A 72,089-nucleotide genomic window follows, 5' to 3' on the forward strand; every position below is an offset into this window, starting at 1 on the left:
CCAGCCTAAATTCAAACGCCCTTTCTAATATATTTTATTCTTCTTTTTAAAATATTCTTGAAATCCATACATATTTTCCTATATATGCCATTATTATTATTTTCTGAGTAAATATCATAAATGGTCATTAAACTTTACACTAAAATATAAAAAAGTCACTGAATTTTAATTTATAATCAAAACGTCACTAAAATCTTAATTAATATAGGATTAAGATTTTTACAGATAACGCTTATCTTTATTAGTCTTAGTCTATAGCTGAGACTATATTTGTTATAGATGATATTTATCTTGCCATTTTTTATGAATGATTGTTCATCCTAATATTCCGAAATGCTTTTAGAATTAGAATACTTTATTGATAATTATCTATTATTTTCTTAAAATATTTAGAGAAATTTTTAGATGTCAGAATTATCTAATTTGCGCATTTGTGTCGGATCCACCCGTGTATGAAAAATTTACGCCTTTTAGACCAAAACGATATTTTGGGCTTTTAGACTTTTTCTTTAATTTTTGTTTATGACACAACAAAAATATTTTGTCATATAGTTGGGCAGATTTAAGAAGGTTCTTAATTTCCTTTTAAGTCAAATCTGCGGAATTGAATGGGAAAACAAAACACAAGTTGAATCGTTCAAATAGCAGGAATTCTCTAAACAAATGGATTTGAGGATGACTTTGAGTTTAGGTTTTGACGATGGCTTTGAGGATGACTTTGACCTTTTTGTTGGTAATCTTTGTAGTAAACAAGGTTTAGACAATACTAACAATTTTCAGAATAGGTCAAATATTACATCTTGCAAAAATAAATACATAAAAAGGTATATTAATCTCTTTAATAACAGATAAGAATAAAAAAGGAAAATATTTTTATTTTTATTTTTTCATTTTACGCTTCCTAAATAAATTTAATTTTTCTTAAATAAAGGTGAAACTTAGGAGTGGTTAATAATAAAAAATTTGGAGTGGTTAAATAAATACATTTAATTTTTCTTAAATAAACGTGCAAAAAACATAATAATAAAAAAATTATATATGCTTAGTTAAATGTATAACTACATAATTACAATTGTTCCCCGGATAGTACATTTTGAAGACATTATATAATTGCTTTAGTATTCATAAGTTAATTAATTTGAATTTAATAATATGCATCCAACAAATCCAATTCAATAAAAATCCAATCATAAATATTATAATCTCTAGCAGTTTATTTGTTTCTCAAACAATTGATTATTAATAAGTATAATTATAAATTTAATATTAAACAAGAAATAATCACATAAAAAGGTTAATTTTTATTCTCTTCCTAGTTTTCTTAAGGAGGTGTCAATTAAATTGAAATTCTTAAGGATGTGTTAAATTGAAATCTTTATTTTGCACGATACTTTCAAAGGGAAATAAAGGCTAAGTTTCTTCATTTTCAGCCCATTCAATCTCTCAACCCCATCAATAATTTGTCTTGCCTGTCAACGGTCAAAAATCTATCTTCCCAAATGAGGGAGAAGAAATTTTGAAGTCATTTCCCCCCGCCCCCTCCTATAATCAGGAATCAACTGTTTTTGAGTATAAATATATCTCACTTCCCTAAACTCATTCTCCATCGCTCTTCAATCAACTACTTTATTTTGGTATATCCTTGCTTTTAAAATTAATTAAAAATGAGATCTTTCCACATTTTCTTTGCCATTTTAGCTATGCTTTTCTTTGTAACCCTAAATCTCAATGAAGGTAGTAGGGTTTTGGACGAGAAAGAAGAAGACAACTACAAGTGGGCGATGAGGACGATGATGAAGGATCAACTCAAGTTGCAGTCTCTAGCAAAGGGTCCACCTCCACCTTCTGGGCCAAATTCTCCCGTTCCTGCGAAGAGCAGCACTAGCACAATCACCCAAAAAAGCTTTACCTGCCGTCGTGCAATGCCGCCACTTCCAACTCCTGCCAACACAAAATTCGTGGCTTCATCCGAGGTGGCCACAAGTTGATAAATAAGAAACCCGACGCAAGAAGCAGGCATTAACAAATTCATGATCCACATCTTAAATTATATATACACGACTAAATAAGCATGAAAATTCAAAGGGATAAGGCTGCTGCAAGCTAGATAGGATTGTAATATTTAATGTCTCCATTAATTGTTCATCTTACTTGTCGTATGTTGCATTGATAATTTATTGTTTGTATTAATTTATTTCGAAACTGAAGATCTAGGGAATAATAAGTACTGCAAGGTGATTCCATATATTCCTGTTATTTTCTTAATTTTTGCATCTTAATTATACGGCCTCGTTTAATTAAGATGAACATGGATGTTTTCAGCATGGCTATATAGAGAAGTGGGCATGGAATGAGTCAAAGTATATTGTCCTTTTGACTCCATGACAATGTATACTGCCCAACCATGCCAGACCATCTAAATTAATTTCACTAGCATCGCAAGCTCGTGTGCTTTTGCTAGCGCTTCGAATATATATGCCTCTAACAGTGTTTGACTAGTCTCTCAAAAATGCCACAAAAAGCACCTTCGATCTAGTCACGAATTACAGTGTCGATGTAGAGAATGCCACCAACACTTTTTACGGTTGATGTATTCTTAATATTGCCTAAAAATTCCATTATATTTTCTAATGATAAGTTGTTTTTGAAACATTAATGAAATGAGTGTCCAAAAATAAAAGGTAAATTACAAAAATTTTCAAAATACTTTTAATTATAAGAGATATCCGTGCAAATAATTCATATTAATTATAAGAGATTTGAATCCAATTTACTTTTAAAGTAAATAAAAATAAAATATTTATTTTTTTTGGGTCATTAAATCAGAAAATGTTTTTTTTTTTAACTCCACTAAGGTAGCATTTCTTAAAATTAACAAAATAAGGTTAAAATATTTTTCAAAAAAAGATATCGAATGATCAAGATAAGATTAAAAAATATTCCAAAATTTCGATCAAACTAATTGTTATTTTTTTTAGAATTTACTAAAAATTGCACTTTTTCTTTTCATATGTTTGTTAAAATACATATAATAAGCATTGAGACAAGCACTTTTTACCAAAATATAGCTATTCTTGAAAAATTTTACACAAACAATTCAATACTTAATACTAATAATTACACAAAAAAAATCAACCAATAATACCTAATACTAATATTTAATATTTATTTAAATTAATCAAAATTAATAAATATTCTATTTACTAATTAATGCAGATGCTTCGCGAATCATATTCTATTTGTTGACATTCCATTGTACCTGTTTCATGCCTCTTGAAGAGGCACACTCCATACCATCAATGAAGTATTATTTAATTACAATTTTTTTATTTTTATTCATAATTTTATAATTAGAAATAATTTAAAAATTATATATTTTAAAATTTTATTATTTATTTCATGAATGTTAATATGAATATTTAAAATTAAATTATTGTCAAAATATTATGAATATTAATATGAAATTGAAATAATTTTTTCACTGCTTGCTAAATTATTTTATTTTATTAATACAATATATAAAATGATCGTTACGCTCTAATAATTATTTTTTGTTACCTAAAATATAAATAAGTACTTTTTATATAAATGTGACAAATTTTTTAATAGTTATTTTTATTTTATATTATATTAGTTATTTTGTAATAACATAAAATTACCTTTACGTTCATTTAAAAATATAACTTCTAACAAAAATAATTTTTAGAATTTCAAAAATAAAAATTATAATAAAATTATTTTTAAAATAATTTTATTAATCCTTACCCTCCCATATATATACATATATATATATCCCTTCCTTGCCCCTCTCTCTCTTTGTTTACTTCATCTCTCTTTCTCATACTCTCGCCTTTGCCTCCTCTAGCCCATCGTCTCCGTCGCCTCAAAGGCGCCGCCGCCTCCAGCAACATCATGGCCTCCTTGCCACCTCAATGTTGTCGCCTCCAGCTCCATCGCTGATTAGGTCTCTCTCTCCCTCTAACACTATTGATTTTGTATTTTTTTATTTTTGATTTTGTGATTAAAGTCTCTAATTTTGTATTAGGGTTTCTTGATTTTTTAGCTTGTCGTGTCTTTTGTTTCTATTTGAATTCTCATGTACATGAAAGGTATTGTAGATTTGGCTTTGTGCTGGGCTTGTAGGGATATGTTGATGCTAACATGGTTGATGATGTAGATTAAAGAAAAAGTACTGCTGAGTTTGTCTGTACTTTAGGTGGTACGACAATTAGTTGGGTCTCAAAATTGCAGAAGATAGTTGCACTCTCTACCACTAAGGCAGAGTATGTTGTAGTGATAGAGGCCAGTAAGGAGATGATGTGGTTGCAGTCTTTCCTGGAATTAGGGCTACAAGTATACATAGATCAATGTGTTGCATTGTGATAGTCAGAGTACCATTTATTTGGCAAAAAAATCATGTTTATCATGTATATATACAAGTTCGGTATCACTTCATAAAATTTACTTTGGAGGATGGAGTTTTGGCAATTGAGAAGATTGAGGGGAGTTGCAATCCGACTGATCGACATCTTGACGAAGACTGTGACTATTGAGAAACTAGAGTTGTGTGCAACTTCAATTGGACTTCTTTGCTAAGAATTGAGGAGTCGCTGACATTGCAAGTAGAGATAGTTGATGATGAATTAGTCTCCAAGTGGGAGATTGTTAGTGTGTGGAGTCTAACTATCACCTTTGTGCATATTGCCCCTATACGCAAAGTCAGTACCCAAACAAGTTAAAGCTAAACCCCCTTTCCCAGGGGTTGTAGGGGGCTCTGCCCCTTAGGCAAAATTTTATATGCAATTTTTCAAAAAGTGCGATTGTGAGTTTTCACAGGTATATTTTTCGTTGCCCTAATTTTCTTATATTATGGTGGTTCTTAGGGAGCGTTAGGGTGCATTCTCTTATAATCTCTAATTTGGTTATAGTGCAAAATCTTGCAGCAGCGGCAAGTGGATGTAACTCTCACATTGAGAATGAACCACTATAAATCTCGTGGTTTCTTGGTGCTTACTTTGATTATTTTTTTTCCTTTCCTTTTGTTATTTAGGATTAGCACTTTAATCTTAACACCAACAAGTCAAAGCTCTAGGCTCTTGCTCTGCTACATGTTGCAACTTGCTATGTTTTGAGTTGTTCCAAGAATAATGCACATAACTGTCGATAATTATTTTTTTAAAATATCAAACAACTTTATCTGTATATGTGTTTATTAATTATTATCTCTTTGCCACAATTTTGGGAGCAATTATAAAATAGAAAAGGTAAAAGAAAATGTATATTAATTTGTTGAGCTTTCTTGGAATGGATCGGCCGCTGGATTGCATGCATGCATGAGCGACGAACACTCTATTTTCACTGTGGATAGACATGATGAGAGTCTTAGCTTTAGCTAGCCACGGAATTGAATTTCTGCGTCCACCCTACCAGTCCACCTTCCTAAATTCAAACGCCCTTTTTATTATATTTTATTTTTCTTTTTAAAATTTTCGTGAAATCCATACATATTTTCCTATATATGCCATTATTATTATTTTCTGACTAAATACCATAAATGGTCACTAAATTTTGCACTAAAATACAAAAATATCATTGAATTTCAATTTATAACCAAAATGTCACTGAATTTCAATTTAGTATACAATTTTATAATTACTGTCAATTGCCGTTAAAAGAGGTTAATGGGATGTTGACATGACTAACAATATAGATGGCTAAATAGTACAAATGGTCACTGAACTTTGCATAAAAGTATAAAAATATTACTAAAATTTGCACCAAAATACAAAAAAAAAAAAAAAAAAAATTAGCATTTCATTAGCTTGTTTTAATGACATGTTATGTATTCATTGAGCAAATTAATTAAATAAAATTAGTTGTAATTTATAGAAAAGAGAAAAAAAAAAAAAAAAAAAGGAAGAGGAGGAGGAGCCATTCAAGAGAACTCAAGGGTTTAAATGTGTAAAAATGTGCTAAAGAAATTTGAAATTGAGAAAATAGTGAAAGGGTTGACGTCGGTAACATGCATATGTGTGTATATATATATATATATATATGTCCACGGCCGGCCTTGAGCATAGGAGGCTGCTTAGGGCCCATGCCCAATTCAATTTTTAATTTTTAAATTAATTAAAAATAATAAATTTAAAAAATTGAAGAAACATTAGGGAGCCATGTCCATTTCAAGTCATTGTAAATTTTTAATTAATCTCAATCTCTCACTTTCTTTTTATCAATAATTAATTCTATGGGCATCACTACAATTTTTAATTAATCTTAATCTCCACATTTCTTTATCAATAATCAATACCATTCCATGCGCACAATGGTGCCCATCCCCTCACAATTATTTCATATATTTTTAATTAATCTCAATCTCCCATTTGTATGATTGTATCACAACTATTTTCATTTGTCTGACAGTGACTGCGACTCCATCGTCTTCCTCAGTTCCTCTCCTTTTCAAATTTTTATCCATCTATTGTCATTGACATCTGCCATCAATCTGTGCACAAGCGTAGGTCCTATATCCAATCGATTTCACAACTGCGCCTTCTTTTCAGCGATTCCATTTTTGTTCTCATCATCCCGTTGTGTGATTTATCAAGTATATCTTTTGATTCTTTTTTATTAACCCTTAAATTATCAATTAATTTTGTGTATATATTTCAATATTTGTGATCCTTCTATTATTAGTGAATCTACACTAATGGATTAATAATAGTGTCTACTGAAAAACATATGTTGAAACAAATTAATTGTTGATTTTTTCTCTAAGAAAGTTAAAAGAATAAATTTAAAGTAAAATATTGTAAATTTTATATAATAAAAAAATTGTATTCGTTTAATTTTATTTTTAAATATAATTATAGAGGGCGCCATAAAAAATTTGGGCAGCCCTGTATATATCAATTACCGATTTAATCCAATGAATTAAGTGAGTCTTAACTATTTTACCAGACAATTTCACCAATATCCTAAAGAATACAATTGTTATTTTATAATTAAGCAAGATACAACCAACCGTCGTCCAAGTCTGAAGCGGGTAACTGGCTCCAATTTTGAAAAATTAAAAATCTAGACCATCAGTTTCTTCATCTTCGACCCATTCAATTTCTTAAACCATCGTCAATCTCTAACATCCAGTCAACAGTCAAAAATCTCTCGTCCTAAATGAAGAACAGGGAAAAGTTCAAGTCAGAAAGGCTTCGCCGGCCGTTAAAATCCCGTCGAACCTGGGAGCACAAGGTACTACTGCTACTACAATCAGCCAGAAAGGCTTCACCGGCCGCCGTGCTATGCCGCCACCGCCTCCGGTGAACCCAGAACTCACTGCTCCGCCAGTCCCAGTTGCAATGGCCACAAGTTGATGATGATCTATCACATCGGCCCAGATAATTAATTACATTAGAAATAATGCACAGGAAGAAGCCATTAAAAGAATTTGATGATCTATATATTACCTTAATTTATATGCATAAGGCTGGTGCAACCTCCAGATTGTAACATTTTCTTCATTCTTTGCTTGTTTGCTGACTGCATTAATATTATATGTATTGTTTGTATTTTAAAACTGATGAAGAACAAAATTTTTTGAAGAATAGAAAGTGCAAACAGATTCCCTCCAATATATTTGTGTTACTACACGCTTAGGAAATGCTGTATATACCTTACAAATTAGAGGGGAAACAAACAACAAAAACAATTTCACTAATCAATACTCGGTATGCTAGCTCTCAAGTGACTTTCAAACATAAGTTCAACGCAAGACTTTCAAAAGAAAATTAAGGTCAATTTTTTTTCATTTTAAGCCCATTCAATCTCTCAACCCCATCAACAATTTGTCTTGCCTGTCAACAGTCAAAAATCTATCTTCCAAACAAGGAAGAAGAAATTTTGAAGTCATTTCCCTCCCCCCCAACACAATCAAGAATCAGCTATTTTTTATTATAAATATATCCCATTTCCCTAAACCCATTCTCCATCCCTCTTCAATCAACCGCTTTTATTTTGGTATATCTTTTCTTTTAAAATTAATTAAAAATGAGATCTCTCCATATTTTCTTTGCCATTTTAGCTGTGCTTTTCCTTGTAACCCTAAATTTCAATGAAGGCAGTAGGGTTTTGGATGAGAAAGAAGAAAAAGAAGACAACTACAAGTGGGCGATGAGGATGATGATGAAGGATCAACTCAAGTTGTAGTCTCTGGCAAAGGGTCCATCTCCACCTTCTGGGCCAAATCCTCCCATTCCTGGGGGAGCAGCACTAGCACAATCACCGAGAAAAGCTTTGCCGGCCGTCGTGCTATGCCGCTGCCTCCAACTCCCACCAACATAAAATTCGTGGCTCCATTCGGGGTGGCCACAAGTTGATAAATAAGAAACCCAACGCAAGAAGCAGGCATTAACAGCTCCATGATCCACATCTTAAATTATACATACACGACTAAATAAGTTTGAAAATTCAAAGGGATAAGGCTGTTGCAAACTAGATAGGATTGTAATATTTAATGTCTCTATTAGCTATTCATCTTACTGTTGTATGGTGCATTAATAATTTATTGTTTCTATTAATTTATTTCGAAAATGAAAATCTGGAGAATAATAAGTACTGCAAGGTGATTCCATATATTCTTGTTATTATCTTAATTGGCCTTGATAAAAATTCCTGGCTATTTCAAGTTCAGATCTTAATTTATGCATCTTAATTATATGGCCTTGTTTTTGAATATTTTAATTACCCAGACATGCATGTTTTTAGCATGGCTATATAGAGAAGTGGTCGTGGAATGATTCAAAGTATACGGTTTTACTTGTCATTTTGACTCCATGACTGCCCCAACCAAGCCAGACTTGCATATGATGCATAAAGAATATCGACGTTGTTATATTGTCTGTGTCGGGAAATTTTTATGTTATCCAACTTGACTTGCAGGGGATGATGATGGGTGTGTGGGTCCCACACCCCACATTGGGCCAGGTCCCCTTTAATTTTGCCCGCGTTGCCTGATGCGGCAATGGAAAAAAATCATAAAAAATATATTATATGTGAAAAGTCAAATTCATCTAAATTAATAAATATATTTCGAAAATGTTAGTTTTCAAGTCACCGAGGCACTGGGCCAACCCAGCAGCTCAAACCCAATTTGATAACAAAGGATTGGAAAACACAAAAAATAGTCAGTTTAAAAAAATTAGGAAGAAAAAGAAAACACGCATTGTGTGTTGCCAATAGACAACAAAAAAACCTTAGGGTAAACAAAATACGTTCAATCACAGGTTAAATATTGCCAAGGCTGGAAGCATGCATGATCATACATGCACAAACAGAAATGAAAAACAAAAAAAGGCAATGATTTTTACAGTGGTTCACCCCCAAAAAAGAGACTACGTCCACGTTGAGCTTTGGTGAGAGGAGTACATTGCACTAAAATGAAGAACAGAGATTACACTCTCAAATACCTCACAAATACCCTCTGTACATCAATGGTTCTCTACCAAAATGTCCCAATAATCATAAATACATATTAGAGGCAAATCCTATAGAACCAGAGAACTCAAACGAAAACTATACAAAACATTTACAAAGCATGAGAAAGAGAACACACCAGAAACCCTAGCCCAATCGAAGACAAGACGAAAGCCAACCTCCCGAGCTTTCTTCCTCTTTTTCTTTTTTTCTTTTCGCCTGACTGTTCATATCCCAAGCAGCGAGATTAATAGCGTCTTTAGATGGCTAGGATTGTGCCTCGTTGTTATATATGATGCATAAAGAATATCAACGCTGTTATATTGTCTGTGTTGAGTAATTCTTATGTTATCCGACTTGACTTGGAGGGGATCAACTTCTTAACTTCAATAACAAAATTGTTGATATATTGCAACCCTGTTCAATCGGCCAAATCAACCAAGAGAAAGCGCAGTAAAATAGAAACAGAAATATCAACACAACGAGTTATGTATTCGGATAAAAATAGATCCTACTCACGGCAGAGGCTCCGCCTCTTAGTCAATCCACTCATACTCACCTTCACCATCTCTAGCCCATCTTCTCTGTTGCCTCAATGACGTCGCTGCCTCTTGCTCCATCACGACCTCCTTGCTACCTCGACGCTGTCGCCTCCAGCTCTATCACTGACCAGGTCTCTCTCTCTCTCTCTCTCTCTCTTTCTCTAACACTACTAATTTTGTATTTTTTTTATATTCAATTTTTTGATTAAGGTCTCTAATTTTATATTAGGGTTTTTTTATTTTTTAGCTTGTCCTCTTGTCTTTTGTTGCCTTGTGGATTCTCAAGTATTTGAAAGGTACTATAGACTCGATTTTGTGCTTTATAAAGTCAAATTTAGGCTTGTAGGGATATGTTGATGCTGACATGGCCGGTGATGTAGATTAAAAAAAAGTATTGCCAGGTTTGTCTATACTTTATTGGGTGGTACGGAAGTTAGTTGGGTCTCAAAATTGCAGAAGATAGTTTTACTTTCTACCACTGAGATAGAGTATGTTGTAGTGACAGATGCTAGTAAAGAGATTATGTGGTTGTAATCTTTCTTGGAAGAGTTAGGCTACAAGTATGAACATAGTGTGTTGCATTGTGATAGTCAAAGTACCTTTCATTTTGCAAAAAAAAATCATATTTATCAAGCTCGGACAAAGCGTATACATATAGGTTTGTTATCACTCCATAAGATTTGCTTTGGAGGATGGAGTTTTGGCTTTTGAGAAGATTGACAGGAGTTGCAATCTGGTTGACATGTTGACGAAGATTGTGACTATTGAGAAATTGGAGTTGTGCGCAACTTTAGCTAGACTTCTCTGCTAAGGATTGAGGAGTCAATGCCACTACAAATGGAGACAGTTGATGATGAATTAGTCTCCAAATGGGAGATTGTTATAGTGTGTGGAGTCTAACTATCACCTTGGTGCATATTGTCCCTATATGCAGAGTTAGTATGCAAACAAGTTAAAGGTAAACCCCTTTCCTTGGGGGTTGTAGGGGGCTCTGCCCCTTAGACGAAATTTTATATGCAATTTTACAATCACTACAAAAAAATTGGCATTTAGCGGCGGTTAAAAACCGCCGCTAAGTGATTAATTAGCGTCGGTTTTGACCAATCGCTGGAATAACCATCGTAAATCATATTTTTTGTGGCGGTTTTTAAATCGCCACAAAATTAGTGATTTAGCGACGATTTTTAAAATATATAGCGGCAATTTTTCAACCGTCGCAAAAATTAAAAAAAAAAATTTAATTTTAGCGGCGGTTTTAAAAAAATTAAAATTTTTAATTTTAGCAGCGGTTTCTAAAACCGCCTCTAAAATTTAGAAAAATTAAAATTTTTAATTTTAGTAATGGTTTCTAAAACCGCCACTAAAATTAAAACAAAATTAAAAATTTTAATTTCTCCCACCCGCTCACTCCCAACCGCTTGGGTGGGAAACCACCGCTAAAATTAAAACAAAATTAAAAATTTTAATTTCTCCCACCCGCCCACGTCCAACCGCTTGGGCGGGAAACCACTGCTAAAATTAAAACAAAATTAAAAATTTTAATTTCTTCCCACCTGCCCACGCCCACTCGCCTGGACCCGCCTGTGCCCGCATGTTCGCGCGCCATGTCCCCTTCCCCAATTTCGAACCCGCGACATCCCCTGTGCACATGCATACACGTAACCGTCCGATCTGCCAAGCCCCCTTGTTATATAACTGCATATATAAATTATATACCAAAACAACCACTACTATAAATTATAATTTTTTTTAATCTTTAATCATGTTGACAAAATTTAAGTTTACTTAATTATTCACTATTCAATATGCTAATGGAGAATACTTTTAATTCAATATACTGTCATTCAATGTATTAAAGAATAATTAACATATTAAATAGGTCACTTGGTAAAATAGTTATAATTTTCTTATTACATTATATTTATTTATAAATAAATATTTTAAAATCTATAATATTTCCACTTAAAGACGTTCGTTATTTTCTATTTATAATTATTAAGACATCACATTTTCAAGACTATAATATAATTATTAAAGTAATTAATAATTAATTAATCACTACCTTTGATTTAATGCAAATTTTTGAGGGAAAAAATTCACCATTGATTGACACTTGGCAAAATACTTTATTTGACTATCATATTTTAATATTATATAAATATACATAGAATAAAGATATAAAAATAATATTTTAAATAAATGGATAATTCTCTATGACTTAATTAATAGTTTAAGTTATCTATTAATATTTTTCATAAAACTCATGCAAATTTAATACAAAACAATTAGCATTGAAAAACTCGTATATTTAAAATTTATAATTAATTTTACAATAATTAGTACATATTATTTCAAAACAATTGAAATATTTAAATTATTAATGCAAATTATAAAATGTAAATTATTAATGCGTATTAAACGCAAATCATTAATGCAAGTTTTGGAGGAAAATTTTATTACTACTTATTATTTCAAAGTAATTGAAAGATTTAAATTATTAATGCAAATTATTAATGCAATAAGTATTAATTGTAAATCATTAATGCAAGTTTTGGAGGAAAATTTCTTTTTTCAAGACTATCCTACTTTTATATATATAAAGATGCAAATTACAAAATGTAAATTATTAATGCAATAAGTACTAAATGCAAATCATTAATGCAAGTTTTGGGGAAAAATTTTATTACTATTTATTATTTCAAAGCAATTGAAAATTTTAAATTATTAATGTAAATTACAAAATGTAAATTATGAATACAATAAGTATTAATTACAAATCATTAATGCAAGTTTTGGGAGGAAATTTCTTTTTTCAAGACTATCATATTTTTATATATATAAAGATGAAAATTACAAAATGTAAATTATTAATGCAATAAGTACTAAATGCAAATCAATAATGCAAGTTTTGAGGGAAAATTTTATTACTACTTATTATTTCAAAGCAATTGAAAATTTTAAATTATTAATGCAAATTACAAAATGTAAAATATTAATATAATAAGTACTAATTGCAAATCATTAATGCAAGTTTTGGGGGGAAATTTCTTTTTTCAAGACTATCCTACTTTTATATATATAAAGATTTTGTAATTAATTTAAATCAAATTTTAAATTTCTTTTTAAGATTTTATATTTCTTTTTATTAATTTAATTCAATTTAATTTTAATTTTGAATTATTTAATTTTAATTTTAAGTTTTTTAAAAATCGCCGCAAATGTTAATTTAATTTTAATTGTGAATTATTTAATTATTTTTTTAATTTAGCGGCGATTTTGAAAAATCGCCTCTAAATTAAATTTTTTTAATGAATTTTGCGACGGTTTTTAAAAACCGTCGCAAATGTTAATTTAATTTTAATTATAAATTATTTAATTATTTTTTTAATTTAGCGACTGTTTTGCAAAACCGTCGCTAAATTAAATTTTTTGATGAATTTTGCAGCGATTTTCAAAACCGCCGCAAATGTTAATTTAATTTTAATTTTAAACTATTTAATTATTTTTTAATTAAGTGGCGGTTTCTCAAAAATCGCTGCTAAATTCAATTTTATTTTTTAATTATTTAATTATTTTCTAAATTTAGCGACGATTTTTGAAAACCACCGCAAAATTGAATGTTTTAATGAATTTTGCGACGGTTTTTCAAAACCACCGCAAAATGTTAAAAAAATCGCCGCTAAAATAGTATTTTGCGGCGGTTTACAAATCGCCGCAAAATTTCATTTTTTGCGGCAGTTTTATGAACCGTCGCAAAAAAATCGCCGCTAAAAATCAATTTTTTTATAGTGAATAAGGGCAGTTTTGAGTTTTCACATATATAGTTTTTGTTATCCTAATTTTTCTTATATTAGGGTGGTTCTTAGAGAGCGTTAGGGTGCATTCTCTTGTAATCTCTAATTTGGTTATAGGGCAAAATCTTGCAACGACAGCAACTGGATGTAACTCTCATGCACATTGAGAGTGAACCATTATAAATCTCGTGTGTTCTTCGTGCTTGTTTTGAAATTTTTTTCCTTTCCTTCTTATTAAGGATTAGCACTTTAATCTTAACATCTACAAGTCTGAGCTATGGGCTCTTGCTGTGCTATGTGTTGCAACTTGCTATGTTTTGTGTTGTTCCAAGAATAACGCACAAAGCAGTCGATAATTATTTTTAAAATCTCAAACAACTTTATCTGTATACATGTATATTAATAATTATCTATTTGCCACAATTTTGGGAGCAATTATAAAATAAAAAAGGTAAAAGAAAATGTATATTAATTTGTTGAGCTTTCTTGGAATGGATCGGCCGCTGGATTACATGCATGCATGAGCGACGAACACTCCATTTTGACTGAATTGAATTTCCGCGTCTACCCCACCAGTCCACCTGCCTAAATTCAAACGCCCTTTCTAATATATTTTATTCTTCTTTTTAAAATATTCATGAAATCCATACATATTTTCCTATATATGCCATTATTATTATTTTTTGAGTAAATATCATAAATGGTCATTAAACTTTACACTAAAATATAAAAAAGTCACTGAATTTTAATTTATAATCAAAACGTCACTAAAATCTTAATTAATATGGGATTAAGATTTTTACAGATAATGCTTATCTTTATTAGTCTTAGTCTATAGCTGAGACTATATTTGTTATAGATAACATCTATCTTTTATAGATGATATTTATCTTGCCATTTTTTATGATGAAATTTCTTATGAATGATTGTTTATCCTAATATTATGAAATGCTTTTAGAATTAGAATACTTTATTGATAATTATCTATTATTTTCTTAAAATATTTAGAAAAAATTTTAGATGTCAGAATTATCTAATTTGCGTGTTTGTGTGGGATCCACCCGTGTATGAAAAATTTACGTCTTTTAGCCCAAAACAATATTTTGGGCTTTTAGACTTTTTTTTTTAATTTTTGTTTATGACACAACAAAAATATTTTGTCATATAATTGGGCAGATTTAAGAAGGTTCTTAATTTCCTTTTAAGTCAAATCTGCGGAATTGAATGGGAAAACAAAACACAAGTTGAATCGTTCAAACAGCAGGAATTCTCTATACAAACGACTTTGAGTTTAGGTTTTGACGATGGCTTTGAGGATGAGTTTGACCTTTTTGTTGGTAATCTTTGTAGTAAACAAGGTTTAGACAATACTAACAATTTTCAGAATAGGTCAAATATTACATCTTGCAAAAATAAATACATAAAAAGGTATATATTAATCTCTTTAATAACAGATAAGAATAAAAAAGGAAAATATTTTTTATTTTTATTTTTTCATTTTATGCTTCCTAAATACATTTAATTTTTCTTAAATAAACGTGCAAAAAACATAATAATAAAAAAATTATATATGCTTAGTTAAATGTATAACTACATAATTACAATTGTTCCTGAGATAGTACATTTTGAACACATTATATAATTGCTTTAGTATTCATAAGTTAATTAATTTGAATTTAAAAATATGCATCCAACAAATCCAATTCAATAAAAATCCAACCATAAATATTATAATCAAAATAACACAATAAATGTAGAAAAAAACCACATAAAAGGTTAGATTTTCTCTTCCTAGTCTTCTTAAGGACTGGTGTCAAATTGAAATTTTTATTTTCTAATAGGAATAAATTATAATTAACACAATAATTAAACTATAATACCATGAATGGTTATTAACAACATCCCTCAACTCCTTTATAGAAATCTAAATCTGGTTGTTGCCGTATTTATTTTTTATTATTTTCCTTTTGCCTGTGATGTGAGTAGTTTGTGTTTATAATTTGGGTTGAATGAGCCACACCCACATATTGATTGTTATTTGCACAAATTAAGTACAAACTATAATTGTAATTTGTTTGAGAGAATAAAGGGAAAAAGAAAACCAAAAAGGAGTAGAATCATTCAACAAAACTTGAGATAGCTAGGAGTCCGTGTATATGTTAGTTGCTTGAGAAATTTCATCTGTAATAAAATCTTGTCAAATTGTGTTATGAACTACACGCTTTGGAAATGCAGTATATAAGTTGCAAATTAGAGAAAAATAAAGCAACAAAAATAATTTCACTAATCAATACTGGGTATGTTAGCTCTCAAGTGACTTTCAAACAGAAATTCTACGCAAGACTTTCAAAAGGAAATTAAGGTCAATTTTTTTCTTTTTCAGCCCATTCAATCTCTCAACCCTATCAACAATTTGTCTTGTCTGTCAACAGTCAAAAATCTATCTTCCCAAACGAGGAAGAAGAAATTTTGAAGTCATTTCCCTCCCCCCCCCCCCCCCAACCCACATAAGGTGTCAGCTATTTTTGAGTATAAATATATCCCACTTCCTTAAACCCATTCTCCATCTCTCTTCAATCAGTCGCTTTTATTTTGGTATATCCTTACTTTTAAAATTAATTAAAAATGAGATCTCTCCACATTTTCTTTGCCATTTTAGCTGTGCTTTTCCTTGTAATCCTAAATCTCAATGAAGGCAATAGGGTTTTGGATGAGAAAGAAGAAGAAGAAGAATACAACTGCAAGTGGGCAATGAAGATGATGAAGGATCAACTCAACTTGTAGTCTCTGGCAAAGAGTCCACCTCCATCTTTTGGGCCAAATCCTCCCATTCCTAGGGGGAGCAACACTAGCACAATCACCGAGAAAAGCTTTGCTGGCCGCCGTGCTATGTCGCGCCTCCAACTCCTGCCAACACAAAATTTGTGGCTCCATCCGGGGTGGCCACAAGTTGATAATAAGAAACCCAATGCAGAAAGCAGGCATTAATAGTTTCATGATCCACATCTTAAACTATATATACACGACAAAATAAGCTTGAAAATTCGAAGGGATAAGGCTGTTGCAAACTAGATAGGATTGTAATATTTTATGTCTCAATTAACTATTCATCTTACTTGTTGTATGGTGCATTAATAATTTATTGTTTCTATTCATTTATTTCGAAACTGAAGATCTGGAGAATAATAAGTAATGCAAGGTGATTCCATATATTCCTGTTCTTGTCTTAATTGGTCTTGATGAAAATTCCTAGCTAGTTCAAGTTCAGATCTTAATTTATGCATCTTAATTATACGGCCTCATTTTTTAATATTTTAATTACCGAGACATGCATGTTCTCAGCATGGCTATATAGAGAAGTGGCCGTGGAATGATTCAAAGTATACGGTTTTACTTGTCATTTTGACTCCATGACTGCCCCAACCAAGCCAGACTTGCATATGATGCATAAAGAATATCGACGCTGTTATATTGTCTGTGTTGGGTAATTCTTATATTATTTGACTTGACTTGCAAGGGATGAGGATGGGTGTGTGGGTCCCACACCCCACATTGGGCCAGGTCCCCTTTAATTTTGCCCGCGTTGCCTGATGCGGCAATGGAAAAAAATCATAAAAAATATATTATATGGTAAAAGTCAAATTCATCTAAATTGATAAATTAATTTCACTAGCATCTAAATTAATAAATTAATAAATATATTCCAGAAATTTTTGTTTTCGAATCACCGAGACACTAGGTCAACCCAACAGGTCAGGCCCAATTTGATAACTATGCATTGAAAAACACGAAAAATGGTCAGTTTAAAAAACTTGGGAAGACAAAAAAAAAAAAAAAAAAACACGCATTGTGTGTTGCCAATAGACAATAAAAAAACATTGGATAATGCTTAACGGACGAACGGATTGACGCACGGGTTGACAAACTTGGTTTAAATTACAAGTTTAACCCTTAGTGAAAATTAAAATTTAACCCCCAATTACTTTTCAATCCTCAGCCACTATGCGTCGGCCAATGGTTAGAGTTTAGCAACATCCTCACGGCATCTCTCACACTCTCTCTCTTACCGACTGAAACAAGAAATCTCCCATTCTTGCCTTACTCAATCTTTCACACTCTCTCTCTTACTCTCCAGTCCAACTCTCTTACTTTCTCTCACACTCTCTCTTACCGATTGAAACTGTTGGCGTCTCCCTCTCTCGCTCGCTCTCTCTTACTCTCTCCGTCGTCACCGTCACCGTCTGGAACCCCATTGCTGCCAACGAGCTCTCTTTCTCTCTCTCTCTATGTGTGTGTATTTTTTAACCGATCTCATCTCCTCCTGTCGCTAGCGACGAGGTCTGATATCTGGCGAAAGCAAGAACCCTAGGTCTCTGTATTTTTTACATTGGTATATTTTTATGTTTCTTGTATATTTTTATGTTTCAGCCTCTAATGCCTATTTTTCGAGATATTTTTATGTTTTTATGTATTTTTATGATGCAAGTGATATTATGTTTCTTTTGTATGTGCATTACTTGGCTACTCACAGACATTCTCATATCATCTACTGGAAAGCTAGATGTTGGATGTGCAGATTTAGTTGAATATTCATAAGTAGCAGGTTACCTGTTCTTGAGTCATATCTGTTGTCTCGACTATACACACTATTTCCTATAAAAAATCATTCTCTAATATTTTGTAGGTTTTTTGTTTGATGCATGACACCTAAAGCTCGAACAATGAGTATCTGGGAATCTGTATATGGCAAATCCACATATGCATAAATGATTATAAAAATAATTTGATTCCAAGCATTGTTTGGGTCACTGCAGATGTAATTGGACCATATATATATATATATATTTATTTATATAGGCCTGTAATTAACCCTGCCTTGCCCGATTGTTTTGACTAGTTGGATAAGACTAATTAAAATTGATTATTATTACAATCTTATGGAGTCTGCCTCCTGCTGCCTGATCAATCTCTTGAACTGGTTACGTTGTTGGCATGCTTAATTATTCCCTTGCTGTTGGTGATGAATTGGCCCACTTTTTCTCACATGATTCAATGATACAGAAAATTATGAAATTTTAATAATATCAAGCTACAACTGAGTTCACCACCAGCAAGCCCTAATTTCACTGGGTTAGTTCCAACATTCGTATTGTTTCTCATGTTAATTATTGAAACAAAACAATGCCATGTCTTTGTTGCAATAATTGTGAAAACCTCTCTGCATAGCTACCTATTATAATCATTTTTTTTTAAAAAGCCTATCATTTCTATTAATTTTTGTGCTTACTATTATTATTACGCATAGACATAACTTGATAAATTGTTTCTAAGGTATGGTTGAGATAGATTGCTTGGGCTTGGTTGTCTTGGTTTGTTGTTAATACAAGTTGTAATGGTATGCTTAAAAAGACTTAGGAGTGTTAAGGATTTTTTATATTTATGCAGTCTTTAAAATTGTGTAGTGCATTTGCATATTTTAGAAGACAATCAATTTTATTTTAGAAGATGAAAGAAACCAACAATGAGTGACATAGGTATGTTTGATTTTTTCATTATATTCTAATATGAAGGAAACCAACAATAATATATGTAACATTATATTCTGATATGATATTTTTTTTTTTTTGAAGAAGGAAATCCTATTGTGCTTGCAGAATCATTCGAAGATAATGAGGAAACTTTCGTTAATAATGAGGAAATTACCAAAGATAATGAGTGTACTGCGTTAGAAGAAGAGAGTGATCTTGTCCCTATGGTTGGAATAAAGTTCAATGAGGAGAAAGACGTTTTTGAATTTTACAAAAGATATGCTTGCCATGTGGGATATGCATGTAGCCGAGAAGGAAAAAGAAATATTAAAGCTAGCACCTCTCTAAATCCTCAACCAACTGTTTAGTTAGGGTGTAAAGCTAGGATAGCAGCATGTTCAGACGTTTTAGGAACATGGCGAATAACCATTGTCCATCTTGAGCATAACCATAAAACAAGTCCAACCAAATCTAGGTTATATCGATGCAACAGACAATTAAGTGAACATGTCAAGCGGCAGCTTGAAGTTATTGATATAGTTGGAATTCCATTACATAAAAGTTATAACTCAACTGTTGTTGAAGCTGGTGGATATGAGAACCTGACATTTGTGAAAAATGATTGAAGAAATTACATTGATCAGGTGAGGAGGTTAAGACTTGGTGAAGGAGATGCTACTGCTATTCAAGCTTATTTTTCGAAGATGCAAGCCTTTTGCCTGGGTTTTTACTTTAGTGTGGATTTGGATGAAGATGGCAGATTGAAGAATGTCTTTTGGGCTGATAATAGGTGTAGATAAGCATTTAAGGAATTCGACGATGTTGTCACATTTGACACCACATACTTGACCAATAGGTACGACATGCCGTTTGCTCCATTTGTTGGCGTAAATCACCACGGACAATTGAAACTGTTTGGATGTGGTATTATTTCCAACGAGTACATCAGGACTTTTGTGTGGTTGTTTAGGACATGGCTTGAGTGTATGGAGGATCAGGCGCCTGCAGGAATAATCACTAATCAAGATAGGGGCTATGCAAAATGCTATTGAGATAGTCTTCCCTAACACAAAGCATAGATGGTGTCTGTGGCATATATTAAAGAAGTTACCTGAAAATTTTGGTAACCATAGCTATAAGCCATATATTCTTTAATTCAGGCGTACATGAGGTGGTGTATGAATCACAGAGTCCTGAAGAATTCGAGCAGGCTTGGAATATCTTCATTGAGAAATATGCACTACATGACAATGATTGGTTGTCTAGACTTTACAAAGAAAGATGTCGATGGGTCCCATATTTTGTGAAAACTAGTTTTTGGGCAAGAATGTCAACAACGCAGCGAAGTGAGGGTATGAACGCATTCTTTGATGGATATGTACACTCAAAAACCTCATTGAAGCAATTTGTTGAACAATATGAGTGGGCAATGAGGTGTAAAGTTGAAAAGGAGTTTCAGGCCGACGTAAGGTCTTTTTCTCAGATGGTCCCATGTGTATCGAGGTTGGCCATTGAGAAACAATTTCAAGAAGTATACACAATCGCAAAATTCAAAGAGTTTCAAGAAGAGCTAACTGGGAAGATTTATTGCTTGATTGTGTTTACCGAAGAGGGACCGCTTGGTATGAGGTATGATGTGCGAGAAGATATCATAATTGATGAAAGAGTGAAGGAAATTTTTTTTTGATTTTTTTTGAGAAAGACAACTGTGATATTGTTTGCAGTTGTCACATGTTCGAGTTTAAGGGAATAATTTGTAGACATGCTGGCACAGTATTGATCCAAAATGGTGTCAGATCAATTCTTGAGAGATATATCTTACAGCGATGGAGGCGAGATGTTAGTAGATGCTACATGAGGGTGAAGATCAATTACAATGGTTGGATTAATACGCCTAGCCAATTAAGATACGATCAACTATGCAGTGCATTTGCCAAGGTAGCAGACAAGGTAGCAGATGCCGAAGAACAAACCCAAACAACTATGGAGTGGATCCAATCTCAATTGAATGCATTGAGCATATCCAATGCAAATCCAAGCTATGGTGGTAATATATATGCTCAACATAGTGTGCAGGAACAAGTTCATAGTTGTGGAGAGACAGCAACAGCTTCAAGCAAGCAACTAATGGATCTGATATGCTCCCAGAGAAAGGGAGCCCCTAGGAAGCTTCGCAAGAAAGGTCCATTGGAAACACATACAAAGAAAGCTAAGGTATGGGTTTTATATATTTTTTCTTGCTTCAAGGCAAAATGTTGTGATTGAATAATACATTTTAATGACAATTATTTTCGTTTGATGTCTCGGTGGGATCCTCAAAATCAAACAAAGCCAATGCCCCGAGTCAAAACATTGTTGAAGATGCTCAAGCTTTCAATCAAACTTTTTCACAAGATGCATAGTATCAAGCGCTTCCCCCAATCTCCCACTCACAACAATTGATGGTAAGTTGTTAGATAAAATTTGGGTCAAAATGTTTTCGCATTGTCTTTTAGGTTGATATACATGCATCTTTTTACAGTTAGTCTCTTGGAATGCTGCTCACGGAGTGTCTATGGTGCCTACCTCTCGCACGGGTCATCCTTGTATGCCAATATATCTGCCCCATCTACAGCCCGATGACAACCCACCAGAATTTTGAGGTAGGTTACCCTGTTTTTGGTAGTTGCAAATAATGAACCTATTAATTTTTAAGTTTTCAACTTGTATGTTGGGGACAACCTCAATTTGTTGAAAAATCCTCGGTTACAAACAAGTTATTAACTTCTTTGAACTGGTAAGTTTCATATTAGTTTTTGTTTGAAATGGTTGTTAAGCTTTGATACTGCTTCTTGGGTAAATTTGATACAACTAAATGCACAATAAAACAAGTACAAAAATAAATTCTGCAATTTGTTAAGTTGACTGCTGATGCAATTTGTTAATTAGATATGCTATAATATCCTAGTATTTTGATAATAATAATAATTAATTTTTTTATTTTTAACATCAATTAGAGATTATAATTGAAAAAAAATTAATGGGTTTAGAGCTAGTGGGCTAAGTTGGAAAAATAAAGACTAAGTAAATGGGGTTAGAGTTAGTGGGCTAAATTAGAAAAATAAAGACTAAGTAAGTGAGCTTAAAGTTAGTAGGCTAAGTTGAAAAAAAATAAAAGGCTAAGAAAATGGGCTAATTAGTAGGCTAAGAAAATAGGTTTAAAATTAATGAATTAAATAAAAAAATAATCTATTTAGAAGAAGATTTAGTGAAAAATAATTAAGGTGACAAAATAATTAAAGATAGTGAGTGAAATAATTGAGAAATGTTGGAGACAAAGTAGGGTGTGGACAAATAATTAAAGATTATGAGTGATATTTAGTGAAAAATAATTAAGAAATATGACAAAATAATTAAAGATGATGGGTGAAATAATTGAGAAATGTGGGAGACAAATTAAGGTGTGGAAAAATAATCAAAGATAATGAGTGAAATAATTAAGAAATGTTGAAGACAAAGTAGGGTGTGGACAAATAATTAAAGATTATGAGTAAGATTTAGTGGAAAATAATTAAGAAATATGACAAAATAATTAAAGATGATGGGTGAAATAATTGAGAAATGTGGGAGATAAATTAAGGTGTGGACAAATAATCAAAAATAATGAGTGAAATAATTAAGAAATGTTGGAGACAAAGTAGGGTGTGGAGAAATAATTAAAGATTATGAGTGAGATTTAGTGGAAAATAATTAAGAAAGATGACAAAATAATTAAAGATGATGAGTGAAATAATTGAGAAATGTGAGAGACAAAGTAAGGTGTGGACAAATAATAAAAAATAATGGGTGAAATAATTGAGAAATGTGGGAGACAAAGTAAGGTGTGGATAAATAATTAAAGATTTTTAGTGAGATTTAGTGAAAAATAATTAAAAAATGTGACAAAATAATTAAAGATAGTGAGTCACTACAATTATGTTAAGTTTAATTCAACCTCTTATAAATAAAGGAAACTTGAAAGGTTTGAGGACTTAAATTATAATGAGAAAGGTTGAAAGAAAGATTTGAGAGTGAAAGAGATTTGAAAATGAGAAAGAAAAAAAATAGAGAGAGAGAGAGAAAAATACCAAAAAATTTCTAGAAAAATCCTATAGGCTGGGTTTAGTAGTTTGTGTGAAAATTTATGATAGAAGGTGTTGTTGGATGTGCAAATCGAGGTTTCGTCGCAATATAAAAGAATACTAAATCGCTCTGTGGAAATGTGAGTTATCTTCAAAAAATTTCTTGAAATTTTTTAAAAATATGAGAATGATATTTTAGAATTTTTTATGATGAAATTGGAAGAGAAATGCATAATTGGTATTTATTATGAATTTTTGAGACAATAGATTCTTGAAAATCAAAGAGAAAATGAGAAATAAATAGAATATGAATTCTGAAAATTATGAGAAAATTTATGGGGCTTAGAAATAGTGTTTTAGGAATTATTGTGAAGAGAAATTAAGAAAATTTTATGAGAAACTATTTATTTCATAATCTGGAGAAAATAATAGAAGAAAATGGGAGAAATTAGGAAAATTAGAGAAAATTATAAATCTGATTTTTTTAAGTAATTATGATGTCCAGGATACGTCAAGGTTCATAATTGAGTATGATTGGAAGTCCGACGCGAATTTTTAGGCAAAATTATGTTAGGGGCAAAATTATCTTTTTGCAAGGTAAGTGATACTATTCAACTGGATTTAATTTATGAAAATGTCTTGTAAGTGGTTCTACCAAAACCTGATTTTATGTAAATATTTTCATCATGTTGTCATGTCTTGATGTGAACATGTCATGTGGATTGCATTTACATGTATTGATGACAAAGTATGCATATGAGCATGATGAGATTCACTGTCATACGTTGCATGGGTTTGGGATTAGATACTGGCTCTGTTACTTTGCCAAGGGTGCACCCATACACCTCAGTTTGGAAAGAAGACTGAAAAAAATGGCGGGTAATCCTAAGGTGCAATCGACCCAAACATGAGAGTTATGATGTTATGTGCATTGCATACATACATGAGCAGTAAATGTTTTGTATCCTTACTTAGATGATTCATCATCTAACCTGGGCTTTGCCCTGGAATATTCAAACGTTCCAGATGAAGATAGTAGCAGAAACGAGGATGAATGAGGCATGTAATAGCACTTAGCAAAGTGCATAATGAGTTGTATAATCAATTGAACGTATGTTATGTTGCTCATGTATTTAAGTTTTGCTACTTCGAATTGTAAATGTTTGAGAAATGATGATGTAAAACCCTATTTAGAGTTAATGTTAGTTGAGAACTTATGATTAAGTCATGTTGAGAAATTTATGTTCTCGTGATGTAAGAACTGATTTTTTATTAATGTTATGATATTAGGTTCGATTCTAGCTTCCACATTTAATGTTTATGATGATTCTCCTTGGAGATAGATAAATAGAAATTTTGGGATGGATAAAAGCAATGATATGGTTTAGTCTTAGTTTTAGTAGTATAAAAAAAAAAAAATTATCCCAAAATTGTCCAGAGTTATAATGCGTTCGGAAAACGAGACGTTACATATGCTGCTTTATAAATAGATAGAACAAGATAGGTTCTATAAGTTAACCTCTTGAAAGGCAAATGCATCAGATTCTACCATATCTTATTATTGGTTTTGGTGAATTTGAATTTATTACAGAGCACTTCGCCTTTTTTTTGTGTGTTTATTTTTGTGAGTTATTGTAGTGTTAAAAATTGAATGGAATGGATGCATGGTAGAGTGTAGACATCATATGTGGACCAGAAAGGAAATTTTATTGGAATTAAGCCTCTAAAGAAACCTGAACTGCATTCTAAGAGTTTAGATTTCTACTGTGGCATGTTGATCATGATATATTTTCATTCTATTTCAGGATGTTACTGATCTCATTTAACCTCATTTAAAATTGAGAACCCATTTACTCCTTTAATGTTACTGATCTCATTTACTCTAATGTAAATGTGTTTTTTGTATGTTTGTCTGCATGATTGAATTTATAGTAGGGCCTGTTTTGATGCAGAAATTCGTGCTATCTTGTGCTTCTTCATTTCTATTTTACTTTTTCCTCAGCGGGATTTTTCATTTCTGGTTTTCATTCTTGTATGGCCGATGATACAAGTTAAAAATCAAGGAGAAAGCTGTGCTAAGTGGTGTCCTATCCAAATATTCAAAACAAGTTACTTTAGCTTCAAAGGAACAGCCTTGAGATTCAGTTCTAGCCTCTTGGTATACTTAAATATGCAGGTCTAATCCTTTTTCAAAGTACAAAATGGTCCAATAGGTGAGCCATTGGCCACCAGTGGAAATTAGGTAACAGATTGATTCTGTTTGGTTGTGATCGGTCTGCTATTCTAGGCCATGGAGCTCATCTCATCTCCCTGCATTGTCTTTGTTCCCCCAAACCCCAGAACTACAGGTATCAGAGCAGGGAACCCAATCCTGATTGTCTTGAGAAGGTGAAGCCCTTGTTTGTATTCTTGTTATTGACTTCATCCAAACAAGGACCATACCAGTTGTGTTTCATGGGAGACCAAGTGCCTGTTTGTATTTGGTTATAGTTTTTGTATTTTCCTTTTGGTTTTTCCTGTTTTTATTTTCATTTTTTAATTGAAAGATGCCCTTTTATATTTTAATTAATTTTTGCCTAGATAAAAGTTATTCTTTTATAATTAAAAAAATTACAAATTTAAATTATAAAATTAATCTCTTTATAAAGCACTAAACTAAACTATTCTTGTGTCGTGATATATTTTATCTTGTTATATTGTAAATTGAGCATGACAATTGAATTTATTAATTTTAAAAGTAAATAATATATATTTGACTAACATCTTATATTATGTTGTAGATATATAAAACGTTTACAAATACACTAACACATTGAATAATTATTGTGAAAAGCTCAATTATTATTGAGAGAGTAAATGATTATAAAAGTAAATATTTTTAATGAATGTTGATTACATCAGACTCACCTTAGATTGAACTAAGTCGGAACTAGAATTTACAAAAAATTTAGATTGAAAATTAGACAGAATAAGACTGATTTGGTTTATATAATTTTTTTTCGTTTTTAATACAAATTGGCCAAGACTAGTCTACAGATTGGCCAAGCCAAACCTAACCCACGTAGTTGACAAGGCCAAGCTTGGCACTAAGGGACAGATGTCACTTCGGCCACATAAGAAACAAGTAAAATACCAATGTTGCCAATTATCCCATTTCATCTCTTGCTAGTCCACATAGCAAGTGTATATGTTCACATATAGATAGTTTCAACCTCAATTGGCACTACCCTCTGCAAGCATGAATTTTTTGAAATATTTTGCAGAACATTCCCAACAGTATAACTTTTTAACTTGAGAAATTGAGATGTCCATTGTTTTTAGGTAAGGTATTCCAAATTTCCAATCATTTTATCATTTCAGGAACCAAAAAATAAATATAATTGACGTATTATTTTTTCTCAATAGAATGGATATATTTTATGTAAACACATATGAAGGCACAAATATGTAATCACTAGCAAGCAAAATTTCATCATGATTTTAAGTCCTTGAAACACAAACAAACAACTTGCACATAATGAGCACATCTTTACTAATATAGATTATCCTTTACATTAAAGCCAAATACCTAATTCTATTACCATCGTTTTTCGATAGCCATACAATTAATAAAAAATAACTCAATCATAACACTATTAGAACCCTAACAAACTTCATTTCTTTATTATGAAGCTTTATTTTCAACTGAAAGTTCGCTTCTTGAAGCGTTAATATTTTTTTTTTCTTCTTAAAGCTTTTTCTTCTAAAGCCCTCACTTGTTCTTGAAGTAATCTGTCCTTTTCATCATTATCCTTTTCGTTACGTTTTAACTTATCCAACAAAACTCCGCATAATTTTTTCTCATGACTGGTTCGTTCATCATCGATCCATTGAAACCATTTGCAATCAGCATCCTGTCCACCAAACCATCCAACAATCAATTTTAAGAAAATCATTAACAATTATTTCATTTATAAAATAAAAATTATCTTCCAGAATCAACATCGCAAGAATCTCCTTCCAGGATTAGATTTAGTCCATGAAGTCAAACACCAAACAGGCACACCATGGTAACACATGATTCCTTGATGCGAGGTTGAAGAGTTGATTGAAACTTCACCCATTTCTAAATTGGACGTCATCTTAACTAAAATATTTAAATTTACATCTAATTGTTAGCTTGGGCATTAGTTGCAAGTCTGTAACCCAGAAATAATCAAATAAGATAACAACACAACTATCCCAGACCAAACTGAGAAAATTAATTACTAGAATGCTATTTAAAATATGTTAGAATACTACAAATCAATCCTCTCTAGAAAGAACTAGATAAATAAATACCATCCAAGAATAGTAGGGCCTAGTAACAACATAATAGATAAATTTATCCTTTTAAAAGACAGGTGTAGCAAACACACTCATGCATACAAACACGCAAAGAGAGAAGGAAAAAAGCAATAAAAACAGAAGTCTTGGTTTCTCTTAGGAAAGGTTTATCCTATTCACATTGCCCCCTCATAGTTCAATCCATCTAGGTACAAGTGTAGTATCTAGGGTGGATTTAATTGCCTTTTTGTAAGATTAAGCTAAAGATTTGAAAAAAGCATCACCACAACAACTTGGAGACAGAGAAAAGCTATGCCAGGTAAAGAATAATCGAGGTAAAGATAATTCATAATTAACTTGTGCAAGAACACTGCATAGAATTTGTGTAATCAAGACTCTAAAAAAGTATGTGCAAGAACACTGCATAGGTTTACAACCAACCATTTTCATTACCCACCATTAAGCCCTCAAATTTACCCAAATTTATGCCAATCCCAGATCTCCAACTCTAGGTTTTCGAGACCCAAATCAATGAATACAAAAACCACAAGAAATAAAGAAAGAAAACATAGAGGGCAGTTCAAGCCTCTCGAACAAAAATATACAAAAAAACATCAAAATATACAAGAAACGTAAAAACAGAGAGTAAAATAGTGCAACCTAAACCCTAAATCAGAGAGAGAGAGATTACTGTCGGCAATGGGGGAACATCCAGTGAAATCAGAGAGAGAGATTACCATCGGCAATGTCTTTACAGCCCGTGACAGTGAGGACGGAGAGCGAGCGAGAGCCCTAAATCAGAGAGAGAGAGAGAGAGATTAACATCCCCCATGTCCTCACAGCCTATGACGATGAGGATGGAGAGCGCGCGAGAGCCCTAAATCAGAGAGAGAAAGAGAGAGAGAGATTACCGTCAGCAATGGGGGAATAGCCCGTGAAATCAAAGAGAGAGAGATTACCATCGGCAATGTCTTTACAACCCATGACAGTGAGGACGGAGAGCGAGCGAGAGCCCTAAATCAGAGAGAGAGAGAGATTACTGTCGGTAATGGGGGAATAACCCATGAAATCAGAAAGAGAGAGATTACCGTCAGCAATATCCTCACAACCCATGACGGTGAGGACGGAGAGAGAGCGAGAGAGAGAAAGAGAGTCATCGGCAATGGGGAGTGAGGACGGAAAGCGAGCGAGAGAGAGAAAGAGAGTCGTCGGTAATGGGGGTGAAGACGGAGAGCGAGCGAGAGAGAGAAAGAGAGTCGTCGATAATGGGGGGTGAGGACGGAGAGCGAGCGAGAGAGAGAGAGAAAGAAAGTCGTCGGCAATGGGGGTGAGGACGGAGAGAGTAAGAGAGAGAGAGAGAGAGAGCGGGCAACCTAAACCCTAATTTTTCAATTTGGACAAGGATATAGTCTGTGCGAGGAACTCAAAATTGAACCCCAGGTTATCGCGAGATTTTGACACTAAAATCTCGCCATAAACCGGGTTTGTCAACCCGTGCGTCAATCCGTTTGTCCGTCAAGCATTATCCAAAAACATTAGGGTAAACAAAATATATTCAATTACAGACTAAATATTGCCAAGGCTAGAAGCATGCATGATCATACACACACAAACTATAACATCCTGCATCGAGCAATAGGAAGGTCCAGAACAACTTATCCTAATGGGCCTACGCGAATTTCCTAAGAGGGTCACCCATCCTTGGATTACCCCAGATCAAACACGCTTAACTTTAGAGTTCTTTTCCTACATTCAGCCCAAAAGGTATCCAGCTGGAATTGTTTCCTTCCATACCTATCCTCGATATATACTATTCTCCTCAGGGCTCCCAGGGTATTACATTCTCCCCCCCTTGAGCACATGACATCCTCGTCATGCTACCTTACAACTGGTCCCAGATCTCCCCCCCTTTGCATATGTGGGATTCACCTAAGGTGCCCACATGCACCCCCCATTGGGGACTCAGCATCCTCGCTAAGGTTTGCCCCACCACCGCGCTCAGAGGCTCAGGGGTCGACTCCGATACCACTTGTAACATCCCGCATTGAGCGATAGGAAGTTCCAGAACAACTTACCCTGATGGGCCTACGCGAACTTTTTAGGAGGGTCACCCATCCTTGGATTACCCCAGGTCAAGCACGCTTAACCCTGGAGTTCTTTGCTTGCATTTAGCCCAAAAGGTATCCAACTAGTATTGTTTCCTTCTTTACCTATCCTCGATATATACTATTCTTCTCAGGGCTTCTAGGGTATCACACAAATAAAAACGAAAAACAAAAGGAGGCAAGGATTTTTACCGTGGTTCACCCCCAAAAAGAAAGCTACGTCCATGTTGAGCTCTGTGAGAAGAGCTCATTGCACTAAAATGAAGAACATAGATTACACTCTCAAATACCTCACAAATACCCTCTGTACATCAATGGTTCTCTACCAAAATGTCCCAATAATCACAAATACAGATTAGAAGCGAATCCTATAGAACTAGAGAACTCAAACGAAAACTATACAAAACATTTTCAAAGCATAAGAAAGAGAACACACCAAAAACCCTAACCCGATCGAAGACAAGACAAAAGCCAACCTCTATTAACAAAAGACATATTAATAGTCACACCATAATCATACACATCCACTTACTATGAAAAATTAAATGATGCATAACTAAAACAACACATAACTATAACTACAACTAAAAACTATACCCAAAAAAAAAACACACACACACATAACTATAACTAAAAAAAAAAGTACACGATTTATTTTAACAAACCCAATTCAAATCTTATTAAAAAAAAATAAGAAACCAAACAGATCATCCAATTATGATATAAACTGAAATTTAAAAAAATATATATTGTATAAAAAAAATATCAAACAATCAAAATAAAACAACATAAAATATTTCACACTAATCTACAAAGCTAACAAAATCTATAATATATTCCAAGCAAAAATTTATTTCAAAAAATTAAAAATGAATACTAATAATATCTACAAAAAATATAACTCAAATATCATTATTATCTATTTACAAGAAAACTCGTGCATCGCGCGAAATACGGCCCAGTATATCTATGCGCCAGAAAAGGCCCAAGGAAAATAAGGCTGGTGCAATTAAACCAGATTGTAATATTTATTTAATTTCTCCATTGGTTTCCCTTGTTGACTGCGTTAACATTATATTATTTATTATACGTATTATCAAGGTGATCAAAGGTCAGATGATTGAAGATCAATTAAAACAGAAAAAGGGCTAAGTCATTTCTAGCAATTTGGCTATTTGTTTCTGAATCGCGAACGTGATGTATTATTGGAACAGATGTGTACATCATGATCATGATCATGCAGCTCCTTATTATTAAAAATTAGAAATATGACGTTTGATCATTAATGTACAAAATATCAAGATTCGGTATCTTAATTATTAAAAATTATTGTTTTAAATCCTTATTATGATTGAGAGTAAACAAAACCTTTATTTATGTCACGTAAGATGTCACATTATATTAGATTTAATACATAAATATGTCATTTGATTCCTCAATAATTAAAACATTTGACATTTGGTCTCATATACAAAAAAGACTAAATTTGAAAAACAAAAAAAAAAAATCTTTACCATGAGTGACTTGGCAAATTTGAAATTGACAAGATGTCGAAAATTTTATACTTCAGTGCATTGAGTTGTCCTATGTACCCCGGCGGGTGGACCTTGAGGCTTTGCCTCTCTTTTGTTGTGTCGTCTATCGTCTTTGAAATCAGACAGGGGTGGGGTCAGTTCAGCACGGCTGAACCTCGAGTCATCTCAATCCAATCCATGCTCCGTGTATCAAACCGACGCAATTAGTCCACCCCCAAGCACCTGGGTCTACCCTAGTAGGCGAACCTTGAGGCCTTACCTCTCTTTGGTTGTGTCGTCTATCGTTCTTGGGATCAAATAGAGGTGGGGGTCAGTTTGGCATGGTTGGACCTCGAGTCACCTCGGGCCAAGCTATGCTTCTTATATCAAATCGATGCAGTCAATCTGCCCCCAAGCGCCCAGGTCTACCCCTGCAGGCGGACCTTGAGGCCTTGCCTATCTTTTGCCATGCCGTATACCATCCTTGGGATCAAATAAGGGCCGGGGTCAGGTCGGCACAGCCAAACCTAGAGTCACCTCGATCCCAATTGTGCTCCGGGTATTAGACCGCGATACGGTTACTCCGCTCCAAGCGCCCGAGTTTATCTCAACGAGCGAACCTCGAGTCTATCCTAATTTCGTCCAAAATTATGCCTTGTATCAAACAGGCACCAATAGACCTTGAGTAACTTCGGTTTTATTCAAGTCATGTCTTCTAATAGGCACCAACAGACCTCGAGTAACCTCAGTCCCATTCTAACTACGCCTTGTATCAAACAAGTACCAACAGACTTAGAGTAACCTCAGTTCCATTCTAACTACGTCTTGTATCAAACATGCACCAATAGACCTTGAGTAACCTCGGTCTCCTTCAAGTCATGTCTTTTAACAGGAACCAACAGACCTCGAGTAATCTCAGTCTCATTCTAACTATTCCTTGTATCAAATAGGCACAAATAGATCTTGAGTAACTTCAGTCCCATCCTAACTCTGCCCTATATCAAACAAACGCTAATAGACCTCAAATAACCTTGGTCTCACTCAAGTCATACCTTGAAATAGGCAGAAATAGACCCCAAGTCGTGTAAGTCTCATCTTAATCAGGCCTGGTATCAAACAGGCTTCGGTAGACCTTGAGCCACCTCAGTCTCACCTGAACCATGTCTCGAATCTTGAAACTACACATGTCGTATGTCAGAACCTTAAGAGAGCCGCCTCATTATAGGGATCAAGCTGACTTCAAGGAACCTATAGGACCTACACCCACCTAGGCACGACCCCACATCAGTTTGGACTTTGGCCTTAGGCGTATTCGAAGCCTTAGCTTGGCCATCCATCCTGGCCGCAGGGTCCTAACACCAGTTTGGCTTCAAAGCTCGGATAAGTAATAAATTCACCTATCTCCCCCTTTTTTAGCTCAAATGCTCGCTTCTCGAACATCCGACCATGGGGGCTGTGGACTATACCAACCCAAATCAATCTTGGCCCAGTCTAGCTTCATCTTGGCCTACAGTCCAATCTCGGCCACGCCTCAACTCATGGCCCGATCTTGACCCTATGATAGTCTTTAGAAACCATCATTGCCACTATCTTATAGACACTCCCACGCTCGTTCCAGATCCCATCCTCATTTATGGTAGATTCCATCTGCATTTGATGAGTCTTGTCAACACCATACCATTATCAGGAGACCTTGTAGGCGCCGGATAACCAGTATCATCACCATGCATCACCCGATGTAAACATCTCATGCAGGAGGACTTCTCATTTTTCTATATAAACCAGCTATATCAAAAGCCAAGGTATGTTTTCTTCGAGCTTAACTATACTATGCCAATTTTCTCTCTTACTTACTTAAGCGTCGAAATGCTTGCGAGTACCAGCCATTCTTCGAAATCACCTTCATTGTCGTTGCAAGCTCACATCCGACCACCCCCTTTTGGGCCGGAAGGAACACACCTCTAAATTAAGTTGGATAATAATTTTTATGGGACAAGTAAGGTATTAATATAAAATATATATATATATGGTTACCATTTTCCCACAACTTTTTGTATAGGTACAAAATACATTTCAAATTAATCACATATACATGAATCAACAATACAATCAACAAAAGCCCTCTATTACAAATAATCAAAATTACATCAATTATAAATAAAAAAAACTAATGTCAAATTAAATTTAAAAAAATCTTATAAAAATTGAAATTTACCCCATTTTTATCATTTTCTAACTAGTCAACAGTAAAAAATAACGCAACCGAAGGAAAAGAAAATTTAATGGCATAGTATAGGTAATTTCTCCATTATTCTTGTTGGGAACTAGAGAGAAAACCTTAGGGTTTTTCCCTGTATTTCAATCACTGATGATTGAAGAACAAAACTGGAAGTAGAAAAATAAACACAGCACAATAAATAGAAACGAAATTGAAAAACGAGACACGAGAGATTTACCGTGGTTCACCTCTAAACGAGGCTACGTCCATGTTGAGCTCGAGAGAGAAGAGCTCACTACACTATGAGATAAATCCAAGATTACACCCATAAGAAGTCCTCACAAAACCCTCGATACAAACAATGGTTCGAGAAAACAAAAACGCCAAATAATCACTTAAAAACATATTAGAGGCAACCCTATCAAACCATATAAAAATTAAACAAAGCTATACAGGATTTACAGAGTATGAAGAACAGAGAAACCAAACCAAAACCCTAGCCCCGAAGACGAAGGCTCTCGCCTCTTCTCAATCTTTTTCTTTCACCTTTGCTTTTGTCAATTTCGTCTCAGATCACTGTGCTGGCTCACATCCCGAGGGGCAGGATTAAAAGCAATGATGAATGGCTCGGATGAACGATCATAAAGCATGGATGAAAGGCTGGGATTCAATCGTGCAAGCACGATTGATTATTCTAACAAAAAATGACAGATGAGTAGGAGATGATCGGGCAAAGGAAAGGGCAAGATCAGGCGCCAGCTGAAGACATCTGATGGTTGCCATGTGCAGCCATCCAGCAGCTGCCAAATGGCAGCATGCGGTTGCTGCACGTAGCCTTCCAACCAGCTAAGGGCAACGACTTCGTTTGGAGCTTCACAGCCAACAATCTCCACCTTGAAGCACCAAACAGAAAGGGAATCCAGACTTCATGACAAAGTGCAGCATGTTACAATCCTCTCCTTCATAGCTCTGGTTGATAAGATCAACCAATATCCACATGCAACAGGTCCAAGCAATGCTTGAACTTAGTTGCATTTAGCAACTTTGTACCCATATCCGCTGGGTTATTTTCTGTAGGCACTTTTAGTATAAAAATAGTGCCATTAACAACTAAATCTCTAACATAATGATACCTGACATCCAAGTGCTTTGTGTGTTCATGGTAGACTAGATTTCTAGTCAAGTGAATCGCACTTTGACTATCTGAATACACCTCAGCCTTACCTTGAAGCAGGTGAATTTCCCAAAGTATACCTTGAAGCCAAACAGCCTCCTTCACTGCATCAGTCACTGCTACATACTCAGCCTCAGTGGAAGACAGAGCAACTAGAGGTTGCAGCTATGACTTCCAGCTGATGCAATTTCCACCTAAGGTGAAATATAGAGCAGTAGTGGACTTTCGGGTGTCTCTATCCCCTGCAAAGTCAGAATCAACATACCCAACAAGATCAAGAATATTAAATCTTTTCTTGTAAATTAATCTAACATCAACAGATCCATGTATATATCTTAATAAATATTTAAGAGCATCCCAATGAGGTTTACCTAGGTTGGACATGAATCTACTAAGGGATGATATATAACATAGGCTAGATCAGGCCTAGTACTAATCATAACATACATAATAGTTCAAATTCCATTAGCATATGGAACATTTTCCATTTTAATGATTTCAGAGTTGGACGATGGGCATTGAGATTTAGTTAAGGCAAAATGTCCAGCTAATGGAACACTTATTGGCTTGCAATTGTGCATGCCAAACCTTTTAACAGCTTTTATTAAATAGTCATTTTGATGAACTTTTAAGCTGAAATTTCCTCTATCCCTTTTTATTGTCATTCCCAAAATTTTCTTACCTGACCCTAAGTCTTTCATGTCAAAGCTTGTGTTTAACATCTGTTTCAATTCACTTATCTTAGACTTAGACTTACTGATTAATAGAATGTCATCTACATATAACAACAGATAAATAGGGACATTGGAGAGAATAAAATAGAAACAGTTATCATATTGACTCCTTACAAAACCAATCCCTAAGACAAAATTATCAAACTTTTTATACCATTGTCTTGGGGATTGTTTTAAGCCATAAAAGGATTTTTTCAGTAAACAGACATGCTCAGGCTTATTTGAGTCAATATATCCAGCAGGTTGTGTCATGTAAATTTTCTCCTCTAAATCTCCATGCAAAAATGTTGTTTTAACATCTAATTGTTCTAATTCAAGGTCAAAATTGAACAACTACAGATATCATCATGCATATGGTTTTAAATTTAACTACAGGGGAGAAAATTTCAGTGTAATCTATACCTTTCCTCTGAGTAAACCCCTTTGCCACTAATCTTGCTTTATACCTAATTGGGTCAGTGGGAGATATGCCTTCTTTTAACTTATACAACCACGTACACTGAATTAATTTCTGTTTCTGAGGTCTAGGCACCAACTCCCAGGTGCCATTAATTTTATGTGAGGACATTTCTTTATCCATGGCCTGCTGCCACTTTACACTTTCCTTGGAGCTGACAGCCTCCTCATACGTGGAAGGCTCACTACTCCTTAATTCCAGACCTACCACAAGGGCATAAAACACTAAGTCTAAATAGGTATACCTTGCAAGGGGTTTGGAAACCCTCATGCTCCTATCTCAGGCTAGATGGTAATCACTGAGATCTTGGGTTGAGTTGTGATGCTCCACCTCAATCTCAGGTTCATCTTTTTGTTCCTCTTGATCATCATCATGATCAGAGGTTTGATTTTCATTTGGGGTTGGAACATCTTCTAGGTTGGATTCTGTTGGAGCAGCTGGAAGAGAACCTTCAACCTGCTCCACCTCAATTTGAGACCCTCCTAGAATGATAAAATCATCTGGACTTCTATTAGTGTTGGTTTCTCCTAAGTTAACAGTTTTACAAGGGAAAATTGCTTCATTAAATATGACATCTCTGCTAATAATGATTTTTATCCCACTAGATTGTCTTTCCCATAATCTAAATGAAGGATCATCTCGAGGATACATAGCATGCAACGGAAACGTTTTTAAATAAAAACTTTCCTCATATTGATTAGAATCTAGGAAACTTACTTTTCCTATGGATTACCGGACGAAATGGAGCGATAGGAGGAGGATGGGCGGGAGCTTCTTCGCGTGGTGGAGATGACGGCTGTCCTACAATCCTTCGGCTCCTTCGCATCAGAACTTGAACGTTCTCTTGATCTTCCAAGGTATGACTCAAACTCGTGGCCTCTCTTTCGGTGAAGAAGAGTAGAAAAAAAACCCTTAGATGAAAAACAACCAAGGAGAGAATATATAGGGAGAACCTTAGCGTTAAAACCCTAGTGGGCCAAACCCTAGTGGGCCAAGTTCATTTAATTAATTTTCTAATTGGGTTAGCCCAATTAATTAATTAAAACTAATGAACTATTATTTTATTCTAGCCCAATTAATTATGGATCATTCTGAATAAAATAATTCTCTCTCAATGTAATTCACCCAACAAGCCAAATGTATTAAATAATACATGAGTTATATCGAGCTACCCCGGGGACCAAAAGACAAATTATTCACGGCTACTAAAATGACCAAAATATCCCTGCTACCTAGTAGTTATATTTTGTCATTCTAAGTGTTCCAACTATCACCATATGGTAACACTGACCCCACGAATAATTTTGCATATGCAATGTCTTTGACCTACTAGTGTAATGACGAAAATACCCCTCTGCGTAACACCCATCATTTAGAAAGGAATAATGTACTAACACCTCTCTAAATGATTTCTACCATCCTTAGATCACTAGTCCAATAATCCGTGACTACTCGAATGTACTTGCTTATCACTAGGAGCTACCCAGAAGCACACACTCTTAAGTCACATTCCCAGGGCCCTGGATTATTTGATTATTCTTGGACAATCACAAGGGGGTGAATCACAGAAACTATCTTGTATTAGTCTGTCTTAGCTAATTAGAAACCATACTCCCAACTCAAAAGGTTATTGATCTTTGATAGACCTCACCTACAGTGAATCTAAGAATATAGCTCTAGGTTCACTAGACCACCAACTAATACTCAAGTGTTAGAGTACTCGTCCACGTAGTAGTAGTGATAGACTAGCTCCATGATAATTAGTACTTTGTCATTAGCTTCTATCACAGGTCCACTCTACGCATTCCAAATGCGCTTGTACAATTAGAGTAAACAGACTGTTTACTGGCTAAGGCAAGCCATCCTCCATTAGGATCTATTGCACAATGATCTTATCATGATAGAATGCCCAGTTCTATCAAAAGATCAAGAGTAATATTTTCTTGCTTATTAAGTACCCATGATTCATGCCTAACTGTGAAGAACGACCCATCACATGAATCACTTACTTAATAGCATGGACACTTTTCCAACAATTAAATGCAAATGATATATGTGCCATAAACTGACTAAAAGAAACATCATTACCATAAATTAAACAAAACGTGTCTTTAGGGCATACATTTCCAACACTAAAGCCTTTGGTCCTTTCTTGGTAACCAACAAACACACACTTAATGGACCTAGGATCTAATTTACCTTATGATTTGTGAGCATATGCTTCACAACCAAACACCCTAAGGTAATCAAGATTTAGTTTCCTACTAGTCCATTTTTCTTCAGGGCATTTCAAGTTTAGGGCAGTGGAAGGACTTCTATTCACTAAATAGGCTGTAGTTGACAATGCCTCCCCCCAAAAGGATTTTGGCATATTAAAGGTGAATAGGAGACACCTGACCTTTTCTAGAAGGGCTCGGTTCATCCTCTCTGCTACCCCATTTTGTTGGGGTGTATATCTCACAGTCCTATGTCTAATTATTCCTTAGGTATTGCAAAATTCATCAAATTCTTTGTTACAAAATTTCAGCCCATTGTGTGTTCTTAAGACCTTAATTTTCCTATCTATTTGATTTTCTACTAGGTTCTTCCAAATTTTAAAATTCTCTAGAGTCTGGTCTTTAGATTTTAAAAGGAAAACCCAAACCTTCCTAGTGAAATCATCCACAATAGAGAGACAATACCTGTTACCACCATAGGTAGGAACTTGGGAAGGCCCCCATAGGTCTGCATGTATATATTTTAGGCATACCCTCGCCAGGTGAGTTCCTTTATGGAAACTCAACCTGTGTTGCTTGCCTAGAACACATGGCTCACAAAAGTCGAGGGACCCAACTAGCACTAAACCAAGGTAACCTTGGTTAGTCAGTGCCTTATGACCTTTCAGGCTCATATGGCCAAGCCTCAGGTGCCATAATTATGTCTTATCAGATTTGACTATGCATGTAGAATTAATATTATCAAAGGGGAAATAACAGCCATTCAAAACATACAATCCATTTTTCTTAGCAACAATTAGGATTAGTTCATCTTTTTTAAACACATGCATGGATCCATTTTCTGCTTTATAAGAGAACCCTAGTTCATCTAATGTGCCAAGAGATATCAAATTTCTTTTAAGGCCAGGAACATATCTTACATCAGTTAAGGTTCTAGTTTTGTTATCATGCAATTTGAGAGATATGCTTCCTATACCTTTAACCCTACAGGATTGGTTATTACCCATAAACACGATTCCAGATTCCCTTTTATCAAAATTATGAAACCAATCAATGTTAGGACACATATGGAAAGAACATCCTGAATCCATGATCCATTCATTATCAATAGAAGCATTTGAAACAGTAAGAACCTCAGCTGAGCAATTTGAATTATTAGGATTAGCATTTACATTTCCCCATTGCTTTTGTTTCTTAATGTAGTCATAACAGTACTTCTTAATGTGTCCCTCTTTCCCACAGTGATAGCATTTCCACTTTTGCTTACCCTTTTTATCCTTCTTCTTACCCTTTTTCCCTGACCCACTAGCATGATCATTATTACCAGTAGAATGTTTTTTCTCATTCTTCCCCTTTACAAAAAGATTGTTTCCAGATTTCTTTAATGTCCCTAGTTCCAGTTTTCTAACCTTAATGCCTGAAATAACAAGGTCTAGACTAGGTACTATGTTAGTATATCTTAATGCATGTTTAACAACATCATAATCATCAGGCAATGAATTTAACAGAATCATAGCTTCACTAGAGTCTCCTAATGCTTGATCAGTACCTCTAAGTAATAATGCAAGCCTGGTAAATTCGTCTATGTTCTCATCCATTGTCTTAGATGCACTCATTTTAAAATTAAATAGCATGCCTTTCAGATATACTAAATTAGGTGCAGTAATGACAGAAAATAAAGCATCTAGTTTATTCCAGAGTTCTAAGGGAATGGGCATACCATCTACCTTGCGAATCACATTATCACCCAGGTGGAGGAAGATCAGATTGAAGGCTTCTTCTCTGATTTCCTCTGTCCTCGCAAGCTGGTCTGCAGACCATTTGCGATCATCCGTCTCAAGTGCTATAAGCATTTTATGATGAGAGAGTAACACTCTCATCTTCTTCTTCCAGCTTCCATAATCTCCTTTTCCATCAAATATACCAATTTCAAATCGGGTAGAGTTCATCTTCGCCTTGCACGAAGGTAACTTAGGGGCTCTAAACTCATAAAAGAATCAACACAGCACACACCCGTTGAAACAGACTCTCTCAAAGAAGCCCTAGATCACCTGCAAGAATAGATGACTAAACCCAAAAATGAAAAAATCGAACAAATTGAAATTATAGAAACCCTAAGAGCCGGATTTTAACGCGGCTCTGATACCACTGTTGGGAACTAGAGAGAAAACCTTAGGGTTTTTCCCTGTATTTCAATCACTGATGATTGAAGAACAAAACTAGAAGAAAAAAAAATAAACACAGCATAATGAACAGAAACAAAATCGAAAAACAAGACACAAGAGATTTACCGTGGTTCACCTCTAAACGAGGCTACGTCCACGTTGAGCGAGAGAGAGAAAAGCTCACTGCACTATGAGATAAATCCAAGATTACACCCACAAGAAGCCCTCACAAAACCCTCGATACAAACAATGGTTTGAGAAAATAAAAATGCCAAATAATCACTTAAAACAGATTAGAGGCAACCTTATCGAACCATATAAAAATTAAACAAAGCCATACAGGATTTACAGAGAATGAAGAACAGAGAAACCAAACCAAAACCCTAGCCCCGAAGACGAAGGCTCTCGCCTCTTTTCAATCTTTCTCTTTCACCTTTGCTTTTGTCAATTTCGTCTCAGATCACTGTGCTGGCTCACATCCCGAGGGGCGGGATTAAAAGCGATGATGAATGGCTTGGATGAACTATCATAAAGCATGGATGAAAGGCTGGGATTCAATCGTGTAAGCACGATTGATTATTCCAACAGAAAATAGTAGATGAGCAGGAGATGATCGGGCAAAGGAAAGGGCGAGATTAGGCGCCAGCTGAAGACAACCGATAGTTTCCATGTGCAGCCATCCAGTAGCTGCCAAATGGCAGCATGCGGTTGCTGCATGTGGCCTTCCAACCAGCTAAGGGCAACGACGCCGTTTGGAGCTTCATAGCCAACAATTCTTTACTTGTTTCGACTACAGTACTAACAATATCATATTTGTCAGTATTTTCATTATGATTAAGATCAGTTGATTGAAGAATAAAACGTGCATGCATTCCTGTCTTTGAGTTGCAAGCGATATGGAGCTGCATGTGCCAATTAATTCAAGTTATTGGAACAAATGTATAAATGAAAACTTATGTTAGTATATATATATATATGTATGTATGTATTAATTTTAATGTGACAACACATCATAAATAATTAGCACAGAATTATCCAAGTGTCAAAACTTCATATCCAAATAACATCTCTTTATACATAAATATGTATGTATGTATGTATATATATACATGGACCATAAGGGCTTAGGATTTTTTTTTCTAACCAAAAAGGAAAATTAAGCCATCTGCATCTCATAGATAAAATTTGCTAAAAACTTTTGTTGACAAGATCATAAATCCCTACCCAATGAATCTATAAACTATATAATTGAAATATGATCAAATTAACCAAGTGAGAATAAGAGAACACTCTTAAAAAAAATTTAACACTCACATCCCAAGAAAAAGAATACACGATCACTGACTAAGCTATAACTTTAGTTGTAAGGGTTATGACTATTTAGTGTTATTTATGTAACTAAAACTATATACATACAAATGCTATACAAATAAAATTAATAATTCCTCTCTCAAAAATAGAAGTGAGAACTGTGCAATTAATAATTCGCAACAAATACAAAGTAAAAAAATGTAACTTATAACAACAAATACAAAATAAAAATTAAGAATTGAAACAGAAAATTAATAATAAATAAAATTAGAAAAAAAAAATGCTATGGGAGGATTAGGATGGAACCTTAGGCTCCAATGCTAGGAGCATTTCAGAGTATAGGTCTAATTAACAACCTCAACTCCTCGTTTCTGACATGCTGTAGTTATTCGTTTCTCTCGAGTTATGACAGGAATAAGAGATTACTGATAATTAATGCAGATGTTTCGCGAATCATATTTTATTTGTTGACATTCCGTTGCACTTGTTTCATGCCTCTTGAAGAGGCACACTCCATACCATCAATGAAGTACTATTTAATTATAAATTTTTTTATTCCTAATTTTATAATTAGAAATAATTTAAAAATTATATATTTTAAAAATTTTATTATTTATTTCATGAATGTTAATAAGAATATTTAAAATTAAATTATTGTCATAGTATTATGAATATTAATATGAAATTGAAATAATTTTTACATTGCTTGCTAAATTATTTTATTTTATAAATACAATGTATAAAATGATCTTCACGCTCTAATAATTATTTTTTGTTACATAAAATATAATTAAGTACTTTTTATATGAATGTGACAAATTTTTGAATAGTTATTTTTATTTTATATTATATTAGTTATTTTGTAATAACATAAATTACCTTTACGTTCATTTAAAAATTATAACTTCTAACAAAAATAATTTTTAGTATTTCAAAAATAAAAATTATAATAAAATTATTTTTAAAATAATTTTATTAATCCTTTCCTGGCCCATATATATATCACCACTCCTCGCCTCTTTCTATCTACTTCGTCTATCTTTCTCATACTGATCACCTTCACCGTCTCTAGCCCATCTTCTTTGTTGCCTCAACGACGTCGCCACCTGCTCCATCACGGCCTCCTTGCCACCTCAACGCTGTCGCCTCCAGCTCTATCACTGACCAGGTCTCTCTTTCTCTCTCTCTAACATTACTAATTTTGTATTTTTTTTTATATCTGATTTTGTGATTAAGGTCTCTAATTTTGTATTAGGGTGTTTTGATATTTTAGCTTGTCCTCTTGACTTTTGTTGCCTTGTGGGTTCTCAAGTATTTGAAAGGTACTATAGATTCGGTTTTGTGCTTTATAAAGTCAAATTTGGGCTTATAGGGATATGTTGATGCTAACATGGCCGGTGATGTAGATTAAAAAAAAAGTACTGCCAGGTTTGTCTATTCTTTAGGTGGTACGAAAGTTAGTTGGATCTCAAAATTGCAGAAGATAGTTTCACTTTCTACCACTAAGACAGAGTATGTTGTAGTGACAGATGCCAGTAAGGAGATGATGTGGTTGCAGTCTTTCTTGGAAGAGTTAGGCTACAAGTATGAGCATAGTGTGTTGCATTGTAACAATCAAAGTACCATTCATTTGGCAAAAAAAAAAAAAATCATATTTATCATGCTAGGACAAATCATATACATACAGGTTTGGTATCACTTCATAAGATCTGCTTTGGAGGATGGAGTTTTGGCTTTTGATCAGAAGATTGAAAGGAGTTGCAATCCGAATTATTTTCTTAAAATATTTAGAGAAATGTCTGAATTATCTAATTTGCGCGTTTGTGTGGGATCCACCTGTGTATGAAAAATTTACGCCTTTTAGCCCAAAACGATATTTTGGGCTTTTAGACTTTTTCTTTAATTTTTGTTTATGACAACAAAAATATTTGATCATATAATTGGGTAGATTTAGGAAGGTTCGTTTCTTTTCAGTCAAATCTGCGGAATTGAATGGGAAAACAAAACACAGGTTGAATCGTTCAAACAGCAGGAATTCAATAAACAAATGGCTTTAAGGATGACTTTGAGTTTAGGTTTTGACGATGGCTTTGAGGATGACTTTAACCTTTTTGTTGGTAATCTTTGTAGTAAACAAGATTTAGACAATACTAACAATTATCAGAATAGGTCAAATATTACATCTTGCAAAAATAAATACATAAAAAGGTATATATTAATCTCTTTAACAACAGATAAGAATAAAAAAGGAAAATATTTTTTATTTTTATTTTTATTTTTTCATTTTACGCTTCCTAAATACATTTAATTTTTCTTAAATAAAGGTGAAACTTAGGAGTGGTTAATAATAAAAAATTTGGAGTGGTTAAATAAATACATTTAATTTTTCTTAAATAAACGTGCAAAAAACATAATAATAAAAAAATTATATATGCTTAGTTAAATGTATATGTAACAACCCATCTTCTCGGGCGTGTTATGTCTTAGGAAATTTGGTCTATATTTTTTTACTTATCCCAAAATTCCCTAAGACCATATCTAGTGCTAGATGAGATATCTATACTAGAAAATAAATACAAAGCGGAAGCTGAATCGAACATGCTCATAGCAATGCATATAATAATAACTGGATATGGCATTTATTACAAGTTAATACATAAGCATCTGATGATAAATACAATATACACAATTCTTAAACTATCCATATTACAACATATCATGGTACATATACTCGTATCTTGTCGTCTCGCGACACTACTCATCACCAATCTCGGAATCATCTCTGCAAGTCCAGATTGGAACGTTGAATGTTCCAGGGGCAAACTCATGTTAGATGATGAACCATCTAAGTAAGGGGACCAAATGCAATGTCATGAGTGTATGCAATGTCTTACCTCGTAGGTGTCAACTGCACCCTCATGCTGTCTACCATTTTAGCAGCCACTTCTATCGAAGTCGGGGTGTATGGGTGCACCCTTGGTAAGGCAGCAGTGCTAGTTCGTACTCCCTACAGCCTCATATACGAGTGGTCAATGACATCATAGTGTGTTTATGCAATTCATAGTCATGTTATGGATGCAATCTACGTGATGGATACATTTCATAATATGTCAATATGATGTAATCATTCTTAAAGATAAAATCGTACTAGTCTTGAATGGTACACTTACAGTTAAGTTGCCTCGAAAGACGTGTCAGTCTCAAAATTCGTATCAAGCGGCTACTTGTCGCCCTCAAAGACTCCTAGACATTAAACTTATTTTTTAGAATATCACTTTTTTTTTCATAATTTCCATAATTTCTCTTTATTTCTAAATCTTATTTCTTCAAGAATTGCATAAAAATTATCTAGTATTTCATAAAATCTAATTTATCTTTACTGATATCCTTTATAAAATATTTCTATCACTCTGGAATTTTCATGGAATTTTTCTGAATTAAAATCTTATTTTTCTTTATTTCCATAATAGAAAAATCTACTTAAATAATTAATAAATTTAGCATTTCCAGAAAATTCTTCACCAATAAATCATAAACAACATTCCAGATTTAATAAAAAACTTTCAAAATTTTATTTCTTTTCTTTTTTTTTATTTCTTCTGGCGGGCGCGTGTGGCCCACGCGCCTTCGCCTCAATCGCGGGCGCGGGCGCCCACGCGCCCGACCCCCCCTCTCGGGTCGTCTTCTCCGACAGCTCTCTTCGCCACAGGCCGGCAATCCGACCTCGAAGCTTGGCTTTTCTCCTCCTATCCTATAGATCTTGCTATTCCGAACATAATGGAGCAAAAATTAACAAAAAATAGGATTAAACTTACCTCGAATTGGCCGAACACCCCTCGACTCTGGCGAGTCACGCGTTTTCCAGCAAAGTCTTGATTCGCCATTTCCTCTGCTCCGCTGATTGCCAAATTTGGCAAAAATGTTACCCATGACTTGAAGATCAAAACCTCGCTCCCAAAACCTCTCAACACTGCCCCAAATCTACTACTTAGAGAAGAAAATTTTCGGATGAAATAGGCAGTCTAGGAGCGACTATTTATAGCCCAAATCCGACGCAACTCGACCTATCATGGTCGTCCACGCGTCCTGGACGCCACTCCAGCGTCACTTCGGCCATTAAAGGCCCCCCCTCTCCCTGACCGCCGCTTGCAGGCGCAGCCATGCTCTGGCCGCGCGCTGCTCTGCAAAAATCCGAATTTTCTAGATTTTTTTTTTATATATACATACATACATATATTACACTCATATATACATACATACATACATACCTAGCTATATACGTATTTATACTTATATACTTATATTTACATATTTACTTACTTATGCATACTTATATAAATTAATTACCTATACACATACTTAATAATTTAATTTCTGGCATACACATTAATAACCTAAATATATATATATATATCATTTTACATACTTTATTTAAACATAACTTAATTTATTCATAAAATTTAGGGTATTACATTCTCCCATCCTTACAAAATTTCGTCCTCGAAATTTAATTATTCACTCATTCTAACTATGGGGTCTTCGAACAGGTATGGATAATTGAGCCTCATGTCTTCCTCTCGGTCCCAAGTTATCTCTTCACTTATCGGGTTTCTCCACAAAACTTGCACCAGGGGAATTGACTTATTTCTTAGAACTTGATCCCTACGATCCAAAATATTTACCGGTTTCTCAACGTACGAAAGATTTTCTTGAATCTCGATAGTCTCAGCTGGCATTACCTGGGAGGGATCTGGCTCCTGCTTACGGAGTTGCGATACGTGAAACACGTCGTGGACGTTTGACAGGGCCACAGGTTGTGCAAGTCGATATGCGACTGGTCCAATTCTTTCTACTACATCAAATGGTCCTATATATCGGGGGCTTAGCTTGCCCTTCTTTTTACTGCTTCTAGTCACCATTCTTAGTGGAGATATCTTTAGGTATACTTTGTCGCCTACTTGGAACTCAAATTTCCTTCTTCTTGTATATGCCTAGGATTTCTGGCTATTCTGAGCTTCCTTAATTCTCTCTTGAATGATTTTTATCTTTTCTGTCGTTTCCTGAACTATCTCGGGTCCCAAAATTTGACGTTCATCTACCTCAGTCCAACATATCGGGGACCTACATTTTCGTCCGTACAGGGCTTCATAGAGGGCCATTCCAATGTTGCTGTGGTAGCTGTTATTGTAAGCAAATTCTACTAATGGCAAATATTCCTCCCAGCTACCTGAAAAATCAATGGCACAAGCTCTCAGCATGTCCTCTAGGGTTTGAATGGTTCTTTCTGATTGGCCATCAGTCTGGGGGTGGTAGGCTGTACTTAGCCTAAGTTGAGTACCTAAACTTTCTTGCAAACTTCCCCAAAACCTAGAAGTGAACCTCGGGTCGCGGTCTGATACAATGCTTACAGGTACTCCATGTAACCTGACAATCTCGTTAAGATACTGCTGAGCTAACTTGCTGATTGGTTGGCTTACTTTTATGGCCAAGAAATGAGCAGACTTAGATAGTCTGTCAACGATCACCCAAATGACATCATTTCCTTTAGGACTTCTTGGTAACCCAGTCACGAAATCCATTGTAATGTGTTCCCATTTCCACTCCATGATTTCTAACGGTTGCAAACTTCCACCCGGCTTCTGATGCTCAATCTTGATTCTCTAACACGTGTCGCATTGACTTACGTATCTTGCCACGCTTTTCTTCATTCCTGGCCACCAATACAGAGCCCTCAAGTCTTGGTACATCTTGGTGGCGTCAGGGTGTATCGAATATCTAGATCGATGAGCTTTTCCCAAAATTGCTTGCCGTAACTCCCTTACACGAGGTACATATATTCTACCTTGAAAACGAATGATGTTTTCTCTTACCTCAAATTCTGGTTTCTTTGTTTGCCCAAGTTCGTCAACCCACATTTTTATTCGAGAGTCTTCTGAGTAGGCTTGTCGTATTTGATCCATTAATTCCGGTCGCAGCGTGAGACTAGCTGCGTAGGTAGAGTTTCCTCGGGAAATCACTCCTACCGTCATCAAGCTGAAAGCTTCAACTAGCTTCCACTCTACCATCATCATTCCGGCCATACAGGTGATTTCTTTCCTTCTTAGGGCATCTGCTACGACATTAGATTTATCGGGATGGTATTGAATAGTGCAGTCGTAATCTTTTAATAGCTCCATCCATCTCTGTTGCCTCATGTTTAATTCTTTTTGCGAAAAGACATATTGTAAACTCTTGTGATCAGTAAAAATTTCGAACTCCTCGCCATATAAATAATGCCTCCAAATCTTTAAGGCAAACACCACTGCAGTCAACTCCAAATCGTGAGTCGAGTAGTTCCACTCGTGGTTCTTGAGCTGTCGAGATCCATAGGCAATGACTCTATCGTGCTGCATCAGCACACACCCTAAACCGTTTCTCGAGGCGTCAGTGTAAACCATGAATCCTCCTGATTCATTTGGCATAGCTAGTACTGAAGTGGTTGGGATCCATTTGGCATAGCTAGTACCGGAGTGGTTGTCAGCTTATCCTTAAGTGTCTGAAAACTTTCTTCGCACCGCTCACTTCAGTCGAACTTTACCCCTTTCTGAGTTAACTTGGTGAGGGGTGTTGCAATCTTGGAAAACCCTTCCACGAACTTCCTATAGTAGCCGGCTAATCCCAAGAAGCTCTTAATTTCAGTAACTGACCGAGATTGCTTCCAATTTACCACAGCGGTTATCTTGGTCGGGTCGACCGATATTCCTTCAGCCGATATAACGTGCCCTAAAAATGCCACCTGGTACAACTAAAATTAGCATTTTGAAAATTTGGCATATAGCTTATGTTCCTGTAATGTTTGTAATATTACCCTTAAATGTGATTCATGCTCTTCTTCTGAGGGAGAGTATATCAATATGTCGTCTATAAACACGATCACAAATTTATCCAAGAATGGTCTGAAGACTCGATTCATAGTATCCATAAAAACTACTGGGGCGTTGGTCAGTCCGAACGGCATCACTAGAAATTCGTAGTGCCCGTATCGAGAACGAAAAGTTGTCTTGGGTACATCTTCTGCCTTGATACTCAGTTGGTAGTACCCTGATCTCAAATTGATTTTCGAGAAGACCTTGGCTCCTTGTAACTGATCAAACAACTCCTTGATTCTAGGGAGTGGATACTTATTCTTGATCGTTATCTTGTTTAACTGGCGGTAGTCGATACACATCATCAGGCTCCCATCCTTTTTCTTAACAAAGAGTACTGGTGCTCCCCATGGAGACATACTTGGCCTAATGAATCCCTTGTCCAGCAAATCTTGTAATTGGGTATTTAGTTCTCTTAACTCGACAGGGGCCATTTTATACTGGGGTATTGAAACCGGACCTGCCCCTGGCACGATTTCTATTGCAAACTCGATCTCTCCCTGGGGTGGCAATCCGAGCAATTCGTCGAGAAACACATTCTCGAATTCTCTAACGATTCGTACCTCCTCGATCTTTAACGGCTCCTGGCCTTTCTCTTGGACACAAGATAAGTATCCTCGTGCTCCTTGTCGTAATAGTTTCTCAGCCTTTAGAGCCGAGATCCACTTCCGTTCACTTGCCCTCCATTGCCCTCGAAACTTGATGTTCGAGTCTTTGCTCCTGAGACAGACTGTCTTAGCTTTACAGTCCAATGTCGCGTCATATTTGGTTAGGAAGTCCATTCCTAGGATCACGTCAAAATCTTGAAATTCCAGGAGGATTAGATCCACTAGGAATTCAACTTCTTTTATTTGGATCTTCCTATTCTTGTATCCTGAAGAAGTTTCTAGAGACTTCCCCATTGGGGTTGCGACAATCATACAATAATTCAGATTTTCTGGTTTATCTCCTAGTACTTTAGCAAATGCATGCGAAATGAATGAGTGACTTGCACCTGAATCTATTAATGCATGCATGGGGATACAAGATAATAACATGGTACCTTCAATTACAGCTGGGTTTTCTATTGTATCTTGTCGTGTCAGATGAAACACCCTTCCCTGCTGCACTCTACCATTTCCGATCGTCCCTTGAGATTGATTCGTCAGTCGCGGCTTAGGACAGTTCTTTGCAAAATGACCAATCTGCTGGCAGTTGAAACAAGTGATCCCTCTCTTTGGGCAGTTCTGGTTGAGATGTCCCATTTCTCCACAGTTGTAACAACCTTTTGTTCCAAATCGGCACGGCTTCCCATGGTGTTGCTTCTGGCATCTTTGGCACGGAGTGCCAGGCTTGAACTTCAATCTTTGGAGTTCCAGCTTCTTGCCTGCTTTATGATTTCTCCCTTGCTGACTTTCTCCTTGAATAGCTTCAATTCGGCTTAGGTTAGCCTCAGTGGTAAAGACTTGCAACACCACTTCTGAATAGGATTGAATACTTATACTACTCAATGCCCTCTGAATCTTCAGATTCAGCCCTCCCAAAAACTTCTGGGCTTTGATTCTTTCGTCATCTTCGTAAATAGGCATGTACCTGATTAATCGGCTGAAAACGTCCTTGTACTGGGCGACATACATGTCCCTGGTTTTCTTTAGCTCCATGAATTCTCTCTCTTTCTTCAGTCTTAAATTCAAGGGAAAGTACTTCTCATTGAAGAGTTCCTTGAATCGCTCCCAAGTGATGTAGGGCGCCCTGGCCCGAGGGGTCATTGCCCTCTTGACTCCCTTCCACCACCTATCTGCTTCATCTTGCAGCATGAAGGTGGCACAATTGACCTTCTCTTCTTCTCTGCAGTGCAGGTGGTCCAGTAGCTTCTCTGTTTGGTCGATCCAAAATTCCCCTTCGCTGGGGTCGGCGCCAAGCTTCCCTTGAAAGACAAGAGAGTTCTGTCAACGATAAAGGTCAAGCATGTTGACCGCATGGTTGTCTCGGGAGTGAGTTTCTTGTATGAATCCCACCATACTCCCCAGAATTCGCTCCATTTGATCCAGTCGACTACTCCCGGCCTCCTGGCTGGAGTTGCCTTCCAGATGCTCACTTGTGTTTCCTTGCTGGTTGGGCGTTCTAGGCCCTACTGCTAATCTCCTTTGGGTATTCACCATCTGAAAAGAAAATAACATTCCTAATTAGATAACAAGGTCTTGCCATCCGATAAGGTAGATTCTTCATTAATTCTATAGACATTACACATTCGATTGCAAAACGTCATAGATACTACATAAGTCACATAGATCTTAGACACTATACAAGTCACGTAGATAGTTAGGATATTTCCCGTTAAATCTATTTCAGTCCTGATGACCTTCAAATCCAACCATTCTTCTCATCCTCAGATTCGTATGGGGGTGCCTTGGGATTGTTCATCATCACTTCAGTCTCTTCCTCGTCTTCAGAATCGGTGTCATCGAACTCGAGATGGTCATCTTCAGCCCAGAATATGGGTATGTCATCTTCTTTTCCTGCTTCAATTGGATCTTCCATCTCTTCTACTTCTCTTGGCTCAATCGAGTTTTCCATACCTTCTTCTTCTTTCTCTTCAAGTGGGTCCTCCAACTCTTCATTGGGCTCATCTGCTAGTACCAGTTCGTATAACTCTACAAAAAGCTCACGAATCTGTGCACAATAAAGTTGAAATTCAGGGAACTGGTCCCCCTGCCGTACCCAATCAGTGAAATCTTGCAGGTCTCCCTCCAAAACGCCGACCATCATGTTAATCTGAAGCTGAACCAAGTCAGGCCAAAATCGATAACTTGGAGGTACATCGTCAAGGATTTCTTCCATCTGGACTAAGTGCTCAATGATACCCTCGTTTGGCTGCAGGACCCGGTTCTCTAGACGGTGTGCCCAATGGTCGACTAAGATCTGCTCTGAAAAGTTTCCAGCCATCCTATCACCAAAACTTCCGTTAGTACCCCTAATTGTCCTTATGTTGGTACTCTCCTCCTGTTAGGCTTAATCTAAGTTTTCCTTCCTAGGTATTCTACTTGGTTTGGGATCAGATACCAACTGTAACAACCCACCTTCTCGGGCGTGTTATGCCTTAAGAAATTTGATCTATATATATATTTTTTTACTTATCCCAAAATTCCCTAAGACCGTATCTAGTGCTAGATGAGATATCTATACTAGAAAATAAATACAAAGCGGAAGCTGAATCGAACCTGCTCATGGCAATGCATATAATAATAACTGGACATGGCATTTATTACAAGTTAATACATAAGCATCTGATGATAAATACAATGTACACAATTCTTAAACTATCCATATTACAACATATCATGGTACATATACTCGTATCTTGTCGTCTCGTGACACTACTCATCACCAATCTCGGAATCATCTCTGCAAGTCCAGACTGGAACGTTGAATGTTCCAGGGGCGAACCCATGTTAAATGATGAATCATCTAAGTAAGGGGACCAAATGTAATGTCTTACCTCGTAGGTGTCAACTGCACCCTCATGCTGTCTACCATTTTAGCAGCCACTTCTATCGAAACCGGGGTGTATGGGTGCACCCTTGGTAAGGCAACGGTGCTAGTTCGTACTCCATACGGCCTCATATGCGAGTGGTCAATGACATCATCGTGTGTTTATGCAATTCATAGTCATGTTATGGATGCAATCTACGTGATGGATACATTTCATAGTATGTCTATATGATGTAATTATTCTTAAAGATAAAATCGTACTAGTCCTGAACGGTACACTTACAGTTAAGTTGCCTCAAAAGATGTGTCATTCTCGAAATTCGTGTCGAGCGGCTACTTGTCGCCCTCAAAGACTCCTAGACATTAAACTTATTTTTTAGAATATCACTTTTTTTTTTTTCATAATTTCCATAATTTCTCTTTATTTCTAAATCTTATTTCTTCAAGAATTGCATAAAAATTATCTAGTATTTCATAAAATCTAATTTATCTTTACTGATATCCTTTATAAAATATTTCTATCACTTTGGAATTTTCATGGAATTTTTCTAAATTAAAATCTTATTTTTCTTTATTTCCATAATAGAAAAATCTACTTAAATAATTAATAAATTTAGCATTTCCAGAAAATTCTTCACCAATAAATCATAAACAACATTCCAGATTTAATAAAAAAATTTCAAAACTTTATTTCTTTTATTTACATTTTTCTTTTATTTCTTTTCTTTTCTTTTCTTTTCTTTTTTTTTATTTCTTTTGGCAGGGGCGTGTGGGCGCCTTCGCCTCAACCGCGGGCGCGTGTGCCCACACGCCCGACCCCCCTCTCTCGGGTCGTCTTCTCCAGCAGCTCTCTTCGCCGCCGGCCGGCGATCCGACCTCGAAGCTTGGCTTTTCTCCTCCTATCCTATAGATCTTGCTATTCCGAACATTATGGAGCAAAAATTAACAAAAAATGGGATTAAACTTACCTCGAATTGGCCGAACACCCCTCGGCTCCGGCAAGTCACGCGTTTTCCGGCGAAGCCTCGATTCGCCTTTTCCTCTGCTCCGTTGATCGCCAAATTTGGTAAAAATGTTACCCATGACTTGAAGATCAAAACCTCGCTCCCAAAACCTCTCAACACTGCCCCAAATCTACTGCTTAGAGAAGAAAATTTTTGGATGAAATGGGCAGTCCAGGAGTGGTTATTTATAGCCCAAATCCGACACAACTCGACCTATCATGGTCGGCCACGCGTCCTGGAGGCCACTCCGGCGTCACTTCGGCCATTAAAGGCCCCCCCTCTCCTTGATCGCTGCTTGCAGGCGCGGCCATGCTCTGGCCACGCGCTGCTCTGCAAAAATCCGGATTTTCTAGATTTTTTTTTATATATATACATACATACATATATTACACTCATATATACATACATACCTAGCTATATACGTATTTATACTTATATACTTATAGTTACATATTTACTTACTTATGCATACTTATATAAATTAATTACCTATACACATACTTAATAATTTAATTTATGGCATACACATTAATAACCTAAATATATATATATAGCATTTTACATACTTTATTTAAATATAACTTAATTTATTCATAAAATTTAGGGTATTACAGTATAACTACATAATTACAATTGTTCCCCATGTAGTACATTTTGAACACATTATATAATTGCTTTAGTATTCATAAGTTAATTAATTTGAATTTAATAATATGCATTCAACAAATCCAATTCAATAAAAATCCAATCATAAATATTATAATCTCTAGGAGTTTATTTGTTTCTCAAACAATTGATTATTAATAAGTATAAATATAAATTTAATATTAAACAATAAATAATCACATGAAAAGGTTAATTTTTATTCTCTTCCTAGTTTTCTTAAGGAGGTGTCAATTAAATTGAAATTTTTAAGGTGTTAAATTGAAATCTTTATTTTGCCTGATACTTTCAAAGGGAAATCAAGGCTAAGTTTCTTTATTTTCAGCCCATTCAATCTCTCAACCCCATCAATAATTTGTCTTTCCTGTCAACGGTCAAAAATCTATCTTCCCAAATGAGGGAGAGGAAATTTTGAAGTCATTTCCCCCCGCCCCCTCCTACAATCAGGAATAAGCTGTTTTTGAGTATAAATATATCTCACTTCCCTAAACCCATTCTCCATCCCTCTTCAATCAGCTATTTTATTTTGGTATATCCTTGCTTTTAAAATTAATTAAAAATGAGATCTTTCCACATTTTCTTTGCCATTTTAGCTGTGCTTTTCCTTGTAACCCTAAATTTCAATGAAGGTAGTAGGGTTTTGGACGAGATAGAAGAAGAAGACAACTGCAAGTGGGCGATGAGGATGATGATGAAGGATCAACTCAAGTTGCAGTCTCTAGCAAAGGGTCCACCTCCACCTTCTGGGCCAAATTCTCCCGTTCCTGCGGAGAGCAGCACTAGCACGATCACCCAGAAAAGCTTTGCCTGTCGCCATGCAATGCCGCCACTTCCAACTCCTGCCAACACAAAATTCGTGGCTTCATCCGAGGTGGCCACAAGTTGATAAATAAGAAATCCAACGCAAGAAGCAGGCATTAACAACTTCATGATCCACATCTTAAATTATATAGACACGACTAAATAAGCATGAAAATTCAAAGGGATAAGGCTGCTGCAAGCTAGATAGGATTGTAATATTTAATGTCTCCATTAACTGTTCATCTTACTTGTTAATGTTGCATTGATAATTTATTGTTGTATTAATTTATTTCGAAACTGAAGATCTAGGGAATAATAAGTACTGCAAGGTGATTCTCTATATTCCTGTTATTTTCTTAATTTATGCATCTTAATTATACGGCCTCGTTTAATTAAGATGAACATGGATGTTTTCAGCATGGCTATATAGAGAAGTGGGCATGGAATGAGTCAAAGTATATTGTCCTTTTGACTCCATGACAATGTATACTGCCCCAACTATGCCAGACCATCTAAATTAATAAATTAATTTCACTAGCATCGCAAGCTCGTGTGCTTTCGTTGGCATTTCGAATATATATGCCTCGAACAGTGTTTGACTAGTCTCTCAAAAATGCCACAAATTACAGTGTCAGTGTAGAAAATGCCACCAACACTTTTTACAGTTGATGTATTCTTAATATTGCCTACAAATTCCATTATATTTTCTAATGATAAGTTGTTTTTGAAACATTAATGAAATGAGTGTCCAAAAATAAAAGGTAAATTACAAAAATTTTCAGAATACTTTTAATTATAAGCAATATCCGCACAAATAATTCATATTAATTATAAGAGATTTGAATCCAATTTACTTTTAAAGTAAATAAAAATAAAATATTTACTTTTTTTAGGCCATTAAATCAGAAAATGTTTTTTTTTTAACTCCACTAAGGTAGCTTTTCTTAAAATTAACAAAATAAGGTTAAAATACTTTTCGAAAAAAGATATCGAATGATCAAGATAAGATTAAAAAATATTCCAAAATCTCTATCAAACTAATTGTTATTTTTTTTAGAATTTACTAAAAATTGCACTTTTTCTTTTCATATGTTTGTTAAAATACATATAATAACCATTGAGACAAGCACATTTTTCCAAAATATGGCTATTCTCGAAAAATTTTACACAAACAATTCAATACTTAATACTAATAATTACACAAAAAAATCAACCAATAATACCTAATACTAATATTTAATATTTATTTAAATTAATCAAAATTAATATATATTCTATTTACTAATTAATGTAAATGCTTCGCGAATCATATTCTATTTGTTGACATTCCGTTGTACCTATTTCATGCCTCTTGAAGAGGCACACTCCATACCATCAATGAAGTATTATGTAATTACAATTTTTTTATTTTTATTCCTTATTTTATAATTAGAAATAATTTAAAAATTATATATTTTAAAAATTTTATTATTTATTTCATGAATGTTAATATGAATATTTAAAATTAAATTATTGTCATAATATTATGAATATTAATATGAAATTGAAATAAATTTTTCACTGCTTGCTAAATTATTTTATTTTATTAAGACAATATATAAAATGATCTTTATGCTCTAATAATTATTTTTTGTTACCTAAAATATAAATAAGTACTTTTTATATGAATGTGACAAATTTTTGAATAGTATTTTTATTTTATATTATATTAGTTATTTTGTAATAACATAAAATTACCTTTACGTTCATTTAAAAATATAAGTTCTAACAAAAATAATTTTTAGTATTTCAAAAATAAAAATTATAATAAAATTATTTTTAAAATAATTTTATTAATCCTTGCCCACCCTATATACATATATATATATATCATTTCCTTGCCCTTCTCTCTCTTTGTTTACTTCATCTCTCTTTTTCATACTCTCGCCTTTGCCTCCTCCAACCCATTTCCTCCGTCGCCTCAAAGACGCCGCCACCTCCAGCAACATCATGGCCTCCTTGCCACCTCAATGTTGTCGCCTCCAGCTCCATCGCTGATTAGGTCTCTCTCTCTCTCTAACACTATTGATTTTGTATTTTTTTTATTTTTGATTTTGTGATTAAAGTCTTTAATTTTGTATTAGGGTTTCTTGATTTTTTAGCTTGTCGTGTCTTTTGTTTCCTTGTGAATTCTCATGTACTTGAAAGATACTGTAGATTCGACTTTGTGCTGGGCTAACATAGCCAATGATGTGGATTAAAGAAAAAGTATTATCGAGTTTGTCTGTACTTTAATCTTAACACCAACTAGTCAGAGCTCTAGCCTCTTGCTCTGCTACATGTTGCAACTTGCTATGTTTTGAGTTGTTCCAAGAATAATGCACATAACTGTCGATAATTATTTTTAAAATATCAAACAACTTTATCTGTGCTTATTAATTATTATCTCTTTGCCACAATTTTGGGAGCAATTATAAAATAGAAAAGGTAAAAGAAAATGTATATTAATTTGTTGAGCTTTCTTGGAATGGATCGGCCGCTGGATTGCATGCATGCATGAGCGACGAACACTCTATTTTGACTGTGGATAGACATGATGAGAGTCTTAGCTTTAGCTAGCCACGGAATTGAATTTCTGGGTCCACCTTACCAGTCCACCGTCCTAAATTCAAACGCCCTTTTTAATATATTTTAATTTTCTTTTTAAAATATTCATGAAATCCATACATATTTTCCTATATATGCCATTGTTATTATTTTCTGACTAAATACCATAAATGGTCACTAAACTTTGTACCAAAATACAAAAAGGTCAATAAATTTCAATTTATAACCAAAATATCACTGAACTTCAATTTAGTATATAATTTTATAATTACTGTCAATTATTGTTAAAAGAGGTTAATGGGATGTTGATGTGACTAACAATATAGATGGTTAAAATTTGCATCAAAATACAAAAAAAAAAAAAAATAGCATTTCATTAGCATGTTTTAACGACATGTTATGCATTCATTGAGGAAATTAATTAAATAAAATTAGTTGTAATTTATAGAAAAGAGAAAAAAAAAAAAAAAAAAAAGGAAGAGGAGGAGCAAGCCATTCAAGAGAACTCAAGGGTTTAAACGTGTAAGAATGTGCTAAAGAAATTTGAAATTGAGAAAATAGTGAAAGGGTTGACGTCGGTAACATGCATATGTGTGTATATATATATATATATCCAGGGCCAGCCCTGAGCATAGGCTGCTTAGGGCCATGCCCCATTCAATTTTCAAATTTTAAATTAATTAAAAATAATAAATTTAAAAAGTTGAAGAAACATTAGGGAGCCATATCCATTTCAAGTCATTGTAAATTTTTAATTAATCTCAATCTCTCACTTTTTTTTTATCAATAATTAATTCCACGAGCATCACTACAATTTTTAATTAATCTTAATCTCCACATTCCTTTATCAATAATCAATACCATTCTCATGCGCACAATGATACCCATTCCCTCACAATTATTTCATATATTTTTAATTAATCTCAATCTCCCATTTGTATGATTGTATCACAACTATTTTCATTCGCCTTATAGTGACCATGACTCCATCTATTGTCATTGGCATCTGCCATCAATCTGCGCGCAAGCATAGGTCCTATATCCAATCGATCTCACAACTACGCCTTCTTTTCAGCGATTCCATTTTTGTTCTCATCATCCCGTTGTGTGACTTATCAGGTATATCTTTTGATTCTTTTTTATTAACTCTTAAATTATCAATTAATTTTGTGTATATATTTCAATATTTTAGATCCCTCTATTATTAGTGAATCTACATTAATGGATTGACGATAGTGTCTATTGAAAAATATATGTTGGAACAAATTAATTGTTGATTTTTCTCTAAAAAAGTTAAAAGAATAAATTTAAAATGAAATATTGTAAATTTTATATAATAAAAAATTTATATTCATATTAATTTTATTTTTAAATATAATCGTAAAGGGCGCCATAAAAAATTTCGCTTAGCACCCTTAAAATCTCAGGGGCAGCCCTGTATATATCAATTACCGATTTAATCCAATGAATTAAGTGAGTCTAACTATTTTACCGGACAATTTCACCAATATCCTAAAGAATACAATTGTAATTTTATAATTAAGCATGATACAACCAACCGTCGTCCAAGTCTGAAGCGGGTAAATGGCTCCAATTTTGAAAAATTAAAAATCAAGACCATCTTCGACCCATTCAATTTCTTAAACCATCGTCAATCTCTAACATCCAGTCAACAATCAAAAATCTCTCGTCCAAAATGAAGAACAGGGAAAAGTTCAAGTCAGAAAGGCTTTGCCGGCCGTTAAAATCCCGTCGAACCTGGGAGCATTACGTACTACTACTACTACTACAATAAGCCAGAAAGGCTTCGCTGGACGCCGCGGTATGCCGCCACCGCCTCCGGTGAACCCAGAACTCACTGCTCCGCCAGTCCCAGTTGCAATGGCCACAAGTTGATGATGATCTATCACATCGGCCCAGATAATTAATTACATAAGAAATAATGCACAGGAAGAAGCCATTAAAAGAATTTGATGATCTATATATTACCTTAATTTATATGCATAAGGCTGGTGCAACCTCCAGATTGTAACATTTTCTTCATTCTTTGCTTGTTTGCTGACTGCGTTAATATTATATGTATTGTTTGTATTTTAATACTGATGAAGAACAAAATTTTTTGAAGAATAGAAAGTGCAAAGAGATTCCCTCCAATATATTTGTGTTACTTATATATGTAAATAATAACAATTTTAAGTTGAAACTATAACTTTACAATGTATAACATCATATTTAAGGTTTATGAACTACCTTACAAATTAGTGGGGAAACAAGCAACAAAAACAATTTCACTAATCAATACTCGGTATGCTAGCTCTCAATCCCATCAACAATTTTTCTTGCCTGTCAACAGTCAAAAATCTATCTTCCCAAACAAGGAAGAAGAAGAAATTTTGAAGTCATTCCCCCCCCCCCCCCCCCCCCCCCCCCCCCACACACACACACACACACAATCAAGAATCAGCTATTTTTTATTATAAATATATCCCATTTTCCTAAACCCATTCTCCATCCCTCTTCAATCAACCGCTTTTATTTTGGTATATCATTGCTTTTAAAATTAATTAAAAATGAGATCTCTCCATATTTTCTTTGCCATTTTAGCTGTGCTTTTCCTTGTAACTCTAAATCTCAATGAAGGCAGTAGGGTTTTGGATGAGAAAGAAGAAGAAGAAGACAACTACAAGTGGGCGATGAGGATGATGATGAAGGATCAACTCAAGTTGCAGTCTCGGGCAAAGGGTCCACCTCCATCTTTTGGGCCAAATCCTCCCATTCTTAGGGGGAGCAGCACTAGCACAATCACCCAAAAAAGCTTTACCGACCGTCGTGCTATGCCGCCGCCTCCAACTCCTGCCAACACAAAATTCGTGGCTCCATCCAGGGTGGCCACAAGTTGATAAATAAGAAACCCAATGCAAGAAAAAGGCATTAACAGCTCCATAATCCACATCTTAAATTATACATACATGACTAAATAAGTTTGAAAATTCAAAGGGATAAGGCTGCTGCAAACTAGATAGGATTGTAATATTTAATGTCTCAATTAACTATTCATCTTACTTGTTGTATGGTGCATTAATAATTTATTGTTTCTATTAATTTATTTCAAAAGATCTGGAGAATAATAAGTTATGCAAGGTGATTCCATATATTCTTGTTATTGTCTTAATTGGCCTTGATAAAAATTCCTAGCTAGTTCAAGTTCAGATCTTAATTTATGCATCTTAATTATACAGCCTCGTTTTTGAATATTTTAATTACCCAGACATGCATGTTTTCAGCATGGCTATATATAGAAGTGGCCGTGGAATGATTCAAAGTATAGGGTTTTACTTGTCATTTTGACTCCATGACTGCCTCAACCAAGCTAGACTTGCATATGATGCATAAAGAATATCGACCCTATTATATTGTTTGTGTCGGGCAATTCTTATGTTATCCAACTTGACTTACAGGGGATGAGGATGGGTGTGTGGGTCCCACACTCCACATTGAGCCAAGTCCCCTTTAATTTTGCTCGCGTTGCCTGATGTGGCAATGGAAAAAAATCATAAAAAATATATTATATGTGAAAAGTCAAATTCATCTAAATTAATAAATTAATTTCACTAGCATCTAAATTAATAAATATATTTCAGAAATGTTAGTTTTCGAGTCACCGAGGCACTGGGCCAACCCAGCGGCTCAGACCCAATTTGATAACTATGCATTGAAAAATAGGAAAAATAGTCAGTTTAAAAAAATTGGGAAGAAAAAGAAAACACGCATTGTGTGTTGCGAATAGACAACAAAAAAACCTTAGGGTAAACAAAACACGTTCAATCACAGGCTAAATATTACCAAGGCTGGAAGCATGCATGATCATACATGCACAAACAGAAACGAAACCAAAAACGAAAGCAAAAGAAGGAAAGGATTTTTATTGTGGTTCACCCCCAAAAAAAAGACTACGTCCACGTTGAGCTCTGGTGAAAGGAGCTCATTGCACTAAAATGAAGAACAAAGATTACGTTCTCAAATACCTCACAAATACCCTCTGTACATCAATTGTTCTCTACCAAAATGTCCCAATAATCATAAATACAGATTATAGGCGGATCCTATAGAACCAGAGAACTCAAACGAAAACTATACAAAACATTTACAAAGCATGAGAAAGAGAACACACCAGAAACCCTAGCCCGATCGAAGACAAGATGAAAGCCAACCTCCCGAGCTTTCTTCCCCTTTTTCTTTCTTTCTTTTTGCCTGACTGTTCATATCCCGAGGAGCGAGATTAATAGCGTCTTTGGATGGCTAGGATTGCGCCTCACTATTACATATGATGCATAAAGAATATCGACGTTGTTATATTGTCTGTGTTGAGTAATTCTTATGTTATCCGACTTGACTTGCAGGGGATCAACTTCTTAACTTCAATAACAAAATTGTTGATATATTGCAACCTTGTTCAATCGGCCAAATCAACCAGGAGCAAGCGCAGTAAAATAGAAACATAAATGTCAACACAGCGAGTTACGTATTCGGATCAAAATAGATCCTACTCACGGTATAGGCTCCGCCTCTTAATCAATCCACTAATAGCTTTCGATTACAACCGGATTACAAGATCACAGTAAGAACAAGACGTATTACAAATACATAAACTAAAAATAGAAATCAAAATACAAGAACAAATATAAGATCTGTTCTACCGATCTCAAGATTGTGTCAAGAATCTGATCTATCAGTTACATCCAATCTCTCACGCCTCAAGCGATTCAATAATAGAGATTAAAGCAATACAACCTTACCAAGTGATCTTACCACAAACCGAAACCAATCGAACAAGAGAAGGATTTATGAGCAAGAGAGAGTCTCACTTCATGGCCCAAACATAGGGTTTCAAAGAATGAGAGGAGTAGATCTGATTCAGCTAGGGTATGAAGCTGCCTTTATATAGCAGCAGGCAACCGAGCTGGGCTGAGACAAACTCGCATGGGCCACACAAATATGGGCTTGGCTCATGAAACATATCTCGACCCAATGGCTATTTTCCCACAAAATAATCAACAGATCATATACACATTTAAACTTCAATTAAATGTAAGTAAGATGAAACCCAAATGCATATATCAAAATGCAAACAGAATGCACTTAACAAATAAAATGATAATACATTTTAAATCTTAAATCCTAACAAAAATTATAATACCATTTTGGTAATTCAAGATGTAATACCCCATATCTGTGTGACGTCATTTGGGCAAATTTAAAATACCAAAAAGTGGGTTTGATAGTGAACTAGATTCCGGAATCGACCAAAGGGAGAACCTCGGACCCTAGATAATTAATAAAAATAGTATAGCATCATCAAGCAATATAAGTTATGATTTTTGGTGATGAAAAAAATTGAATCGGGAACAGTTTTCGATACAGTTGTCAACCGAGCTGAGAAAACCGAATCGACGTAGGAGACATCCAAAAAGTCAATGGAGCGCGTCAAGGACTATTATTTTATGCATAGAACAACCCTTAAGTGATTCCAGGTTGAATCGAGTGGATTTAAGGTCAAAACGATCAATCGGGCCTAAGTGTAATTTTCTAAATTTGACCGAGGGAGGTCAAAACAGTAATTTTTTGAAAGTTTCAAGGGAGAAATGAGAAGTACTAATCTTGAGGGTCTTAGTGATGGTGCTGGGAAGATCAGGGGCTTGAGGATAAGGACCAAAATGTAAAAGAAAATTTCAAGAGGGCCAAACTGCAATTTTCAAAAATGGCAGATTTGGTCGTGAGTTGTGGCCGAAAAATCTAGAGATTTGGGCAGAAAATCTCATCAGGGCATGGCCAAGGATGGTCTAGGAGGCATATGGAAGAAGCTAAGGTCGGAGATTGGCCACGTAGGGGTCGGTTTTGGCCTATAAATAGCCAAGGGTTTTGGTAGAATTTGGAGCATCAAATTGCTTGGTTTTGAGGGCGAATCGAGGGAAGCATTGAAGGGGCTTTTGATCCTTGAGGCAAGAGGAGCATTTCTGGTAAGTTTTGTGAGTTTTCGAGGTGTTTTGAGGGTGATTCGAGAGCTGGTCGGAAAATCGAGGCGGACCGCCGTGTCGCACTTGTAACTGCCCAATCAGGGGCTTTTTCGGTGGCCTTTCAGCCTGAAACCGGTGGCATCAAGATCGACTGGAAGTAGGTTTTCGATCGGTGTAGGAAAATCAGGCATCGGAGCATCGCCAGCGACCAAAAAACTGAAGAAGATGACCGGCGCGTGACTGTCACTCGCCAGCCAAATCCTCCAGTCCACTTGCCCGTGTGTGGGGGCACGTGCCACATAGGTATTTTCCGATTTTTTTTCCAAAATTCTTGGAAAATTATTTTATGAATAGTTATGTAAAAATATTTGAGAAAATAGTTGTGTAGATAATTATTTTGGATTATTAGTGATAAAAAATAGGAGAAAATGAGAAAATGTGAGAAAATTAAGGAGAAAATTATATTCTGATGGTTATTGGATGATTAGGATACCTTGCAGCTCGAGGTGAAGTGACTCGTATGAAGTTCAAGGTGGGCACACAAATCGAGGCGTACCGCGCTTTTTCAAGAAAAAATTTGAATTGCGTCTAAAAGTGAGTGGTTCTATCAAAAAACTTGTTTGTGGTATATGAATGGTTTACTGTGAGTGTTCATCCCCATGACTACGTTTATTGTGATGGTTTTCCAAACGATTATTTACGCATGTATTAAATTTCGCACGGTAAATTGCATACATTGAGATGTTGATTTTATGTCATGCATGTTATGATTTTCGGCATTGGTATGTTATGTCTTGTCCATATACGTGGGACGTGGGTTGTTAACCCGTGACGTAGCCTCGAGTGACAGCACTCGGGATGTGTACTAGGAATTAATGCTATGTGACTCACTTGGGACGGGGCTGAGACGGACTTCACCCTATGGTACTCAAGTGGCGGGGTTGAGAGTGGACACTACCCCGGTTGTTGGCTCAAGTGGCGGGGCTGAGAATGGACACCACCCCAGGTTCCTTTGAGCAATAGCATTAATATCGAGGTATCGTTGATTTAGGGGATAATGCTGATGTGATACTCTTAGGGCTAGGGTTGCGTTGGGTTTAAAATGCTTTTGAGTAGGAGCGTAATACTTAACAATGACAATGGGGTGATTCCCAAGTTCATGTGTCGAGGTTGTCCCTCTTAAGCAGGACTGTGTTTGCCAATGGGTCGATGTGGTTGTGTCACCTTTAGAGAGATTGCATTTTCTCCGGTTAGGGCTAAGTGCTATGTGGGATTCTCTTAGGCTGGGGCACGTCAGGATTTATCAGTTTTATGATTTTGCAGATATTCATGAAAATGTTTTTGAACTCTCACTTAGATGATTCAGCATCTAATTTGGACTATGTTTCTGGAATATTCAAACGTTCCAGGTGAAAGCAGTGGCGCCAAGGGAAAGAATGTCATTGAGACGTAGCTGCTATGTTTAGTTTTCGTAGGTTTTGTCTATGAAAACGATGTTCAGAGGTTATGTAATATTTTGATATTTTCATGAGAAACATCGATCTGAATATTTAATTGTAAGAGGAATTGGTCGGTTATATATCATTGAGGTTTCGATCTTGCTTCCGCTGATGTGATTGATAATACATATCTTAGTTTATTATTTTCTTAAATTTTAATATGCTGAGAAGGTATAATCGGGATTGTCGGGAAATAATTATGATGAGGGTATGTATATCGAGAGACTTATGTTGTGTTAAAAAAAAAAAAATTCTCGAAATCTCGAGGTAACACGCATTCTAGGAAGATAGGGCGTTACACAAGATCCATTACTATGATTCCAAATAATCACCCTAATCAATACTTGATATGTTAGTTCTCAATTGACTTTCAAAGGGAAATCAAAGCTAAGTTTCTTCATTTTCAGCCCATTCAATCTCTCAACCCCATCAATAATTTGTCTTGCCTGTCAACAGTCAAAAATCTATCTTCCCAAACAAGGAAGTAGAAATTTTGAAGTCATTCCCCCTGCCCCCCCTCCTCCTACAATCAAGAATCAATTATTTTTGAGTATAAATATATCCCACTTCCCTAAACCCATTCTCCATCCCTCTTCAATCAGCTACTTTTATTTTGGTATATCCTTGCTTTTAAAATTAATTAACAATGAGATCTCTCCACATTTTCTTTTCCATTTTAGCTGTGCTTTTCCTTGTAACCCTAAATCTCAATGAAGGCAGTATGGTTTTGGACAAGAAAGAAGAAGAAGAAGACAATTGCAAGTGGGCGATGAAGATGATGATGATGGATCAACTCAAGTTGCAGTCTCTGGCAAAGGGTCCACCTCCATCTTTTGGGCCAAATCCTCCCATTCCTACACTACAAAAAAATCAGCATTTAGCGGCAGTTTTTTTTGCATTTAGCGGCAGTTAAAAAACCACCGCTAAGTCAGCCGTCGCGGAGCGTTTAGCAGCGGTTTTTTGCAATTGCTGGAATAACCGCCACTAATTTTAAATTTTGCGGCAGTTTTTAAAACCGTCGCTAAATAAGTGATTTAGCGGCGGTTTCTATAATATTTAGCGGCGGTTTTGAAACCGCCACTAAAATTAAAATTTTATATTTTTAATTTTTTTAAAAATTTTATTTTTAAAAATTAAAAAAAATATTTAATTTTAGCAGCAGTTTCAAAACCGCCATGAAAATTAATAAAAAAAATTAATTTTTTTAATTTTAGCGGCGGTTTCAAAATCGCCGCTAAAATTAATAAAAAAATTAAAATTTTAATTTTAGCGACGATTTCAAAACCGCTGCAAAAATTAATAAAAAAAAATTAAATTTTTAATTTTAGCGGCGGTTTCAAAACCGCCGCTAAAATAAAAAATTTAATTTTTTAATTACCTGCGCGGGCTAGCCCAGCCCACGCCCGACCGCTCGACCCGCGCCCACGAGCCCTGCCCTCTCCCAACCCAAATTAAATCCCAGCACCTTCCCCCTCCCCAAGTTTCGAACCCAGAACCCTTATTGTGCATGCGCACGCGCGAACCACTTGATCTGCGAAACACCCCTTGACATAAGTGGACATATATATATTATATACATTAGCAAAATTATATTTTATATATTTTAAAAACAAATATATAAAAGAATAATAGAATAAATTAAAAATAGATTTTTAATTTATTAAAAATCTATATTAAAATTTCATAATTCTGAAAATAAGTTTCTAACAACTAATTTTATATTTATTAAAATAAGTTCACTTAAATTTCATAATTATATTTTAGAATTATATTTATAAATAGATTTTTAACATTTAATAAGTTTATTTATAAATAAATTTCAGAATTATATTTATTAAAATTTCAGAATTATATTTTATATTTTTTAATATATATTAAAAACATTTATTAATTGATTATTTCTTAAAAGAATAATAGAATAAATTAAAAATAAATTAATTGAGTTAAATTAAATAAATTATCAAAAAAATATTAAATTAGATTTTTTTAAATTTATTTTTAAGATTTTATATTTAATTTTATTAATTTAATTTTTAATTATTTTCTTAAGCTAAATTTAATTTTTTTAATGAAAATAATGAATTTTAATATTTATGATTTTTATTTAATTATAATTATATGATAATTATAAATATAAATATAAATTAAAACTCTTAAATATGAGTAAGAATAAGTTTTTTCAATAATAACAAAATTTTAAAAAAATTAATTTTGATTTCTTCCATAGTTTTAAAAATGTGATACCTTAAATATTAATTAGCATTGAAAAACTGTAGCATTGAAAAACCGTAGCATTTGACAACCTTAAATAATTTTTTATAAATTTGTTAAGACATCACATTTTCAAAATTATAATATAATTATTAAAGTAATTAATAATTAATTAATCACTACCTTTGATTTAATGTAAGTTTTTGAGGGAAAAAATTCATCATTGATTGACACTTGGCAAAATACTTTATTTGACTATCATATTTTAATATTATATAAATATACATAGAATAAAAATATAAAAATAATATTTTAAATAAATGAATAATTTTCTATGACTTAATTAATAGTTTAAGTTGTCTATTAATATTTCTCATAAAACTCATGCAAATTTAATACAAAACAATTAGCATTGAAAAACTCGTATATTTAAAATTTATTATTAATTTTACAATAATTAGTACATATTATTTCAAAACAATTGAAAGATTTAAATTATTAATGCAAATTACAAAATATAAATTATTAATGCGATAAGTAGTAAACGCAAATCATTAATGCAAGTTTTGGAGGAAAATTTTATTACTACTTATTATTTCAAAGCAATTGAAAGATTTAAATTATTAATGCAAATTACAAAATGCAAATTATTAATGCAAGTTTTGGAGGAAAATTTCTTTTTTCAAGACTATCCTATTTTTATATATATAAAGATGCAAATTACAAAATGTAAATTATTAATGTAATAAGTACTAAATGCAAATCATTAATGCAAGTTTTGGGGGAAAATTTTATTACTACTTATTATTTCAAAGCAATTGAAAATTTTAAATTATTAATGCAAATTACAAAATATAAATTATTAATACAATAAGTATTAATTGCAAATCATTGATTAATGCAAGTTTTGGGAGGAAATTTCTTTTTTCAAGACTATCCTACTTTTATATATATAAAGATGCAAATTACAAAATGTAAATTATTAATGCAACAAGTACTAAATGTAAATCATTAATGCAAGTTGTAATACCCCGGGAGCCCAGAGAAGCTAATATATCGAGGATAGTGTAAGAAATGAAACAACACCAGCTGGATACCTTTTGGGCTGAATGTTGGCAAAGAACTCCCAAGTTAAGCGTGCTTGACCTGGGGTAATCCAGGGATGGGTGACCCCCCTGGGAAGTTCGTGTAGGCCCATCAGGGTAAGTTGTTCCGGTTCTTCATATCGCTCGATTGGGATGTTACTGGTGGTATCAGAGCCGACCCCCGAGCCTCTGAGCGCGGTGGTGGGGCAAACCTCAGCGAGGAGGCTGAGTCCCGAGGGGGGTGTGAGGCCCTTATGGGGGGTGCGTGTAGGCACCTTAGGCGAATCCCACATTGGCTATGCAAGGGGGGAGAGATCTGGGACCGGTTGTAAGGTCGCATGACGGGGACGTCATGTGCTTAAGGGGGGAGGATGTAATACCTCGAGAGCCCAGAGAAGTTAGTATATTTCGAGGATAGTGTAAGGAAGAAAACAACACCAGCTGGATATCTTTTGGGCTGAATGTTGGCAAGGAACTCCCAAGTTAAGCGTGCTTGACCTGGGGTAATCCAGGGATGGGTGACCCCCTGGGAAGTTCACGTAGGCCCATCAGGATAAGTTGTTTCGGATCTTCCTATCGCTCGAGCGGGAGGTTACACAAGTTTTGGGAGAAAATTTTATTACTACTTATTACTTCAAAGCAATTGAAAATTTTAAATTATTAATGCAAATTACAAAATGTAAATTATTAATACAATAAGTATTAATTGCAAATCATTAATTAATGCAAGTTTTGGGAGGAAATTTCTTTTTTCAAGACTATCCTACTTTTATATATATAAAGATGCAAATTACAAAATGTAAATTATTAATGCAACAAGTACTAAATGTAGATCGTTAATGCAAGTTTTGGGAGAAAATTTTATTACTACTTATTACTTCAAAGCAATTGAAAATTTTAAATTATTAATGCAAATTACAAAATATAAATTATTAATACAATAAGTATTAATTGTAAATCATTAATTAATGCAAGTTTTAGGAGGAAATTTCTTTTTTCAAGACTATCCTACTTTTATATATATAAAGATGCAAATTACAAAATTTACATTATTAATGCAATAAGTACTAAATGCAAATCATTAATGCAAGTTTTGGGAGAAAATTTTATTACTACTTATTACTTCAAAGCAATTGAAAATTTTAAATTATTAATGCAAATTACAAAATGTAAATTATTAATATAATAAGTGTTAATCGCAAAACAATAATTAATGTAAGTTTTAGGAGGAAATTTCTTTTTTCAAGACTATCCTACTTTTATATATATAAATATGCAAATTACAAAATATAAATTATTAATGCAATAAGTACTAAATGCAAATCATTAATGCAAGTTTTGGGAGAAAATTTTATTACTACTTATTACTTCAAATCAATTGAAAAGTTTAAATTATTAATGCAAATTACAAAATGTAAATTATTAATACAATAAGTATTGATTGCAAATCATTAATTAATGCAAGTTTTAGGAGGAAATTTCTTTTTTCAAGACTATCCTACTTTTATATATATAAAGATTTTGTAATTAATTTAAATTAAAATTTTAATTTCTTTTTAAGATTTTATATTTCTTTTTATTAATTTAATTCAATTTAATTTTAATTTTGAATTATTTAATTATTTTTAAATTTAGCAGCGGTTAAAAACTGCCGCTAAATTTAAATTTTTAATGAATTTTGCGGCAGTTTTTAAAAACCGCCGTTAAATTAAATTATTTAATGAATTTATAATTTAATTTTAATTTTAAATTATTTAATTATTTTTGAATTTAGCGGCGGTTTTTCAAAATCGCCGTTAAATTAAATTTTTTGATGAATTTTACGGCGATTTTCAAAACCGTGGCAAATATTAATTTAATTTTAATTATAAATTATTTAATTATTTTTGAATTTAGCGGTTGTTTTTCAAAAACCGCCGCTAAATTAAATTTTTTAATGAATTTTGCGACGGTTTCGAAAACCGCCACAAATATTAATTTAATTTTAATTATAATTTATTTAATTTTTTTTGAATTTAGCAGCGATTTTTCAAAAACCGCCGCAAATATTAATTTAATTTTAAATTTTAAATTATTTAATTATTTTTAATTTAGCAGCGGTTTCTCAAAAACCGCTACTAAATTTAATTTAATTTTTTAATTATTTAATTATTTTCTAAATTTAGCGACGATTTTTTAAAAACCGCTACAAAATTGAATGTTTTAATGAATTTTGCGACGGTTTTTCAAAACCACCGCAAAATGTTAAAAAAACCGCCGCTAAAATAGTATTTTGCGGCGATTTACAAACCGCTGCAAAATTTCATTTTTTGCGGCGGTTTTAAAAACCGCCGCTAAAAATCAATTTTTTTGTAGTGTTAGGAGGAGTAGCACTAGCACAATCACCCAGAAAAGCTTTGCCGGCAGCCGTGCTATGCCGCCGCCTTCATTTCTTACCAACACAAAATTCGTGGCTCCATCCCGGGTGGCCACAAGTTGATAAATAAGAAATCCAATGCAAGAAGCAGGCATTAACAGCTCCATGATCCACATCTTATATTATATATACACAACTAAATAAGTTTGAAAATTCGAAGGGATAAGGCTACTGCAAACTAGATAGGATTGTAATATTTAATGTCTCAATTAACTATTCATCTTACTTCTTGTATGGTGCATTAATAATTTAGTGTTTCTATTAATTTATTTTGAAACTGAAGATCTGGAGAATAATAAGTTCTACAAGGTGATTCCATATATTCCTGTTATTGTCATAATAATTGGCCTTGATGAAAATTTCTAGCTAGTTCAAGTTCAGATCTTAATTTATGCATCTTAATTATACGGCCTCGTTTTTGAATATTTTAATTACCCAGCCTTGTTTTTGAATGTTTTCAGCTTGGCTATATAGAGAAGTGGCCGTGGAATGATTCAAAGTTTATAGTTTTACTTGTCATTTTGACTCCATGATTGCCCCAACCAAGCTAGACTTGCATATGATGCATAAAGAATATCGACGCTGTTATATTATCTATGTTGGGTAATTCTTATGTTATTTGACTTGACCTGCAGGGGATGAGGATGGGTGTGTGGGTCCCACACCCCACATTCGGCCAGGTCCCCTTTAATTTTGCCCGCGTTACCTAATGCAGCAATGGAAAAAAATCATAAAAAATATATTATATGTGGAAAGTCAAATTCATCTAAATTAATTTCACTAGCATCTAAATTAATAAATATATTTCGAAAATGTTCGTTTTCGAATCATCGAGACACTGGATCAACCCAACGGGTCAGACCCAATTTGATAACTATGCATTGAAAAACACAAAAAATAATCAGTTTAAAAAAATTGGGAAGAAAAAGAAAACACGCATTGTGTGTTGCGAATAGACAATAAAAAAACTTTAGGGTAAACAAAATACATTCAATCACAGACTAAATATGGCCAAGGCTGGAAGCATGCATGATCATACATACACAAATTAACAGAAACGAAAAACAAAAGGAGGTAAGGATTTTTACTGTGGTTCACCCTCGAAAAGGAGACTACGTCCACGTTGAGCTCTGTGAGAAGAGCTCACTGCACTAAAATGAAGAACATAGATTACACTCTCAAATACCTCACAAATACATTATGTACATCAATGGTTCTCTACCAAAATGTCCCAATAATCACAAATACAAATTAGAGACGGATCCTATAGAACCAGAGAACTCAAACGAAAACTATACAGAACATTTTCAAAGCATGAGAAAGAGAACACACCAAAAACCCTAACCCGATCGAAGATAAGACAAAAGCCAACCTATATTAACAAAAGACATATTAATAGTCACACCATAATCATACACATCCACTTACTATGAAAAATTAAATGATGCATAACTAAAACAACACATAACTATAACTACAACTAAAAACTATACCCAAAAAAAAAACACACACACATAACTATAACTAAAAAAAAAAGTACACGATTTATTTTAACAAACCCAATTCAAATCTTATTAAAAAAAAAATAAGAAACCAAACAGATCATCCAATTATGATATAAACTGAAATTTAAAAAAATATATATTGTATAAAAAAAATATCAAACAATCAAAATAAAACAACATAAAATATTTCACACTAATCTACAAAGCTAACAAAATCTATAATATATTCCAAGCAAAAATTTATTTCAAAAAATTAAAAATGAATACTAATAATATCTACAAAAAATATAACTCAAAT

At 34.3% G+C, this 72,089-nt stretch overlaps 2 protein-coding genes across 2 annotated transcripts; one reads left to right on the forward strand and one right to left on the reverse strand.

The window, feature by feature from the left end:
- The first annotated feature begins 19,325 nt into the window (after positions 1 to 19,325).
- LOC127793151 (protein FAR1-RELATED SEQUENCE 3-like) lies at positions 19,326 to 21,973 on the forward strand. The gene is made up of 6 exons (XM_052323934.1): positions 19,326 to 19,338; positions 19,435 to 19,559; positions 19,977 to 20,124; positions 20,493 to 20,961; positions 21,057 to 21,546; positions 21,854 to 21,973. Exons 1-6 carry the CDS (start codon positions 19,326 to 19,328, stop codon positions 21,971 to 21,973), a joined length of 1,365 nt encoding a protein of 454 aa, XP_052179894.1.
- A 26,220-nt stretch (positions 21,974 to 48,193) lies between these two features.
- Positions 48,194 to 51,461, reverse strand: LOC127793152 (uncharacterized). Its single transcript, XM_052323935.1, has 3 exons — positions 50,891 to 51,461; positions 48,479 to 50,442; positions 48,194 to 48,406 (listed from the first exon to the last, which is right to left on the reverse strand). Exons 1-3 carry the CDS (start codon positions 51,459 to 51,461, stop codon positions 48,194 to 48,196), a joined length of 2,748 nt encoding a protein of 915 aa, XP_052179895.1.
- Between the last annotated feature and the right edge of the window lie 20,628 nt (positions 51,462 to 72,089).

The sequence above is a fragment of the Diospyros lotus genome, unplaced genomic scaffold (genome assembly GCF_014633365.1).
Source record: "Diospyros lotus cultivar Yz01 unplaced genomic scaffold, ASM1463336v1 superscaf1, whole genome shotgun sequence".
NCBI classification, from domain to species: Eukaryota; Viridiplantae; Streptophyta; class Magnoliopsida; order Ericales; family Ebenaceae; genus Diospyros; species Diospyros lotus.

Coding starts and splice junctions, on each gene's coding strand:
- LOC127793152 (XM_052323935.1), bottom strand. CDS start 51,461: ATGGCTGGAAACTTTTCAGAGCAGATCTTAGTCGACCATTGGGCACAC. Junction 50,443..50,890: donor ATCTGAGGATGAGAAGAATG/GTTGGATTTGAA, acceptor TTGTCTTTCAAG/GGAAGCTTGGCGCCGACCCC. Junction 48,407..48,478: donor AGCATGAATCACATTTAAGG/GTAATATTACAA, acceptor TAGTTGTACCAG/GTGGCATTTTTAGGGCACGT.
- LOC127793151 (XM_052323934.1), top strand. Junction 19,560..19,976: donor AGAGTGATCTTGTCCCTATG/GTTGGAATAAAG, acceptor TACATTGATCAG/GTGAGGAGGTTAAGACTTGG. Junction 21,547..21,853: donor CACATACAAAGAAAGCTAAG/GTATGGGTTTTA, acceptor ATCTTTTTACAG/TTAGTCTCTTGGAATGCTGC.